Here is a 68,868-nt window from a genome sequence, read left to right as displayed (position 1 = left end):
TTCTCCCGCACTCTCTGCGTTGGGGAGTAGGGGTGGGGACAGCCGCTCAGAGCCTGAGGATCTCTGGCGGGGGCGGTTATTTGGGGGTGCAGGAGGAAGGGAATCCCGTCCGCTGCTGCGGTCCCGGTCTGCTCCCACTCACCTCGGCGAGACTGGAGTGCACTCCGATGAGGTAGGGCATAGGCGCACTGCAGACGACGGAGGGGACAGGTCATGCAGGCGGCCCCCCCCCCCATAGCTTCCAGGACCCCAGGCCTCTTCCCAAGCCCTACTGCTCCCCAGTCCCCGCCTCTCACCAGCAGTAGTCTAACAGATGCGGCGGCAGGGTGGGAATCAGCACGTGCTCCCAGTGCATGGGGTACAGGAGGGCGCAGGACGCGTGGACGCACGATGTCAGCTGAGGATACGTAGGGGGCCGTAGAGTCAAGGCCTGGACACTCCCCCCCCGCCCGCCCCCCCCCCCGGCCCAGCTTCAAGGACCGTCTTTGGAACGGTGGCTTCCCCGGCTCCATTTCCCATGTCCCCAGTCTCTTGTCTCTATCTCTCCCTCCTCACCCCTTCCCCACCCACTACTGGGTAAGAGGTGAAAATTCAAATCCCTTAGGAATCCTGTGAAGACCAAGAATTGGGCAAATTACAGTGTTTGGAGCTGGTGGGGCCACTACTCCCAGGTCCTAGTCCCTCCCTTTAGGGGGCGGAGCTAATATGTAACCCTCCGGATCTCTCCCCTCAGTGGTAGAATAGCCCAGTAACTCCACCCCCGAAGAGGCGGAGCTATAATTCAGCTCCCTTGATCCCTAGGGATGGAACCAGCATTCGTCCCGAGCTCGCAACCCCAGTCCTCCTCCTAGGGACGAAACTACAATTTAGCCCTCCCTGATCGCACCCTCCAGAGGGGCGGAGCCAGTCTTGTTTCGGCCCATAGTGGGTGGGGTCTGAACTAAGCTCTCCCAAAGAGGGCACTACAGGGCAGCCCACTCTGATTCCCCACAGAAGGGCGGAGCCAGGATCCAGCTCAACCTGATGTCCAAGGGGCAGAGCCAGGACTTTGTCTCAAGTCTCGCCCAGTGGAATTAGAGCCAGGAATCCGCCCCACCGTCCCGCCCCCGGGGGCGAAGCCAGGCCTTGGCCCCATCCCCGGCCCGGCTGGCCCCGCCTCACGGTGCTGAGCTTGCTGGCGGTGAGTAGGACCCTTCTCTCCGCCAGGAGAGCGGCGAACAGCCCCACGATGTTCTCGTCGGTCACCGCCACCACGAGCTCCGTTAGGTTCCTCTGAAGATCGGAGAGAAGCGCTGGGAGCGAGGGACCGCAGGATGCGACCGCCCCTTCTGGGTTTCGGGACCTCTCCCCGCCCCCAGGACTCTCTCCCACTCACGTTCTCAGGAATGGATGGCAGGCGGCCGGAGTCGGGGGCTACGAAGCAGGAAAGCTGGTGGGGGGCGATGGGCGGGGGCACGGATCAGTCAGGGGTCGGCCTCACCTGGGTGCCCAATCTAACAGGGTCCCCAGTTCTGCTTACCGGCCAGCTGTTCCCGGGGGCAGGGGGCGGGATGCTTTGTGCACTGGAGACTGTCACTCCACTGCCCTGGGAGAGAGGTGTGGCTGTGTGTCCTCAGGGCTGGGGTCCTCAGGGCTGGGGTGCAGCCCCCCCATCCACCCAAGGGGGTCGTCCAGGGACTGGGGGCTACTCACCAGCTCGATTGAGGCCTGAGTCCTAGGCAGGGGCTGCTGCAGCAGGTTTAGAAGAAGTTCCTCGACCTCAGAGACCTGGGTGGGAGCGGGGTGTCTGAACCCGAATGTGGGCTGGGGATTCTGAGGGCTCTGATGGGGGCTGGAGTGGTCTAGGAGGAGCCGAGGGTCTTAGGTGAGGCCAGGGGGCGGTGGGGAGTTCTTTTTTTTTTTTTTTTAAGATTTTTTAATTTATTTATTTGACAGAGAGAGAGACAGCCAGTGAGAGAGGGAACACAAGCAGGGGGAGCGGGAGAAGAAGCAGGCTCCCAGCGGAAGAGCCCGACGTGGGGCTCGATCCCAGAACTCCAGGATCATGCCCTGAGCCGAAGGCAGACACTTAATGACTGAGCCACCCAGGCGCCCCTAGCCGGGGGGTTATGAGCCTGGCTGGGGGCTTGGGAGGGTAGGGCTGGGACTCCCCCAGGAACAAGAAGGGGGGCTGGTCTCACTTGGTTCTGGGCCAGGAGATCGCCCACCGTGTTCAGCAGCTTGTAGAACACCTCAAACCAAGGCAGGTGGCTGTGGGGAGAAGACATATGTTCTATGAAGAACCCCTAGACCAAGGCCCTCCCAACCCCCACCCCAGAGCCCCATACCCCACACCTGAGGATACAGAGGCAGCTGTGGGCACCAGCCCGTAGGTGGCAGAAACCAAATCGGCGGGTGCCACTCAGGTCGGTGAGAGCGAAGGTGAAGTGCTGTACAGCTGGGCTGGGGGGCTCCCTGCAGGTGGGAAAGGCTCTCAGAGACCCGAGGGTCCCAGCTCCCTGACCCCCCCCCCAACACTCCTAGTCCTCTGTCTACCAGTCTGTGGCTCTGGGTATATAGGTTCTTAGTTGCTGGGGTCTCTGAGTGCCTGAGTCCCTGGTTCCCTGGGTGTTTGAATCCTGGGGGTCTCTGAGAGGTCTGAGTCCTTGGGTCCTTGAGGGTCTGCTTCCATCCTTACCTTTCCACATCAAACGGGAAGCAGAATTTAGGCACCATCTGCATAGCTTCCTGGGGATGGAGAGAAGCACACTCTGCTTGACCACCCGGGTTGGACCCCACCCCTGGCCAAGACAGTCTCTTTCCCTGGGAGGACTGGCCCAGGTCCAGGGGAGCAAAGAGCCAGCCTGCATACCTGGTCCCTGAAGTCTGGGGGGAACTGCCGCAGAATGGGGGGATCTGTGGGAGAGCAGGCTTCTAAGTTCAGGGCCCCAGGCCCATCCTCCAGGTTCCCACTCCCGCCTGATGCCCCCAACTCACCCTCCTGCAGGGAGGCAGGGCAGGCTGCTTCAAAGAACCAATCGAACATGGCAGGCGGATCCCTTCTGTGGGACGGGACACGTGGGACATGGCTTAGTGAGCCCAGGGGCTTGCTTCTGTGTATGTGGTCATGTGTGTGTGTCTGCAACGCCTCGCGTGTGTGTGTGTGACAGGTGCAACTGCATGTGCGTGCCCTCAGTGATTTGCGGCCGTGTATAGGTTGTGTGATGCTGTGTGAACAATAGTATTGATTGCGTGTGCATGACTGAGGGGTATGGAGCAGAGGGAGAGTGTGACTGTGTGTGTGCAAGATTTACGTGCTGCGTGACTTGTGTGAGCACACAGGTGTGTGTGCACGTGCGTGCATGACGTGTGTGAGCATGCAGAGGTGTGTGTGTGTGTGTGTGTGTGTGTGATTCTATCCCGTGTCTGCCTGACTGTCCAGTGCAGGTGTCAGGTGGGAGTGGGAGTGTGAGAGTGTGCGACCATGCCAGTGTGAGGACGAATGACCTCCACAATTTCTTGCGTGGCTGCGAGTGTGGCGGGTAAATGTGTGTGCGTCCCTGCGGTCTTCTCGAGAGCAAGAGGCCCTGCCTGTGCGTCTCTGTGTGGGAGACTTCATGGTTCCCCAGGGGCTGACCCCAAATTTCTTATCAGAGCAAGGAGGGCGGCTTGCCCTGGGACTTCTGTGAGCCCCGCCTCTCTGCCGAGCTCCCTTGCCCCCCACTCCGCCCACCCCACAGAGGATGTTGGGACGTGGACTCAGGGAGAGCAACAGCGAGACCTGAAGAGAGACAGTGGACAGGATGGCGACTGGCTACAGACACACACAGTCCCTGACACCCCGACACGGGAACCCCTGGCACTTCACCCTCATGCTCGCGCGGTTCCACGCAAGCACCCATGCACAAGGACCCACGCAATCTTCTCTCACCTCCCCGGCCCCTGCTGGCTCCCCGAAGCCATGTTCCCCATCTCTCTGATGCACCAAGAGGTGTCTGCTCAGAGTCACAAACTTAGTCACGCAGAGCCGGAAGGAGAAAGAGAGAGGGAAGAGGGGCTGAGAGTGGCCTGAGCGTGCCTGAGAGTCGAGTTCACACTGCAGGCCGCTGAAAGACTTGCCCCAGTCCCAGCCACCTGCCCCCGTGGCTCACGGCCCCTCCCTGGCCTGCCCCAGCCCAGCTCCCCTTGGCCCCAGCCCAGGCCTGCTCTGGGAATCTTGGTCCAGAGAGTGGGGGAGGGTGTAGCTCTTACTCAGCTTTGGATCCCATGGTCCCTGCAGGGCCGCCGCCAGCGGGGCCCTTGCCCCAGGGGTCCTGGGGGCCTGTGCTTGCGCAGGGCTGGGCCCTGAGCCCGCTCAACTTCCTGTGTGGCCGGGAGAGGAAGTTTGACGGGTGACGTCCCAGGAGGGAGGCCCCCGCCCCCACCCACTGTGAGAGACCCAGGCATCCTGCCTCCTAGCCTTCGGAGGGTAGGGTGGGCGTGGGTGGCAGGCTCGGAGGCTAGACCCCCAGCACCATCCTGCCAGGCCAGGACACCTCTGGTCCCTGACATCACACTCAAGCCTTCCTCTCTCTGGGGCAGCCAAAGATTTACAATTTGCCTAAAATGCTTCCTCTTCCCTCAACTCTTCCTTCCTTTGGCCCATCTGCACCGGCCATTCCCTATAGGACCGCCAGAGGGAGCCAGGCTGGAGAGCGGACGTCGGAGCCAGGGAGGTGGACAGACAGCAGACAGAGCCTAGTCATGGGCACAAAGCGAGGAGTGTAAAGGGAGAGCACCTGTATGGGGCAGTCCTTGCCCAGCCATGTGATGGATGCAGAGGCGGACACGGGTGCAGCCAGCAGACAGTTGCGGACAGAGACAACAGACCACAGCTGTGGGTACAGACAGGACAACAGAGATACAGCCCGGACGAGAGCCAGAAGCGCATAGAGCACAGATATAGATAGAGCAGTAACAGAGGGGCAGACATGGTCAGGACCCGGCCACAAGCCAGAGTCGTAGCCAGACATAGTCACACACAGGGAGAGAGCCACATCCAGACATCCGCAAGCAGAGTTGCAGACTCAGAAAGAGACAGGATGCGAGTGGACAGATGGCTACACTATCCTTGGGAAGCACAAGGACACACTTGCAGACACAAAAGCAGAACACAATACAGGGACCCATGGTCACGCACATACACACAAAATCCCACAGGCAGGCTTAGGGAGTCCAAGTTCAACAGAGTCTGCAAGACTCCTTGGCCTCCTGAAAGGTTCTGAGAACGTCTGTATGGATACAGGTGTGCATGGGTGAGAACCCACAGGCCTGGCATGTCCCAGGGAGTCTGGAGTGAACGTCTATGCGGCTGTGGGATTTGCGTTTCGTCCATCAGACCATGTGAACAGGCAGGGGACTGGGGATTCTCATTCTGTGCATCTCTGCTGTGACCATGGGTGCAAGGTATTTCCATGCCAAGGAGTGGGGGAGAGCAGGTGCACAAGCGTGTGAACACACACACACACACACACACACCCGCTAAAGCCTCCAGCCAAGACACAGGTGGATGAGTCTGAACAGAGAGCTTGGTGCCGCTTTTCTCTCCAGCGAGGCTGGACCACAACCAGGGCTGGGGATGGATGGTGCAGAGTTCTTGGCCTTGCCTCTCTCTCTTCTTCTCCTCACACTCTTAGACCTTGCTAGAGATTGAAATGCTCGTGTCCCCCCAAATTTCACATATTTAATCCCACCTCCCAAGGTGATGGTATTAGGAGGTGGGGCCAGTGGGAGGTGACTAGGCCATTATAAGATCCCAGAAAGCTCCCTCATCCCTTCTGCCATGTGAGGATGCAGTGAGAAGACAGCTGTCTCTGTGAACCAGAGAGTGGGTCCCCACCGGACATGGAATGTGTCGGTGCCTTGATCTCGGACTTCCAGTTTTGAGAATCGTGAGAAATAAATGTGTGTTGTTTATAAGCTGCCCAGTCTGTAGATTTCTGTTTAGCAGCTCTGACGGACTAAGGCCTGGAGTCTGCGAGACCTCCTGAGTCCCTCTTCATTTCTGAAATCCACTCCAATTCAGAACAAATACGCAATGGCACGCCGAGGAGGTGGGGCTTAAAAGAAGTGTTTCCGCCCCTGACGTGCGATCTCAGAGTGGGATTCTCTGCTCAGCTCAGTTTCTGCATCCCGCACATAAGTGGATACGGTGCCTGTCTCCCAGATCCCGTGAGAGAATTCATGTAAAATGTTTAATATGAGGCCTGAGTCAAGCTTTTTTTTTTTTTTAAAGATTTTATTTATTTATTCAACAGAGATAGAGACAGCCAGCGAGAGAAGGAACACAGCAGGGGGAGTGGGAGAGGAAGAAGCAGGCTCATAGCGGAGGAGCCTGATGTGGGGCTCGATCCCATAACGCTGGGATCACGCCCTGAGCCGAAGGCAGACGCTTAACCGCTGTGCCACCCAGGCGCCCCTGAGTCAAGCTTTTGATAGGTTCTGTCTGTTATTGCGGGAGGAAGATCAGCTGAGTAGTTAAGAAAATGATTTTGGGGGCGCCTGAGTGGCTTGGTTGGTTAAGCGTCTGCCTTGAGCTCAGGTCATGATCACAGGGTTCTGGGATGGAGCCCCACATCTGACTCCCTGCTCAGCGGGGAGCCTGCTTCTCCCTCTCCTCTCCCTCTGTTACTCCCCCTGCTTGCGCTCTTTCACTCTCTCTCTCTGTCAAATAAATGAATAAAATCTTAAAAAAAAAAAAAAAAGGAAGAAAATGATTTTGGAGTCAGAGAGACCTGGGTTCAAAGGCCTGGCTCTGTTCTTTAACGTCTGTGGGAACTTAGGCAAGTCATTTGACCTCTCTGTATTAATTATCTATTGCTGTATAACAAATCACCCTAATGTTAGTGGCATAAAGGAACATACATTTGTCATCTGACAGTTTCTGCGGGGGCCAGGACTCCGAGCACAGCTTATAAGAACCCTCTGCTGCAGGGTCTCTTGGCTGTAGTAAGGTATCCATTGGGCTGTGATCTCGTCTGTAGGACAGGCGGTGAATGGTCTGCTTAGAAGCTCACTATATGGCTGTTAGCAGGACTGGGTTCATTGTGGATTATTGGACTGAGCGTCTCAGGTCCTTGCTGGCTGCTGGCTGGAGGCTGCCCTCGGTGCTTTGCCATATGGACCTTCCCAACATGCTTCTTGCTTCACCACCGCAAGCAAGCTGAGAAGGTCATAGAGCTCATGAAGACGCAAGGCACGGTCTTTCGTAACCTGATCTTGGAAGTGGCATCCCAACACCTCTGACATACCCTATTGGTCAAAGGCCATCACCACGTTCAGCCCCCACTCAATGGGAGGGGATCACCCAAGGGCATGAGTAGGGGAAATGGGCCTCCAGGGGGACAATCTGAGAAGCCTCCTTCTGTACTTTCCGTGCCTTTATTCTCACTGTAGAATGAGGAAATAAGGACATCTACAGCACACTTGCTCATTCATGCAACAAAGAATTCCCGAGGGCCTGTGTTGCATCAGGCTGTTCTAGGCACGTGGTGACCAAGGTAGACAAGTTTCCTGTCCTTGCAAAGCTTACATGCCAGTGGGGAGGCAGGAGGACAGACAAAAGAAACAAGTATATAAATAGACAAGATAATTTGAGATAGCAATAGGCGCTATCAGCGAAATGAAACAAGATAGCAGATGGAGAGGGGCTGGGTGCTAATTTCCATTTGCCAGGGGCAGGCTGCTCGGAGGAGGTGACATTTGAACGGAAGCCTATAGACCAGCAGTGGCCAGTTGTGAGCACCTGTGGAAAAAGTAGCAGAACAGCATGCACAAAGGCCCTGAGGTTCAATCAAGCTTGATTGGATTGAGCACAAAAAGGTCACTGCAGTTGGAGCTTAATGAGCATGGGGGAGGGTGGTAGGGATGTAGTCAGCAGCGGGTAGAGACCAAGGTGAGAGTTTGGGTTTCAGTCTGAGTGTGAGGAGAGTCGTGGGAAGGTTTGAGCCGCTGGGGAGGGACAGGCTCTTATTTGCATATAGAAGCTCCTCTCTGGCTACTGTGGAAGGAGGACTGACTTCAGGGTGGCTGGGGTGGCATTGTGGGGAGGTCTCTGGATGTGGAATAAGGGTGGCTTAGACCAGGATCTAGACAAGTGGGGAGAAGGGGTCAAATCTGGGATACATTCTGGAGACAGAGACAACCAGACTCAGCAAAAGATAGAAAGAGTCTGCTGGGCACAGGAAACAAGGAATCAAGGCAGACTGCTAGCTTTGGGGTTTGAGCAACTGGGTGGTGCCATTTGTTGGAGAAGGGAATGTTCTGGGAGTAGAAGAGGGAGTTCTTTTGTGACCACGTTAGGTCTGAGGCGATAAGGAGCCAAGTTCACTGCCTCATCCATTGTCTTCCTGCTCCACGTCCCAGCACTGTGCTGGCCTTGCTGAGCTGTGGGTGGCTGGGGGCTGGGTATCCAGGCTGTCGCCCCACACTTCTTCCTCCTGGCTGTGGTGGGACCCAGTCGGGGGGGCTGGAAGGCCAGTCTGGGTCTGGTAGCCAAGCACAGAGTGTGGCGGGAAGAGCTGACTGGCTCTCAGCCTCTCTCCTTCCTTCTCCTCCTCCTGGTTTTGCCTGCCTTGGGTAGTGCAGGAGCAAGAACATGCGAAAAACACAGCAGAGCACTTCCTAGACTTCTTTCCAGCTCTGGTTGTGCAGGCAGATGCAGCTCTGCCGGCTAGAAACCCTCCTAAGATTTGGAAGGCAGAGTGAGGCAGAACTCGGCGTGTGTGTGTGTGTGTGTGTGTGTGTGTGTGCGCGCGCACGTGTGCGTGTGTACCTAATTCCAGCTTTGTGGGTGTGGGGAGGTGTGCTTGGATTCAGTAATTCTGGTGGCAGCCTCTCGATTCTCCACCTTTCTCATGAGCAGAGGCAGCAGTTCCCTGGTGGCTGAGCTGTGATGCTCCAGCCCATCCAGGGCTACTCAGAATGTGGTCTCACGGGCAGCGTCACCACCATCAGCTGGGAGCTTGTTAAAAATGCAGTCTGGGGGCGCCTGGCTGGCTCAGTCAGCAGAGCATGCAAGTCTTGATCTCGGGGTGTGGGTGTGAGCCCTGCGCTGGGTGTAGAGATTACCTAAAAATAAAATCTGAAAAAAAAAAAAAAAAAAAAAAACCGCGGTCTTGGGCCCCACTCCCCCAAACCTACTAAACCAGGAACTCTATGGTGGAACCCAGGAATCTGTTCTCTAGCCAAGTTTTTCTGTTGATTCTTTTTTTTTTTTTTTTTTTTTACTTTTTATTATTTTTTTAAAATGTAAGCTCTACACCCACCTTGGGGCTTGACTGATGACCCTGAGGCCAAGAGTCATGTGCTCTATCTACCCACTGAGCCAGCCAGCTGCCCCTTCTTGGTGATTCTTTTGCACACTGAAATTTAAGAAATGCTGGTCTACAGCCCACTCTCTCAGTCCCTCCAACAATGTTATAAGCCCCTAAATCCTTGTATTAAATCCTTTTCTGCTTAATATGCCTACCACAGTCCTTGCACGGAGCTCTAGCCGATAAAGGGGAATCAGAGTTCTAGACTTAACCGTGTCCGCGTTTGAGCCCCAGCTCACCACTTAATAGCCACGGGACTTTAGGCGAGAGACTCCTTGTGGCAAACTGCTATTTCCAGAGATGGTCGTATCTCCCATCCCATATGCCCTTCTGGAATCTCGCCTCTCTACTCTCAAGAGGTGGACTCTACATCCCATCCCCTTGAACCTGGGTAGGGCTTTGTGACCCTGTCGATTAGGAGTCCAGAGGACACTATGTGACTTCTGAAGGGAGATCAGAAAAATGCAGTGTATTCTGCCTTGCTCTCCTGGGATGGTTGCTCATGGAGAAACGGCCGCCATGCTGTGAGGATGCCCCAGCAGACTATGGAGAGGAAGTGATGCCCTCCTTCTGCCCGCCCCTTCTTTTTTTTTTTTTTTTTAAAGATTTTATTTATTTATGTGACAGAGAGACAGCCAGCGAGAGAGGGAACACAGCAGGGGAGTGGGAGAGGAGGCAGCAGGCTCCCAGTGGAGGCGCCCGATGTGGGACTCGATCCCGGAATGCCGGGATCACGCCCTGAGCGGAAGGCAGATGCTTAACGACTGCGCTACCCAGGCGCCGCCCGCCCCTTCTGAACAAATCTTGGCTCAGAGAGGGCAAGTGGCTTCCTTCACATAGTTAGTGGTATGGCCTGCTGTGTGGGGTGCTGAAATCTCTGCCCTGGTCCCCACCACCCCCAGAGCAGATGCCCTTTCCCCACCCACTTCCATCCCGAAAGGCTCACCTGCTGACCCTCCCACAGGCAGATGAAAAATGCACTGGGCAGAAACAGGGCAGGACAAGTTTATTGCAGGTGAAGCAGAGGGGAGGGGGGCGGGCAGGCTTGAGGGCACAGCGCCTTTGGCTCACATGCTCCCAGGCTGCAGCAGCTGCAGCCCTCCACCACCCCCAGCGAGGCTGGCAAGAGCTGAGGGGTGGAAGCTGGGGGAGGGAAGGGGAGGGGCGCTCAGGGGAGCCAGAGATAGTGGAGCGGAGAAGGGCTCATGGTGTCAAAGGTGAGGCCAGGTCAGCGGTGGTGACGGGGGAAGCTCAGCAGGAGGGGTCGACAGTAAACTGGGACTCATAAGTCTGGGGGCACAATGGGGTTCGTGGGGGAGGTCAAAGGTGAAGGAGAGGTCGGGGTGAGAGTTAAAGGTGAAGCGGGGCTCACGGGTCAAAGGTCAGCTAGGGCCCCCCGGCCGGAGAAGCGAGGTTCGAGGTTCGTGGGCTCCCAGGGAGGCCCCACCCCTCCCCGGGGGGCGGCGCGGGCCTGGCGGGCCACCCTAGGCAACCTCCTCCTCGGCCTCCTCCTCGAACTCGCCCTCCTCGGCCGTGGCGTCCTGGTACTGCTGGTACTCGGACACCAGGTCGTTCATGTTGCTCTCGGCCTCGGTGAACTCCATCTCGTCCATGCCCTCGCCCGTGTACCAGTGCAGGAAGGCCTTGCGCCGGAACATGGCGGTGAACTGCTCCGAGATGCGCTTGAACAGCTCCTGGATGGCCGTGCTGTTGCCGATGAAGGTGGCGGCCATCTTGAGGCCGCGCGGCGGGATGTCGCACACGGCCGTCTTCACGTTGTTGGGGATCCACTCGACGAAGTAGCTGCTGTTCTTGCTCTGCACGCTCAGCATCTGCTCGTCCACCTCCTTCATGGACATGCGGCCGCGGAACACGGCGGCCACCGTCAGGTAGCGGCCGTGGCGCGGGTCGCAGGCGGCCATCATGTTCTTGGCGTCGAACATCTGCTGCGTGAGCTCGGGCACCGTGAGCGCGCGGTACTGCTGGCTGCCGCGGCTGGTGAGCGGCGCGAAGCCGGGCATGAAGAAGTGCAGGCGCGGGAAGGGCACCATGTTCACGGCCAGCTTGCGCAGGTCGGCGTTCAGCTGGCCCGGGAAGCGCAGGCAGGTGGTGACGCCGCTCATGGTGGCCGACACCAGGTGGTTGAGGTCTCCGTACGTGGGCGTGGTCAGCTTCAGGGTGCGGAAGCAGATGTCGTACAGCGCCTCGTTGTCGATGCAGTACGTCTCGTCCGTGTTCTCCACCAGCTGGTGCACCGACAGCGTGGCGTTGTAGGGCTCCACCACCGTGTCCGACACCTTGGGCGACGGCACCACGCTGAAAGTGTTCATGATACGGTCCGGGAACTCCTCGCGGATCTTGCTGATGAGCAGCGTGCCCATGCCCGAGCCCGTGCCCCCGCCGAGCGAATGGGTCAGCTGGAAGCCCTGCAGGCAGTCACAGCTCTCGGCCTCCTTCCGGACCACGTCCAGGACGGCGTCCACCAGCTCGGCGCCCTCGGTGTAGTGGCCCTTGGCCCAGTTGTTGCCGGCTCCCGACTGGCCTGCAGAGGGGAGAGGAGGGGGCATGCCGGGCGGTTATGGGGAGGGCTCGCCCTCAACGCCACCCCTGCCTTCCTAGCAGTTGAGTAACGAAATTGTCATTTTATTAGTATCATCGTTAGTCCTTCTCTCTGCTTCCATCCTTGCCCCTCTTCTCCAGCAGCCAGAGGGATTCTGGTAAAACCGGAATCGATTCATGCCCCACTTTGGCTCAAAGCCATCCCACTTTAGCTCAGAAACCAGCTCCACCTTAGAGTAAAAGCCCAAGTCCTCCCCTCAGCCTGCAAGGCCCTGCAGGCCGGGCCATTTCTCCACCCTCAAGTCCTCTCTTTCCCCCCTCGATGGCTCTGCTCCAGCCACAGAGTCCTCCTTGCTGTTCCTCCAATATACCAGGCACAGTCCTGCCCCAGGGCCTTTGCACATGCATTTGCGCTGCCTGAAATGCTTGGCCTGCAGATACCCACATGGCTGCCAGGGCTTTGTCACCCTCAGTGAGGCTCTCCCTGATCACCCTATATACAACTGCAACCGTTCCCATTTTTTATTCCTCTTCCCTGCTTATTATTTTTTTCCCCAAAGCACTGACAAACCTATGCTGTCCTATTAATCATGTTTATTGTCTGTCATCTCACAAGGAAGTGTGAGCTCCAGGAGGACAAGGATTAGTATTAGAATATGGGCTGGTATTTTCACGAAAAGGTAACATTTCTTTTCATCCCCTCTTCGGACTCCACCCTGGTCTGACCTCATCAACCCCGCCCTAGACTGGTTCCCACCCTCATCTCCACCTTATACCCCCAAAGTCTGTTCTCCTCCAAGCAGCCAGAGGGCGCCTGTGAGCACCCGAGTGACCAGGTTCTATCCCCTCTACCCACAACTCTCCAGGGCTCCCACCCCCCTCAAGATACAAGCCCACATCCTCCCGGCAGCCCACAGGGCCCTGAATAACCTGCCCCCACCCTGTCACGTCCCTGCACTCGCCTCCTCCCTCTCTCCCCCTTGCTCACTCTGCTCTGGCCACACAGGCCTCCTTGCCGTTTCTCTAGCATACCAGGCCTGATGCTGCCCCAGGACCTTTGCACCCGCTGTTCATTCTGCCTGGGATGCCCTTCCCCCCAGGTATTCACATGGTTGACTCTTCCTTCAGGTCTCTGTGCCCTGTCAGTGCCTCAGAGAAAACAGGATTGGCAGGGAATCTGGCTCCTGACTCCACACCTTTACAACTGCCTCCCCCACCCTCTCTCCCAGAGGCCGTAGAACCTCCTGGTCCCGATGGAGCCATCCATGGTCATCCTAGAATCCCTCACACCCTTTGGTCAACATTACTTAGCCCTTGCACAGCCAGATCCTGAGGACGTATCGTGTACCGTACCCACACAGGAGCATCACTATCTTGCTGACTCATTACACAGATCAGAGAGGGTAAGTCGCTTGTCCAAGGTCACACAGCTTGTCCTGTCAAGGCCGAGACTTCAGACTCTATAACCCTGCTCTGGTGAAGAGAGGTGCCCCGGGTGCTGGGGGAGAGGGTGGAGCTTGGGGTCTGAGGCCAGGTGGCTGTATGCAGCCAGCCTGACCTAGAGGACACCAGGAAAGGTTTCAGAGAAAGATGTTCACAGAGTGTGCTTGCCCCTTGACCCTGAGTGCCACAAATGTGTCTGTTGTCTTCACATGCTGTTCCCTCTGTCTTGCACATCTTTCCTCCCTTCAGTGCCTCTTGGTCAGCCTGGCTCCTACTCATATTTTAGGCTTCAGATATTGATGATGACAATGAAAACAACACATGCTTATTTACCTTTTGCCCTCCGCTAGGCATTGTTCTAAGTGCTTTATGCATATTAACAGCTTTAAGCCTGGTGATCCTGATGAGTAGGTCTTTTTATAACCTTTGTTTTAAAGATGTGGACACTGGGGCACAGAGAGATTCAAGAGCCGGTATGAAGTCCCCCAGCTGGCTCAATCAGTGGCTGAGTTTTACTTATTTATCTCCTCTGTTGCCCATCTCCCTCCACTAGGAGGTCGGCTCCTGGCTCCCGTGAGGTAGAGAGAGTTTTAGGTAGAGAGTTTCCTCAGCTTTGTTCGTCTGGGGTAACAGCAGGACTGGTATGCGGTAGGTGCTCAATAAGTTATTTGTGGAATGCATGAAATGGCAGAGCTGGCATTTTCACCCAGGCAGTCTGGCTCCAATCCATACTGTTAAGTTAAAATGCCACCTCCTCCAGGAAGCCTTCTCTACACCCTCCCCCATTATCAGATGCCTGCCCTGGGCTCCCACAGTGGCCTGTGTGTCCCACGTCACAGCCCTGACTGCCCTGTCCACCTCCCCCGCTGGGCTGTGGGTCCCTGTGATTACCACCAAGTCTCCCATGCTATGTGGAGAATTTTCACCAAGCATTTGGAAGTGAAAGGAGCAAGGGGGCTTCCCATGCCTAGAACTCACCAAACACAAAGTTGTCAGGCCGGAAGATCTGGCCAAAGGGGCCAGAGCGGACAGAGTCCATGGTGCCAGGCTCCAGGTCCACCAGCACAGCTCTGGGAACGTAATTTCCTCCTGCAGGGAAGCAGATGGAGGGCAGCTGGGGTGCGGGAGTGCCAGGAACCAGCATCCTGTCCCCTCCCGGCCTCCCCACCCCCACTCTGGCAGGTGCCACCTGAGCCCTACCTGTGGCCTCATTGTAGTACACGTTGATTCTCTCCAGCTGCAGATCACTGTCCCCATGGTATGTGCCCGTGGGGTCGATGCCGTGCTCATCGCTGATCACCTCCCAAAACTAGAGGGATAGTGGTGGTGAGGGCGGGGGGGGGGGGGGGGACAGGAGGCCAGGCCTGTCCCTGCCTCTCTGGCGACCTCCAGCCACCTCCCTAGCTGTCACCTGTCCCCCAGCAAGGTGAATGGGGGGCCCAGAGGCATGGTGGGGAGGCAGGGATGAGGCAGCAAGAAGGGAGAGGTGGGGGCGGGGTGGAGCAGAGTCATCACCTCAGCCTAGCCTGCTGGTGTCAGCTCGCCTAGGCTGCAGCGGCTGGGAGGGGCAGGGTCTCTTTGTGCGTGTGGAGAGGACAGTGGGCCAGCTGTGAAGCCAGCTGTGGCCAGCGGACAGAAGGCTGGGCCCCACCCCCATCGCCCTCTTTGTTCCCAGCCTGGCCCTGCCCCCGCCCCACTCCCCCCGCCGTCCCTGGGGTGCTGGCCTCCTGGGGACCCCATCCCTCCGAAAGGCCCAAGGTGGGGGAGCTCTGCGGAGCTCGTGGACCCGCTCCGCTCCTCTCGGCCGTCACCGGCGCCCCATTCCCCGCGCACCTTGGCCCCTATCTGGTTGCCGCACTGGCCGGCCTGCAGGTGCACGATCTCCCGCATGGCGGTGGCGCTGGTGGTGGTAGCGGCGGCGGCGCTGATGCTGGGAGCTGCGGCGGCGGGACGCGAGGTGGACGCTGCGGCGGCGGCGACGAAGCACGGTCCCTGCGCCCCCGGAGCGCCTCTATATGAGCAGGCGGGGCCCGCGTCACGGCCGGTCACCGGCCCGCTCCGCCCCCTGGTCCCGCCCCGGGACGGAGGGTGCGCGGGTGGAGGGATCTCCTCCCCACCCCCAAGGGCCCGCACGGGCTGGGGCACGCCAGGGCCCTGTGCACCCCCACCGCGGGCCGTGGGCTGAGGCCCCTCAAGCTCCACCACACCATCTCCTCGCCCCCGCCACCGGTTCCCAGCCAGGCCTGGCGGCCCGGGTCTTGCGGAGATGGGGCGGGGGCAGGCAGAGCGCCGGTGAACAAGCAGCGGAGAGAGTCGGCCTCTCCCCTACCCTCCTCCCGCCCGGGGCGGCCCTGCCTCAGTTTCTCATCCGTGGCCTGCCTCCCCATTCCATTTAGGTCTCATTTGCCAGAACCCTTGCGTCAACCGAGAGGACTCCTAGTGGGGCCGAGCTGGGGGCTCCGGAGTTGCGGTCTGTTTTGGGAGGGGGGCGGTCGGTCTCTGGACGACTTGTCTTGAAGCTGCAGAGTAAGTAACACCAAGATTTTTCTTCCACGTTTGGCTGGGGATGCTTGTGGAAGCTGATGGAGGTTGTAGGGAACAGTGCCCTCCCCCTGGCCACCTCTGTTGGGCTTTGGGTCCGTGGCAGGTGGGGTCAGCTCCAGCCTTGCCTGGGGTTGAACATCAAGGAGTAAGACATATAGCTGGATTACACATGGGGTGGATGGTGAGCCCCTGGGGTCTGCCTTGCTCCGCCCCCCCCCCCCTCGGGCTAGGCACCTCTCTGCTCCAGTATCGCCATTCATTACAAGCCCTCGCCCTACCTTCACTTTTCTTGTTAGCGATGACCTTGCACAGGCCACTTTGTCTTTGGCTGAATTTCTTTATCTGTAAGATAGGGAAGTCCAGAATGCCCGCCCTCTAGGGCCACTGGGAGGGCAATGAAATGGCCCCTTTAACAACAAGCCGGGCCTAATTTTCTCTGCACAGAGTAAACAATACATTGTAGCTATTACTATTGCAATCATTATGAGGGGCTGGATGAGACTTCCTGTGCTGACCCTGACCCTCGAGTGAAGGTCAGACCTCTTGGGGCCACCTTCTCCTGGCCTCTAGCTCTGCCATCCCAGGAAGCCTCCTCCTCACCTCCTCCACATGCCCCGTGGTTTCCAGCTATTCCGGGGTGGGGGTGGGATTAGTCAGGTTGGCTATGTGGCTGGGATCTCACGTTTGCCAGTGGCTTCTGGTTTTGACCCAGTGGTTCTCAACAGGGGGTGATTCTGCCCTCCCAGGGGACACTTGGCAATGTCATGCCTGGATAGGGTGTGTGCGCGCACTACTGGCATCTAGAGGGTGAATGCTGCCAAACATTCCACAGTGCGCAGTACAGCCCCTCCCCGGGCCCCAAGAATGATCTGGCACCCAAGGGCAGTAGTGCTGAGGTCTGGGAAACCTTGTGTTACCAAGGGGGGAGGAGTTTAGACACCCTAGCTCACGCTAGACCCCAGAATAGATTTCTGGTGGGTTAGACAGCTGTTATATGGTATAAACTAGGGTGACCCCCCAGGGTCTGTGAGTCACTTCCTCTAACTGTCCCCCTCAGATGTGTATTTGAATGTGTGCAGCATCCTAGGACCTAGTAGGTCAGATGGTGATGAAGGCAGTGACTCTTGGGGGTCAGTGGGATTCTGTACCCCGGGGGGTCTCAGCTGGGGCTGACGTGCCCCCCCAGGGGACACTTGACAATGGCTGGAGACATTTCTGTTTGTTACACCCTGGGGAGTGCTACTGGCATCAAGTGGGTGGAGCCCAGGGACACTGCTCACTACCTTACAATGCAAAGAATTATCCAAACCCCAAGTGTCAGTAAGGCCGAAGTGGAGAAACCTGGTTTAGACCTTTGAGGTGATGACTCAATGTGTTGTTAACAATTGATCCCTGAGCCATGGAGGTTCACTGGCCCATGGTAATATGTATCAAAAATTCATACACTCCATGTTGGCATTTCTTAATTTTTTTTTTAACATATCAAGAGTCATAAAAAAAAAAACCCATACAAATGGAAGTGGCCCTGCGGGGAGGGGCTGATTTGGAGCTCAGCCCCCAGAAAAATGGGGTTTCCTGTGTCACCCCACCAGAGCAGGGTTGATGTGGGTTATGGACTGAGCCCCAGAGAGCAGGGCTTCCTAGATTAGCCCACTTGGGAAGGGACAGTCTCTAGAGAGTACGGCCCTATTGTGCCCTTGACCTCTCTCTGCATCAGGGCATCCCTTGGGTTCCCTGGTGCTCTTCGCAAGAGCGGAGGGAAGGCAAAGGGGGAAGAGAATGGAGAGCAAGCCCTGGAGCTGCTGGGACCCGGCAATACCAGAGATAAAAGGGGCCAGAGATGTAGAGAGCCTGCAGGGAGGAAGGGGGGAGGGGGTTGGGTGGGCTGATGTCATCTGTCCCCCATGGCTGACCCGCCTAGGTCTGGCCTTCCCTGGGTTTCTTTCCCGGGAGGGAAAAAGTCAGGGGTACCATGGCCTCCAGGCAAACAGACCCCCCCCTGGTAGCATGGTATCACCTACCACCCAGAAAGCCATCAAGACTCCCTGAGGGAATCCGCAGACCAGGAGTCCCGAGATCCGGATGTAGCCAGTGAATAGAGCCAGGGACGAGAAAAGGGGCTGGATGGTGGGGCGTTAAGAACCAGGTTTTCTGGCTCCAGGTGCTGGCCTGCCCACAGAGTTGGGGGGCAGGTGGGCCTCATCTCGAAGCCCCAGGAGTGGGTATGCAGAGGGACTCCAGTCTGGGGCTGCATTTTTGCCCCCACCTGCGTGTCTGACCCTGGGCAGCCATGGTGTGAGGCAGGGTGTTCAATCTGCCGAAATGGATTTCGGCATCCAAAGACGCTATGGGCTCTGCCCCCCGAAAGCCATCACTGTATGAGAGCTATGCTGTTAAGCACACGCTGGTGCGGGGGGGAAATGGAGGACGCCGAAGAGAGGGTTTCCCATGCAGGCAGGTGAGACCCTATGGGGAGGCTCATACTGTCGCCCGGTACTCCCATCTCACGTCTGTGTCACATCTCCAGTCGCACCAGGTTGGCCTCACAGCAGAGATTGGGCTCCCGATTTTGAAATGGAAAACAGAAAACAAACCCCCATTTTAAACCGCCAGGTTAACTGACTTGCCTTGAATGTGCAGGAAGAACAGGAAAGTGGCTGTGGGGCATTTCAGGGGCATTTCAGGGAGAATCAGGCGTCAGATACTCACGAGGTGGAGAATTCCCAGAGACCTAGAACATTCTGCGCACTAAATCGACCACCCTTTCTGAGGTCTGCAAAACCAGCGAAAGGCCTGCCTTCTAGTTGTGTGTGACCTGCCCACCATGTGGGGGCCACGTTGCTACCCCGTCTGCAAGCCCCGAGGCATTGCCGACATGCACCCCAACCCCCTATCCACCTCCGGGGATGGAGTCTGTTTTGTGTATTATCGATAACAGGGGTGTCTAAGCCAGATCCTGTTCGAGGCGCTGTGAGTGTGTCAGGTGGTTTATGTTTTAGCTCATGAAGCCACACCCCAGGAGCCAGGCGCTGTTTGCATACCCATTGTACAGATGCGGAAATGGAGGCCCCAGGAGGCTGAGTATCTCACACACAGCTGAGGCTGGGAATAAAGTCCATACATTCCAGCTCCAAAGACCCCGATACTTTATCACTACCGGAGATGGTCGTTACTTTGTTACTTGGTCTTTAAAAAGAGAGAGAAAAAAAGGGGCTGGCAGTTGAATGGGCTGTCTTTCAGGAGGAAAGTGGTGCTGGTGTGAGCAGCCGCTCGTTTAGCCGTGTGACTGTGACGTGCTCCTTGGCCTGGCCTCTGTCTATGCCATTGTGTCTGCCTACCACGTTGCCCGGCTGCTCTGGGCTGTGCGATGTGATGCTACCACCCAAGTCTGTGCTTGCTTTGTCCCCTGGGCCCGTGGGTCACTGACTCCTTTCCAGAGGCTCCCCTTCCCCCCGCCTGGCTCCTCCTGTCACTTCACTGCCCAGACCTTAGACCTCCACCTCCACGGGGTCTGATTTCCCTTCCCCCTGCCCCTGGCCAAGCCCAGCCCTGGGCATGAACCCAGCCTGGCACGGGGCCTCTCCAGCTGCAGAGAGGGGGAGACAGGGTTCTGGAAGTTGCTGTTCCAGGACAGGGATGCTGAAAGAGCCTTAAGAGGAGATAGGCCCTCCCCATTCTTGCCCGCCCAACTCCAGGGGTGCACACAAGCTCGATGGAAGCCGTGCCTGGCACTGCCGGCACCAAGCGTGGGGGAGGGGGTGGGGGACAACAGAGCATTCTCTGGCCTTGCCCAGTGTGTGGCCCGCCTCCCACTACCCCTGGCCACCAGATACACCATGGAGTCCCTCCCCAAGGAGGCGTGCTCAGAATAGAAGGATTTTCTGGGAGATGGGTGGGGGAGGGCTGACCCTGGCTGATAGCAGATGGGGCTGGGGTGTGGAGGGGCTGCCTCCTGGGTTCCCCTCGTTGCCTGCCCACTTGCCTGGCATCGAGGACATCTTCGGGGTGCCTGGTGCAGGTGTCGTCGGTGATGTAGCTGCTCTTTTGGTTGAAGGAAGGCAGGTCGGGCAGGAAGTGGAGCCTTACGTGACCCGTGGGTCATGCTGCCAAATACGAACATGCCCCGAAGCCTGGAGACCATGGCCACGTGGGTCCTGCTCGTGAAGGCTGGTGAGCTCAGACGCAGGTCCTGGACCCTGAGCATCTCTTCCCAGCTGATCTGTGGGCCACAGTGGAGTGGGGAGGGCTCAGCCCCGCGGGGCAGGGGTGCCACAGGCATGGGAAGTCCCCAGCCCTTTGTCTCAGACAGACTGCATTTCCCACTTCATGTGGAAAGGAGGGGCTGGTTTCCCACTGCACCAGGCCGGAGGGCATGGCTTCCCATTTCCCCAAGAAAAAGGGTGGGACGTCCCCCTATTTTACATCAGACACGGGCAGGGGTCCCATATCCAAAAAGGGCAGGACTTCCTGCTACACCGGGAGAAATGTACAGACTTCCTCCCACATGCCTGAAAATGGCGGGGCTTCCCTTTTCACCAGGATAAAGAGGCAGGATGTTCCCTCTGTGTTTGAAAGAGGGAGATTTCCCAGCTCCCCAGGAAAGGAGCAGTACTGCATCCTGCTTTATGACTATGAGGGGTGGGCTTCCCGGTCTGCAGGGGAAGAGGCCGAACTTCCTCTTGTTCTATGCCTAACACAGAGAGGCAGGCCTTTCCGCTGTTCTGTGTCAACAAAGGGGGAGCCTTACCTTTTCCTCAAGGAAAGTTGTATGCCATGGAGCAGTGAGATTTCCCATTGCTTTAGGAAAAGAGTGGGTACTTCCTCTGGCTCCGGCCTATGCTTTCCCAGAAAAAGGGGTGCAGTTTGCCTGTGGCATGTCTCCACTGCACAGGGTGAAAGCGGCCAGCCCCTTACCATGAAGAGGGAGATTAAGGGTCCTCAAGGACGTAATGGGCCACGCTGGGATGGGGGGGCGTATGACAGTGGTGTCATTGCAAGAGGAGCCCTGGATGTAGGGTACTGTCAAACTGCTCTCGCTCAGCACCCTGGGGATGCTAACTGCCAGGGGTGGGGAAGACCCCACTTACGGAGAGGTGGCCTGAGGTCTACTCTCCTTTGGCCTTCTGGCCAGTCTGTCCTTCCTGCATCTCCAGAGCCTGGACGTGGTGAGAGGGTGGGGACGGCTGTGTAGGGAAGATTATCTGGACAGAAGCGGGAGGAGGACAGAGCCCCAGGGACCCACAGATGGGGGGGGGGTCCTGTGCATGACGTGGGTCAGGGGTTAGAATAATGAGGGGACAAAGGTGGGAGGGCTCACTTTCTGTATGTGCTTGTGTCCTGACACACATGTGTGTGTATGATGTGTTGTGTAAATAGGTGGTTGTAGTGCACATGGGTACGTGTCTGGGTGCATGTGAGCTCCTGTCTGCGATCTGTGTGTGTATGTGTGCTTATGCGTGTGTGTTCGTGGAAGGGTGGTGTGTGTGTGTTTTCATGCCCATATCTGTGGCTCTGTAGCTGAGCCGGGAGATACTGGTGGGAGTGCTGTAGGTGAACAGAGGCTGGGGTCCCTCACTCGTCACCACGTCCTGAAGTCAGGCGGAGCAGGGGGTCCTGTCTGGGGCTCTCTCTCAGGCCCACCCACCTTAGAGGCCTACCCCCAGGCCTGCCGCCCTGTCATCCTGTTGCCCACTGAAGTCTGGTGGGACCAGGCAGTTGGAACCCAGCCTCCCACAGCCCCCCCACTCCCTCCCTGGGTTGAGAGGGCAAAGCTAGTGTCCCAGCCTGCCCTCCCCTTCCCAGTAAGGGGTCTTCGGTCACCAGCTCTACCCACTGGGGAGATGCCAGCCACACATCTAGACCCCAGGCAAGCTCAGGCCCTAGGGGCACATCCACACACAGAGTCTGATGTACACCATTACACAATACAACCACACAGTCCGACCCAGACTCACAGATTCAGATACACCCAGACACACAACGCAACAATATTCCCACAACACACAGAGGCCCATATAGACCCAGACACACATCAGGCTACACAAATGCCATCAGATCCACCCCAACCCAGTTGCACAGTCAGGTGTCGATAAACCAAGTGCAACCGTAGGAGTCACCCACACTGAACACAGCTCTCCGAGCCAATACAACACACAGCTCAACAACACAATGACAACACGCGGCACGGAGACCCAGAGACACACATGCATACCGCAGAGTCAGATACACATTCTGTGGGTATCTACACGCAGACCTCAGTAGAGGCCGAGCCCAATGTAGGAATGGACCAGATGTACACGCGTGTGTGACATGCCCGCCCGAGCACACGTACACGGAATCCCACACTCACAGGGATATAAGCACAACACAGACCAACCGCAGACACACAGACAGACCCAGAGACTCACATACAACATACACACAGTCAAACACGCACACAGAGGTACACGATACAGACCCCCCCCCAGACACACAGCCAGACTCAGATACACTCAAAAAGATATACAGCAAAGAAAATCATGAAAGACTGAAAAAAAAAATGGTTGAAGGGAGAAAGTAAAGTCCCATGCAAGACTGACGAAAGAGAAAGACACCCGGCCAGATGCTGCTATGGGCACACAGAGCCAGGAAGACAGGCACACATCCCAAAGTCACACTTGCGGAGAGCCCCTTTCTCCAGCATTTACGCAGGCGCACATTGACCCAGACATCCCTGAAATATGCGGACGCACACACAGGTGTGGAGACACGTGACCCAAGTACCCCCCCCCCCCCCCGTCTAGCGACCCTTGGGTAAAAACAGACAGACGGACCCCTCCAGAGATCTTTGGGTGGTGGACCTGGGGGGCCTCAAGGCTGGTGGGGAGGGGCTCACCCAGCCGCAGACTCAACATTCCAAAGGCACCAACAACTTGGTGGGCCAGGTGTGCGGCCAGGTGGGGCAGGAGTGTCCTGCGCAGGTCCCCGGGCCACGGGGGCTGGCGCCAGATCACCAGCTGGGGCAGGGCCAAGATCGTGCGTGGTAAATTCATCGACTGTGGGGACGACAGGGCGGGCGCACCCACCCGGACGGGGGTTGGAGTTCGCGAGCGGGATGGGGCGTGGACAGTGAACACCACTGTGGGCAGGGCAGTTAGACTAGGGATGGGGATGGTTCAAAGGCTTAGCCTGGGAAGGGGCCGCAGGGTTCTTGAAAAGTGGAACCCGGGAAATGAGAGGAATTTAGCTAGGCAATAAAAGGGCGGAGCCTGAGAAGAGGGTGGTGTTGGACTGAGAGAGGTAAAAAAGTAGGAGGGGCAGGAGAGTGGGCAGGGCCTGCCTGGGAGGCTGATGGCTGGGAAACGCTCCGAATCTAGAGAGAGTGACAGGGAAGTGGGCGGGACTGAGGTTGGGTAGGACTTGGGAGTCTGAGAACTGGGGAAGTGGGCGGGGCCTGAGAATGACAGCGAAGTGGGCGGGATTGGGAAACTGATGGCGACGAAGTGGGCGGAGCCTAGGGAGATGCTAGGCAGGACTTGGGGAGTGGGCAAGGCCTGGAAGGGGGATGGCTGGGAAGTGGGCAGGACTAGGGAGTGGGCAAGGCCTGGAAGGTTGAGAGCTGGAGAAGTGGGCGGAGCCTAGGGAGATGATAGGAATAGTAGGAGGGACTTGGGGAGTGGGCAAGGCCTGGAAGAGGGATGGCTGAGAAGTGGGCGGGACTTGAGGAGGGGACAGGGCCTGGAGGGGAGATGGCTGGGGAAATGGGCGGGACTTGGGGGGGGCCGGGCGGGGAAGGCTGATAGCTGGGGGAAGTGGGCGGAGCCTGGGGAGAATGACGGGAGAGTGGGCGGAGTGGGCGGGGCTGGGGAATGGGCAGGGCTTGTGAGACGGGTCGGACCTGGAAGGGGCAGACTCACCCTTCTCTTCAAAGTCACGTCGAAGTTGGTTGGTAATCCTCCTGCGCCAGCAGTTTCCGCCCCGGGCATTCCAGAACGTGGGCGATTCTTTGGTGGTCACTTTCTGGCTGAGAACCACGCGGGGCGGCGGGCACCCCTCCCTCTGCGCCGACGGCGGTCGCCCCGTCCGGGCGGGCGCCCTCGCCGCCTCTCATTAGGCCGCTGCGAGTCCGCCTCCGGGCCCACTCGGGCTTCCTCCATACCAAGAGCAGCCCCCGGCGGGGGAGCGGAGCGGGCTTCGTGGAGGGTGGTTGAGGGTCTTCGTTCCCACTCCAGCCTCCCGGCTCTCGTGTTCAAAGCCTGCCTGATCCGGCTCCGGCCGCCCGGGTCCCCTCTCCCCTCTCCCCGGTCGCCATGCTCTTTCCTCACCGTCCTTTGCATTTGGTGCCAAAGATCTAGAAGCAGATTTCCCCTCTCTGAGTCTAGACCCCACCCCGCGCCCCTCTCTTTGCAGCTCGGCGTTGAGGCGCCTGGTCCAGCAGGGGTCGCCCGCGGCCTACACTGGGTGCCGGGGCCAAGAAAAGGGACCTAGAGGTTTCTCAAGGAAGTGAAGGACAAGCCCCCACTAGGGGCTGGTGGATCTTGGGCGGTTTGAGGGACGGGGCCTGGCTTCCTTTGGTTGTGTTCGCTTGTAGTTTGTGTCTTTGTTTTGAGTGTCTGGCGTGTCTGTCTAGGTCAGCTTGTGTCACTGTGTGACTTGTGTGCCTTCAGTGGCCTCTGGGTGTCTGATATTTTGAGCTCTGATTGCACATCCCGGAGAGTTTGAGTCTCTCGGAAGCTGTTTATGTGTGAGTGGGTGTGTGTGACCATAGCCACGGGCATGTCCTTGTGTGGGCCTGTGGTTAGCTTTGGTCGCTGCTCTTGTGTACCTACGGTTATGTGTCCAGGTATGTGTCTCAGTGTGTGTCTGTGTGTGTGTCCATATGGTGTGTCTGTGTGTGCCGTGATTTGTGTCTCGGTTTGTATGACTGTGTGTGACTTGAACGGAGGTATCTACTGTACCCCTATGTCTGTCTGCCTTGTGGCTGCCTTCCTGGGCGAGCTGGAGAGTCCCTCCAGGTGGTGGCCCTGCTGGGACTTCCTTTCTGGGGTGGGAAGGCTTGCTTCCCAGCAGAATGATCTGGCTTCTCCTGCCAGGCCCCTCTGAGGGGTTGTAGGGGTTCGCCCTGGTCTGCCTGGGTCTTCCCCATCCCTGTGTCCTTCTACTGCCCTTAGCAGGGAAACACCATTTCCTGCCTTTGATGTCACTGGTGCTAAATTTTCCCTTCTTCAGCTCCGGCTACTGGTTTCTTTCTACGTGTGTGCACACCTGACCACAATTCCGTACTTAACATTAAAAAACCAAAACAAAGCAAAACAGTAGCACATGGAAAATGCAAGCGGGCAAAAGCATATACAGTGAAAGAGCCACATTGCTCACCCCTGAATCCTCGGGTTTTTTTTTCTATGCCTTCTAGAAATTTGCTGTGCAAATATATCTCCGCTCTAAAACAAAACAGCATATTCAGTACCTAGCATCCTGCAGCTTACTTAACCCTTAGTTAGAGATCTTTATCGAGCCCCAAGGAGATGACTCAAATTTCTCCACGGCTTGATTACCAAACTTATGCTGGCCATTTCTTTTTCAATGACTGTTTTGGCTATTTGCGTTCTGAAAACACTCTTGTACCAGACATTCCTGCCTGTCTGTCTTTCCGTCCGGATGTCTGCCCTGGTGTTTGGACCCTGGTGTTCACAAGATCAACTCCTGCATCGAATCACAAGGAGAACCAGACTGTCAGCAAGGATGGCCAACCGCACCGAGCACCTCACTGCCTGCCAGACGTGGGTCTGGCCCCCTGTCCTGGACAGTAATCCTAGGAGATCGTCACTGCTGTTAGCCACACTGCTTAGGTGGGAAAACCGAGGCCCAGATAAGGGAAAGAATGCGCTCAAGGTCACGCAGCTAGCCAGGGGCAGAGCTGAGATTTGAAGCCGAGCAGTTTGGCTCTTGTGCCGGTGCTGTTCCTCAACTAGAGACACACCTCTGCACACATGGGACCCCTCCCCTTCCTCGTTCGTAAGCATGCATCGGAAATACACACGTCCAGAGTAGCTGGCTGTGCACCCCAACTCCGCAAAGCTTAATTGTTTCGTGCTACCGAGCTTGCAGTGCACACACAGCACCACAGGTACACACGACGTGCGGGTCCCTGTGTCTTCCTGGCCTATCTGGGGCTGAGGAGACCCGAACCCAGCTTTTCCAGAGGTTTGGCTAACTCGTACCACGCGATTCCCCCTTCTGTGTCTCTTTCCTCCTTCAACACATGTTAGCATTGCCTTGGCTGGGGGCGCCTGGGTGGCTCAGTCGGTGAAGCTTCTGCCTTCGGCTCAGGTCATGATCCCCGGGTCCTGGGATAGAGTCCTACATTGGGCTCCTCTCAGTGGGGAGCTTGCTTCTCCCTCTCCCTCTGCAGCTCCCCCTGCTTGTGCTCTCTTGCTCTCTCTCTGTCAAATAAATAAATAAGATCTTAAAAAAAAACCCTCCAAAACAAAACAAAACAAAACACCCAAAACACATTAAAATGGCTCAAGACCAACTCTATTTGATTCGGTTCTTTCCTTCCCTTTTTTCTTCTTTTCTGGTTTACACACCCCCGTTTGGTCCCTTGCTCACTTGCTTGCTTTCTCACTTGTGTACTTACTCAGCAAACATCACTAATGTTCTTTGTTAGGCTCTGCCTCTGTCCTGGGGGAGACAGGGGACCCTGGCCAGCTGGAGGTTGACATGGGGCGGGGGCGGGGGGGGGGGTGGAGGCCACAGGTAGGGGCTGGGGGGCAAAATGGAACCCAGGGAAAAGGAGATGAATTTTGCTAGGAAAAATCAAGGCACACCTCCTGGAGGAGGTACCTTATTCACTGGGCCTCACAGGGGGGAGGGAAGGTGCTCCTCCCTCCAACTACTTCCTGCCCAGTCCCTCCCTTGAGCCCTATGATGGTAAGAGTGAGGATTTGGGTCCTACCCCAGAGGTGAGGAAAACGGCCCACGCTTACCTTGGGGAGACCGCTGAATGCAGAGGTGCAACCCCACTGAACGTGGGGTGCTAGCGGGGTGATGCTGAGAGCCTCGCGATGGGCAGGGCTGCCTGGCTCAGATGTCCCGACCACAGCAGCACGTCATGGCACTCCCTGGCTGTGGCCTGAGCCTTCCCCGGGCTGCCAGGCCTTGTTTCCCCTTCTTGGGGGGAGTGGATAGATCTCTGTCAAGCCCCTGGGTGTAAGGAGTTCCGAACAGTCACCGTGAGTCACTGAGGCTAAGTGACTTCAACTTTGGGACTCTTAGTTTCTGCATCCACCTATTGGGGATGACGATGGGCTGCAGTTGTCGAAGCTTCACAGATCATGCAATGCCAGCCCCCCTTTAGCGAGCGTTTACGATGTGCCTGGGCCTCCTCGAGCAAGCTCCAACCACCCTTGGTGACCTCCTATTATTCCCATTTACCGTATCAGATAAACGAGGCTCAGGGAGGTAAAGCCACCTGCCCCAAATCGCAAGCAAGACATCTGAGAGCTGAAATTCAAGCCTCTAGAGCAGAGGCAGCAACTTTGTTTTTTTTTTTTTTTTTTTCTGAAATGGACCAGAGAGAGTAAATATTTTGGGCTTTGTGGACCAGTCTCTCTTGCAACACTGAACGCTGCCGTAGTACCACCAAGGCGACCACAGATGACACGCAAGTGAGTGGGCACGGCGGTGTGCGGATGGAACTTTATTTGTGGACACCGCAATTTGAATTGCATATGATTTGCACATGCCGTGAAATCTTCTTCTTTTGATGTTTCCCCGCCACTTAAAACCAGAAACAATGAAACACAAAATGTGTCACTGGTGGACTGTAGTTTGTTGACCTCTAGAGCCCATGCTGGAAACTGTCATGCTCTACACTTCATTCATTCATTTATTCATTCATTCGTTTGTTCGTTCAGTGAGTATTATTGAGTACTACTGATAGTTTTATGTATTATTTATTATTTTATTTATTTATTATTTGTTTATTTTATTATTGAGTACTATTGATAGCTTTCTATTGATAGGGCAGATGGAGATACGACTCTTCAGGAGATAACAACCTCCTGGGCAGAACAAGCAAGGAAACAAAACGACAAGGATATTTCGGATGGTGGAAATGCGACCAAGGAAATCCCATGGGCCATATAATGGGACCCCAGGGTGGGACACTTTCATTTGCTTCCTCAGAGAAGGTGATGCCTATGGTCTCCCAAATACCTCTTTTTTTTTTTTTTTTAAGATTTTATTTATTTATTCGACAGAGAGAGAGACAGCCAGCGAGAGAGGAAACACAAGCAGGGGGAGTGGGAGAGGAAGAAGCAGGCTAATAGCGGAGGAGCCTGATGTGGGGCTCGATCCCATAACGCCGGGATCACGCCCTGAGCCGAAGGCAGACGCTTAACCGCTGTGCCACCCAGGCGCCCCTCAAATACCTCTTTTTGTCTTTTTTTTTTTTTTGGTCAGCTGAGGCAATCCCTGGCTGTGGCCTGCCGTGGGGTAGGACTTAATCATAAACAGACTGGCCCATGCCCTGTGAGATTCTTGGCGGGGCGTTGCCATCGGGAGAGGACCCTTTGGCCTTAGGATTGGTAAATCTTTCTCCCCGGTTGGTCCAATTCTTAGGAGAGGGGTCTTTTACTGTCCCGTCTTCCCAGTCCTGGGTGCTGAGTGGGGGCGAGGGTTGGGGTGGGGAAATTTCAGCTCCTGCATTTGAAGTCAGGGGTCTGCTTACCACTTGGGTTTCCAGCATGATTCTTCTACCCTCAGCTAGCTTCCTCTGGCCACAGACTGCCCTTCCGGCTCTCGGCTCTCGGGAGGAAAAAGCAACACTAGAAACGGCTGTTTTTCCGCCCTGCTGGGGAGAAAAGCTGGTGTCTCTTTTGGGGATCTCCTTGAAGCAAACTCCTCAATGTTACCTGCCATCTACCATGCTCTCTTTTGGAGTTGGGGGGGACGGTCACCCCCAGTCGGGGAGCCTTGGGGGATGGCGATGGTGGAATTCTGCTAGGGAGATGATACTTGGCTTCCCTCCCTGCTGGGTAACAATTTTGGTTTAGTTCTCAAAACAATCGCTTAGCTGTCACAGCACCGTCTCTACCCACAGTGAGGTTGGAACCGAAAGTGTTGCTGCCTGCTGGTCTGGGAAAGAACATTCCAGCCAGAGGGATGGCAGGTGCGAAGGAACGACCCCTGGTACAAGGCAGTGGCATCTCTAGCTTAGGCAAGCATCAAAATAATCGCCTGGAGGGCTCAACCACACACTGATTCCTGGGCTTCTGCTCCCAGAGTGTCAATAGGCCTAGTTTGCGGTACTAGAATTTGCATAACTAACAAATCCCCAGGTGCTGCTGCCTGGCTAGTTTGCTAGTTGGGTGTCACACTTCATAACAGTTCAGATACGGAAGCATTTAGCACCTGTTAGCACCAACAACAGCCAGCATCATCACTGTTTGCTTCCTGTAATTCTCCAAGGAGGCCCGATACAACAAAATAGAATGCAGGGTAACCATCGCATAATGATTCTGTTGAACCCAAATCCCGACACCCCGCCCCACCCCCACCCCGCCCCGGCCACTTCCCAGCTGCCAATCCGTGCAGCGCTGATAGATAAGTCCCTTGCCGGGCCAGTGTTCACTCGGCCAGGCCGGCTCCGCTGGGCTTCTGGAGGAGGCCAGGGCTTTCCCAGTGCTGCCTGTGTCTCAATATATGGTCGCTTCCTCTTTTGGGTCCAAGTTTTCGGGCCTGCTCTGCTCCTCCTCTCACCCCGCCTCCACCAGGGCAGAGTGAACGGGAAATTTGAGTTTCCTCTGCTTTAGCCAAGACTGTCCCTTCCCTATCAGGGGGATTTCTCTACCTGGACTCTCCAGCCTTCTGCTTGTGGGGTCCAGGAGGGGCCCCTGACGGGAAGCCTCCAGATGGGTGGGTGGGGGCAAGCCAGGGAAGGCCCAGGGCTCCCGGGGAAGGTGAGGGAGGGTGGGGGGAGGGCTGAGCCTGCCACTCAAGGTTCCAACTGGGGGGCTTATACTCCAGAGAAGGGGCTGAGGCCTGGCTGTTTCCTGACCCTTCTGCAGATATGCTGGATTTAGGGGAGTGCTGGGGGAGCCGCAGTGATGGGGGGCTAGGGAGTGGCAAGAAGGAAGGGAAAGAGACGGGCTGAGAGACCAAGAAATCGAAAATCAGAGAGTCGGAGACATAGAGAGACAGGGAGAGACAGAGAGACAGAGACAGACGCACGGAAAAAAATGAGGCCCAGGGATGGAAAGATTCCCTGAGACCTCTTACAGTGACAGTCCACAGAGACGGGGACAAATGAGAGGCACAGAGAGGCACAGACACGAGGCGAGGCAGAGCTACAAAGAGACACCCAGAGAGACAGAGGCGGAGAGAGATCCGGGAGACACGGGAGGGAGAGAACTAGGGACAAAGAGGAAACGGTGGGGTAGGCCTTGGCGGGCGAGAAAGGAGATGGAAATCGGAGAGAGATTCAGAGAAGAGAAAGTTAGGGAAACTTCAGACGGAAGGCGGGGCGCCGGCATCCCCACCCGCCCCGCCCCGGAAAACGCGGCTTCCTGAGTTCTATAAAGCGCGGGGCCCCGGGCCGGGCTGCAGCCGCCAGCCGCCGGCCATGTGCCCCCGCACCGACGCCGCCGCGGACCCCGAGGCCCAGCGGCCGCCCGCGCCCCCCCGCAGCGCCTGCAGCCCGCTGCCCTGGGCCCTGAGCGCCGCGTTGCTGCTGCTCACCGGCGTCTGCGCCTTCTGCGCGCTCCGCGCCTGGGACGCACCCCGGGCCCCCGCCGCGCCCGGCCCCCGGCTCCCCGGGCTCCCCGAGGACCTGCCCGACGCCGGCGCCCGCCTCCCCGACTCTCCGCAGGTGAGATGCGCCCGGAACCCCTTCTCCCACCCGGACCCCCGAGAGCACCCCTTCTTTATCCAGGACTTCGGGGGGCACCCCCGTGAGGCTCCATCTGCGTTCCGGGCCCCAGAGGGTAACCCTTTCTCCATCGCGGACCCTGAGGTCTATTATCTCCAACCGTAAAGGGGACTCACGTTCTTTCCTGACTTCCGGAAAACCTCGCTTTTCTCCCAGGCCCTTGGGGTCGCCCCGTTTCCTTCCCAAGGGCCCTTGGAGGGAATCGCTCCTCTTTTCTCTGCTGAATTTCGAGGTTCTGTCCTTGCAGACCCCAGGGGTTGGGGCAGGTTGAACCACCAGCTCTGGGTGCGCGTGGATGCTGGTGTATTCATCTGCAGCACGTGCGAGGTCTAAGGACCGCACAGACCCCCGGAACCCTCGCTTTCCAGGGGGCGGCGCAGCAGGACCGGGAGCCTCCACCCATTTTCCGCCTTTCCTCTCTCCGCAGGGCGTGTTCGCGCAGCTGGTGGCCCGAGATGGTAAGTGTCCCGAGGTCATTCCCCTTGGGCGCACCGGGCGGGGGTGGCAACAAGGCGGAGGAACCCCGGGACAGGGAGGCCTCCTCTTCCTCCATCTGACCCTCTTCTCCTTCTCTCTAAAAGCTGTCCCCTCACCTCTTTGAACCTCCACTGTCTTCCTGACCTTCCCATGACCCTCTCATGGTGCCGGATTTTCCTCCTCTGACACCAAATGTACCTACATCAGGCTCCCTCCGCCCCCTCCCCGCCCCCAGACCTGGGGCTTGATCCCACAGATCCCACCTGCTCTTGTCTCTAATGCTGGGCTCTGGGAGGTCCGGGCCCTCACTCCTCACCCACGTCCCCCCCACCTTCCCTCCTTCTGGAGATCTCCTTCGAACTCCTTTCCCCTTCCAGACTCTTCCTCCCTATCCTCTCCCCTCCCTTCCCCTCATCCTGCCCCTTCCTCACTCCTCCCCATCCCTTCCCCCTCCCTTCTTCTTCCTCTCCTTCCCCACTCTCCCCTCCCCACCGCTTCCCTTCTGTCTTCTCCCCCTTCCTGACACTCTCCCTTCCACCCCCTCTGTCTCTGCTGAGTCCCCTCCAGGCTGTGCCACCTCCCCCATTCCCCTCACCTCCCTGCCAACCCCCTTCCTTCCCTCCCCACCCCCTTCCTTCCCTCCCCACCATGCTCTCCCCAGTCAGACTGCCACCTTTGGCGTTGTATCCCCTCCTCAAGCTTCCTTCTGCTTTTCCCACCCTGCACCCTCACTCTCCCTCCTCAAGACTGTCCTCCCCACCCTCCCCTCCCTCGGAGTCCTGTTCTCCCTTCCTCCCTTCCCTCACCAACTTCACCTCCTCCTGGAAACCTCTTCCTTCCTCTGTCCCTCTCCAGCTCAGAGCCCCAGCACCCCAGCACCCGTCCCCAGGGCTGCCCCCCCCCTGCTCCACAGCCACACTCAAGGAACCTCCCCCTCTTTTTCCTCCCTCAGTACAGCTGACCGAAGGGCCCCTGCGCTGGTACAGTGACCCGGGCCTGGCGGGCGTGTTCCTGGGGCCGGGCCTGAGTTACGACCAGCACAGTCGGGAGCTGACGGTGGCAGAACCCGGGGTCTACTATGTTTTCTTGCACCTGAAGCTGCAGCGGGTGGTGCCCAGCAAAGGCTCCGGCTCCATCTCCGCAGCCCTGCACCTGCAGCCTCTTGGTGTCGGGGTGGAAGCCCTGGCTCTGACCTTGGACCTGCCTCCTCCATCCTCAGAGGCCCGGGACTCGGCAGCCGGTTTCCGGGGCAGCCTACTGCACCTGCGCGCCGGCCAGCGCCTGGGTGTTCACCTGCGGGCTGAGGCTGGGGTGCACCTCACCTGGCAGCTCGCGCAGGGGGCCACGATCTTGGGCCTCTTCAGAGTGGCCACCAAAGTCCCCACTGGACTCCCCTCATCATGGCCCACTGGGTCCCCGTCCCTGGACCGAGACTGAATGCTGCCTTCTTTCTTTGGGGCTCTTGGTGATGGAAGCCCTGGCGACTCTACCTCACCTGGCTTGGCAGGGGTCCCCGCTGCTGACCCCCTCCTCGAGGACTCTCCAAGTCACTCTCCCATTCTTGCCCTAAGTCGAACTTCTGGTATTTATTCTGAGCCGGGCTCAACAGTGTACTTTATATTAATCCATTCCATTTATATTTATTGAACATCTGCTGTATGCAGGGCCCTGTACAGGGCTGGCGAAATGTCAGCAAACAAAACAGATAAAAAGAAAATCTTTATTTATGTTAATATATGAGAAATAAAGACTCATCCCCAGCCGTGCGCTGGCATTCAAGGGGGCTCGTCTTCGGGGGTCCCTGCGACTATGCTGTGCGAGCTTCATTCACGCAAGTGGTTCCGAGCATCTCCTGTGTGCCAGGCGCTGTTTTGGTGTTGGGGACACAACCTGGGAACAAGACAGACAGACAGCCCAGCTTTGGCCAGGCTGGCCATCAGGCATACCCGCTTGGCACTAGGACTGTGACTGTGTGTGACCCTGTGTGACGGGACCGTGTGGGAGAGTGTGCGATGGTGCGTGGCACTGGCTGATCTAATACTTACAAACCGACTGACCACGAAGTATTGAACCCCGACTGTATGCCAGACAGCGCGAGGTATCTTATTTGAGAAATAACGACCTTATGCTTTCGGGACTTGGTCCCCGTGTTGTCATTCTCTCTGCCGGTGACGTGACCCACTTGAATCTGCACGGAGGAAGTACTGTGTAAATGCCATCATGCAGGACCTCGCTTGTTCGGTGACCTCAGGCTGGTAACTTAAAATTGGCCATGGGTGTCTGCAAATGCTTCGGGTTGGTTTCACGTACTGTGTGCAGATCACCTATTTAAGACAGTGATGGAGAAAGTGTGGATTAAACATGCAGATTAAACTCGAAAGTGTGTCTTGTCTTGAGCCGTGACGTTGTGAATAGCACATGAGAAATTGAGGAAGTATTTGTCTTGTGCTTTCAGACAATCTGATTTAGCAAAGAAGTTGCTCAAGATGACTGACAAGCAAGTGAAGTGGGGACATCTTTGTTGTTCCAGTTCATTTTAGTCTTTAAAGGAACATACCAGCCTTGTCACTTGGAGCCATACGAGGCTATGTGTACAAGCCTGGGAAAAATCAAAGACTGCATTCTGTAAGCATTGACTATGCAATTTGCAATGGAGAGTATTTTACAGGGGCACCTGGGTGGCTCAGTTGGTTAAACATCTGACTCTTTTTTTTTAAGATTTTATTTATTTATTTGACAGAGAGAGACACAGCCAGCCAGAGAGGGAACACAAGCAGGGGGAGTGGGAGAGGAAGAAGCAGGCTCCCAGCGGAGTGGGGAGCCCTATGCGGTGCTCGATCCCAGGACCCTGGGATTATGCCCTGAGCCAAAGGCAGACGCTTAACTGAGCCACCCAGGCGCCCCAACATCTGGCTCTTGAGTTCAGCTCAGGTCATGATCTCAGGAGTGTGGGATCTGTGTGGGCTGTGCACTCAGTGGGGAGTCTGCTTGGGATTCTCTCTCCCTCTGCTCCTCCCCCAGCTCATGTGCACGTGCTCACGTGCTCTCTCTCTCTCTCAAATAACTAAATAATTAAAAAAAAAAAGAGTATTTATTTATTTATTTATTTATGATTTTATTTATTTATTTGACAGAGAGAGACAGCCAGCGAGAGAGGGAACACAGGCAGGGGGAGTGGGAGAGGAAGAAGCAGGCTCCCAGCGGAGGAGCCGATGTGGGGCTCGATCCCAGTACTCTGGGATCACGCCCTGAGCTGAAGGCAGACGCTTAACGACTGAGCCACCCAGGTGCCCCCATAAAAGAGTATTTTAATACATTTTTTGTAGATATATGCTGCACATTTTTGCCAGCCAAATTTGTAATAAACGCACATCCTCATTTTTGCCCCTCTGGAGAGCCGGTTGTTAGACATTTGCTAGTACACTGTCTCCAGCCCAGCCAGTCCCCCCAGTGCCGTAATTTCTCCACCATGCAGATCTGACTGCTGGTCCCTATAAACCAGCTGGGTCTTGGCTTCTTACACAGGACAAGAGAAGCTAGGGTGGGCAGAGAAGTCTCCATAGAGCAGGGGACGTAGATAGGTCTTAGGAGGAGGGATGGGAATGAGGGAGGCAGAGGGGGGAGAGTGGCCCACACTGGCCAGACACAAGGGTGTGGGACGGGCAGTGAAGATGCGGACGTGGAAGTGAATGTTGTTTGCCTGACCCATCTCTACCCTTTCTCAAAGAATCCCTCCTGAGTGGGCAGGACTGGCATTGAGCTGACACCTGTGAGCATCACCCTGATTAGGAATTAAATTATTGACCTAGTTCTAGGGGTGCCTGGCTGGCCCAGTTAGAAGAGCGTGTGGCCCTTGATCTTGGGGTTGTAAGTTCAAGCCCCATGTTGGGTGTCGAGATTACTAAAAAAATAATAATAATAAAATAAATAAACTTTAAAAAGCCCACAAAAAATAAACTGTTCCATACTAGTTGGGTGTCGCATGAAAAGGAAGTATGTGCAAAATGGCAAATCTTCAGGAGCTGTAAGATGGAAGAAAAAGGCCTACAAGGGCAGCTTGATGAGACATGGTTTATTAAGGGGACTTACAGACAGAAGCCTGTTTTGAGTGGCTGCAAGAGGAGCAGATCCCTGAAACCCCCTCCCCCCGTCAGACCTGCTAGAGGCTGGGAGTCCATACGGGGGTGGGGGGGCACTCAGAAGGAGACTGTTTGAGAATAGGTGTGTCACAGTCATGTCTCCAGAGCAGATCAAGGACCCAAGATACTCAAGGATGTGGTTAAGTAAAAGGGAAAGGGTGTGTGGGGGGGTGCTGTGCTTACGAAGGCTTCAGGTCAGAGATGTCTTCGTGGCCATTTGTCCAAGATGGCTTCAGGCCGGTTCACATATTGGCAAATGACTGTTACTCCCCGCCCCCATTGCTACATGCTTGCTCTGGACTTCTAGGATGGCCCTTGCCATCCAAAACCTTCCACTTGGTTCACCTCCAGGGTTGGCGGGGGAAGGGTGCTCCCCAGAACACTCGGTCCAGGGGCCAGCAACAGGCTAACCTAGTTCTTGCCTATTTGAATAGCACCAGGTGATGCCAGTCCTCCCACGCAGCTGATTGGGCCAGGGCGGACACATGACTCAAGCTGGGCCAATCATATCTCCTCCACAGGAACAGGGGCAGTCCTGGCTCTACCAACCGTCCTGGTCAGGATTTGGAAGCTGTATGTGAGAGAAGCATGGAGGGAAGCGTGTGCGGGGCGGGGTGCGGGGGGGGGGGAGGGAAGGGGGGGAAGGGGAGGAGGAAGATGTGTGGGGATTCACAGATGAGACCATAAAGCCCTAGAGAGACAGAGGAGCTACTAGTCTCTTCCTGGTGACGTGGAATGCCCTAGTGGATTAGTTTCCTAGGGTTGCTCTAACAAAGTACGGTAGGGGCACCTGGGTGGCTCAGTGGGTTGGGCCACTGACTCGACCTCAGCCCAGGGGTTGATATCAGGGTCGTGAGTTCAAGCCCCACCTTGGGCTCCAAGCTGGGCGTGGAGCTTTCTTAAAACAAACCAAAAACAAAGTTCCATAAACTGGGTGGCTTAGAGCACCAGATAATTTTCCACCAGTCCTGGAGGCCAGAAGTCCAAAATCAAGGTGTTGGCAGGGCCATGCTCTCTCCAAAGGCTCTAGGGAAGAATTCTTCCCTGCCTCTTCCAGCTTCTGGTGGATGGCGTTCCTTTCCTGGCTTCTGCATTACCACCATCTCTGCCTCCCTTGTGGCATGTCTGTTTTCCTTCTGTGTGTCTCATCTGTTTCTCTTCTACTCTTCCTATAAGGACATTGCACCTATTGGATATATGGCTCACACTACTCCAGGATAACCTCATCTTAATTTAACTAGTTATATCTGCAAGGACCCTATTTCCAAATAAGGTCATATTCTGGGGTTCCAGGAAGGGCATGAAAAACATTTTTTGGGGGGGGGCGGGACACTATTCAACCCACTACATTTAGTATCTGTCCTTGGGGGCCATGAGAAACTTGAGTGTCCTTCCATGAATTTCCTTCTGGGGTGGGTTCTGTTCCATGCTGTCCAAGGATGCAGGCTCTCAAGGCTGTTGGTGCGTTTCTTGGTAGTTTTGGTATCTGAGAGTCTGTCCCGCTTCCTGGGTTATATGGTTTTGGGAGTGTCCCACAGCAAGGATGCTTGGGCCCCATAATGTCATAGGATGTTACCAAGACCCAAGATATACAGATGGAATTCTACAACAGTGACAGAACTACATCTGATGTTTATTGATGCTTACTGGTCCTAGGCACTAATTGCTTTACAAAGACTCCAACAGGAAGGTACTATTTTATTTTCATTCGCATTTTATAGGCAAAGAAACTAAGGCCCAGGGAGGTTAGCCCAATGTCACACAGCCAATAACCTCGAACCCTGGTCACTTCCTCTTTTTTTTTTTTTTAAGATTTATTTATTTATGTATTTGACAGAGAGAGAGCACAAGCAGATAGGGTGGCAGGCAGAGGGAAAGGGAGCCTGATGAGGGACTTGATCCCAGGACTTCAGAATCATGACCCAAGCTGAAGGCAGATGCCCAACTGACTGAGCCACCCAGGTGCCCCCCCCCCAGTCACTTCCAAGTGACCTCATAGAATACAGAAAAGTTTGGGCTGAATTGTGTGCCCCCCCCAGATTCATATGTGGAAGCGGTAACCCCCAAGACCTCAAAATGTGACTGTATTTGGAAATAGAGTCTTTACAGAAGAAGTAATTATGTTCAAATGAGGTCATTAGGCTGGGCCCTAATCCAATATGATCAGCGTCCTTGGAAATTTGGAGATAGGCATGTGTGTGCACACACATAGAAAATGCCATGTGATCGTGAAGATGGATATCTACAAACCAAGGAGGGTCGGACCTGGAGCAGACCCCTCCCTTGCAGCCTCAGAAATAACCAATCCTGACAACACTTTGATTTTGGACTCTTGGCCTCCAAAACTGTGAGCGAATAAACATCTTGTTTAAGGCACCCAGTTCGTGGTACTGCGCTGTGACAGCCCCAGCTGACGGATACAGAGGGTTACGGGAGTTGATGCATTTAATACACGCCCAACGCGCAGCACCAGGCTGCCGGTAAGCACTCAGTACATTTCATGCCAACATACACATAGAATTCTACAGTGTCCCCGGGGGCTCGTAACAAAGAAACAACGGTTCAAAGGAGAGCAGTTACAACGACACATCTGTGATGTCATAAATACACTCTTGCCAGGATGGGGGTTACAAAGTTAGAGAGGCAATTTTGGAAAGATGTGGTGTTATAAGGACAATTCCAGATACATAATCCTGCATCCAGAACCATAAAATCCGCAAACAGAAAAATTTTCACAGCTCCTTTAGCAGCCTGAATGGACTGAACCCATGTGAGGGTGTTTATGTTCTTTATGTATTCTTCAGCTGAAATATGCATATAATAAGGATGTTAATATGCTTGATTATTGGGGGCTGTCCCAGAATGTATGGGATATATATATCCCATATATATGTGTGTGTAATTTAGTATGAGACCCTTTAATACATACTTAATGATGTAATATATGTAAGTAATATATATATGGTATACGAGTCTGCTTTATTACTCACAGAAAACACCTCACTTCTGTCTCTTCTGGTCGCCGAATCTGTGGAGGCATTTCCCAACATCAGCAAGCAATTTTCAGCCACCAGCAAGGTGTCCAAGAATCCAACTCAACTCTGACACTCTCTACCCAGAGAGAGCATCGGATCCCACAGGTTAAGTGCTCAGTTTCCACAAGACCGTCTTCCCCATTCCTCGCTTCAAATGCTGGTCACAGATCTAAGTTGTCACCTGTGCCTCTGAACAACCAGTGCTAGGTTGCAGGTTGCAATGATCTCTTCCTTGGGCTTGATTAATTTGCTAGAGCTGCTCCCAGAATTTAGGGAAACACGTTTGCCAGTTTATTAAAGGATATGATAAGGGCTGCAGAGTTAACACCAGATGAAGAGGTCTGGAAAGACCCTGAGTGCAGGAGCTTCTGTCCCTGTGGAGCTGGGATGTGTCACCCTCCTTGTGTGGTTGTGTTCGCCAACCTGGAAACTCCCCAAAACCTCTACTATTGGGATGCTGTGGACGCTTCCTCACGTAGTCATGATCAACCATAAACACTGTTTCTAGCCTCTTTCCCCTATCTGGAGGTTGGGGGTGGGATGGAAAATTCTAAGCTTCTAATCGTGGCTTGGTCTTTCTGGTGACCAGCCCCCACCCAAGAGCCATCCAGGAGCCCAACCAGAGTCACCTCATTAGAACAAAAGATGCTCTTAGTGTTCTCATCACTTAGGAATTTTCTAGGGTTCAGGAGCCCAGTATCCGGGGTGTGATCAAAGGCATATATTTATGTCATATTACCAGTGTCAGTTCTGGATTCCAAAACATATTTGGTGTCTAGGGCTTGAGATCAGGGACTGTGAAATTGTATGAGGGACTGGGATGTGAATCAGGACCGTTTACAAGAGGTGGGATGTCACAAATGGGGATGGCCTGCTCACACCATCGCAGTGGGAGTACCCCTTGGGGGGGGTGTTTCTTGTCTAGTTTCCTCAGACTTTTCAAGCTGGATTTCCCACCTCTCTGCGAAGAGTCAAGGCTGGTTCTTGTCCCTCTCTTGCAATCCATGGGCTCTGGCTGTCTGCCCAGGAAACTCCTGCTACCCAGGATGGGGACGAACAGAGACCCCCACCCACTCCCCGCAAAGCAGCGCTGTCAGGTGAGTCTCCAGTGGGAGCTGAGTGGAAGAGCCCGAAGCCTTGTACCAGCTTCTTGTGTGCCTACGTGTGTGCTGGGAGCAGGGTGGTGAGGAAGGAGTGGAGACAGATCTGCAGAGCATTTTAAAAATAGTGTTAAGAATACTTAACATGAGGGGGCGCCTGAGTGGCTCAGTCATTAAGCCTCTGCCTTCAGCTCAGGTCACGGCCCCAGGGTCCTGGGATCGAACCTCATATGGGGCTCCCTGCTAAGTGGGGAGTCTGCTTCTCCTCTCCCTCTGCACCCCTCCCCACCATGCTCTCTCTCAAATAAAAAAAAGTCTTAAAAAAAGAAGAACACTTAAGATGAGATCTACCCTCTTAACAACATTTTAAGTGCACAATACAGTATTTTTTTTTAAAGATTTTATTTATTCATTTGACAGAGAGAGAGGCAGCCAGCGAGAGAAGGAACACAAGCAGGGGGAGTGGGAGAGGAAGAAGCAGGCTCCTAGCGGAGGAGCCTGATGTGGGACTCGATCCCAGGACCCCGGGCTCACACCCAGAGCCGAAGGCAGATGCTTAATGACTGAGCCACCCAGGCGCCCCACAATACAGTATTTTAAAAAAAGATTTATTTATTTATTTATTTATTTGAGAGAGAGAGAGAGAGAGAGTGTGTGTGGGTGGGGGGAGGATGCCCATGGAATTACTCAGCTGAGAGAGAGTAGGAAGTTCTGGACAGAGTGCTAGCTTTGAAGATGGAGAAGCAATGTATGCATATGAGACAGACAATAAAAAGAACAGGCATTGGCAAAACTTTGAAAGGGGTGAGAGAGAGGAGATAGAGAAGCCAAGACTTTTGACTCATGCAACTGGATAGACAGAAGTGCTTAGGGATTTGGAAACCCTGGAAGCTCATGGGTCACTTTGGGATGTGCGGAATTTCCAGGTGCCCCTGAAATGGTCACATGGGAATACTGAGTCGATTCTGTGGTCATGCAAGCTCTTTGGCTGGGAGAGCATTGTAAGAGTTGTTGGTATATTTATATAAAGGATGTTTTGGGTAAGGAAGAAATCTCTTAGAATAAAAAGTAAGAGGGTCTAAGATCAAGCGCTGAGGAAGTTCGCTATACAAGGGTTCAGTAGGAAGTCAGTTGTGCACGAAAGCCTGAGATAAACAGCCAAACAGGAAAGAGGAAAATCAAGATCCTAAGGAATCTGTTTCAAGGAGGAAGTAGTGGTCAGTGATACCTGATACCGCTGAGAGTCAGTTAAGATGAGAACCAAAAATATTCCCAAGTTTTTGAATCCTCAGAAGGGGCATGAATGAATCAAGTTGTATCGGAGTGGCTTGAAAAATCAACGACAAGTGAAGAATTTGAGATTGCCTCTGCAGGCAGCTTCTTTCAAAAAAGTTAATATTTTGAGGGGCGCCTGGGTGGCACAGTGGTTAAGCATCTGCCTTTGGCTCAGGGTGTGATCCCGGAGTTCTGGGATCGAGCCCCACATCAGGCTCCTCCGCTGGAAGCCTGCTTCTTCCTCTCCCACTCCCTCTGCTTGTGTGCCCTCTCTCGCTGGCTGTCTCTCTCTCTGTCAAATAAATAAATAAAATCTTTAAAAAAAAGTTAATATTTTGAAATAATTTCAAAGTTCAAGAAAAGTTACACGAATAAAAAGGGTGCAAAGAACACCCCCATGTCCTTTATCCAAATGCATCGATTGTTAACACTTTGCCTCATCTGCTTTAGCATCTGCTCGCCCCTTGCCCTTGTATGGGAGTATAGGTTGCAAGTATTTATTTAAGATGAGTCAGACAAGATCAGGATTATTAAGAAACAAAACCGGAGGAAACCAGAACCTCAAAGACTGGGGCAGTTCTAGGAAATTCCAAATGTGGTGTGAGTAGATTCAAGTAATTAGAGGAAGTTGTGGGGGTATTTATCAAGGTGATTACTTAGAAAGAAACATAACAGGGTGGGAGGATGGGCAAAATGGGGGGAGAGGAGTGGGAGATACAGGTTTTCAGTTATGGAATGAATAAGTTGTGGGAATGAAAGGCACAGCAGAAGGAATATAGTCAATGGCATGTAGTGGCATCGTATGGTGACAGATGGTGGCTATTCTTTGGGCTGAGAAGAGTATAATGTAGAGACTTGTTCAATCACTGTGTCGTACCTCCGAAACCAGTGTAACACTGTCAACTATACTCAAGAAAGAGAGAAAGAGAAGAAGAGAAAAGGAAAGAAAGAAAGCAGGCAGGCCGACAGACAGACAGACGGACATGGGAGCTAGCTGGGTTGGCTCTGGGCTCTCTTCTGATCCACATACTGAGCAAATCTAATGCTATGACTTGCCCTTAGGCTAAATCAGTGAATGTAACGTATCAAGTGACCAGCGCTCCTCTCCTGAGTCAAGTTGGAGCAAATAGAACAGGCAGGAGAACTGGAATTTTCTATTTTTTAAAAGTTTTTCTATTAATTTTTAAGTCATCTCTACCCCCCGACGTGGGGCTCGAGTCCATGGCCCTGAGATCAAGAGTCACGTGCTCTACCGACTGAGCCCGCTGGTCGCCCCAGGGAGAATTGGAATTTCAGACTCAAAGCTGAATAGACAACTAAGGATCACCAAGCATGGGACCAAAATCAAAGCCACGGGAGACACCTTGAACTGCACATCAGCAGAAAATAATGAACATGTGAAGGAGAAGAACTAACAGAACAAATAAAAGACTCCAGAGTCAGTCTGAATGATTTCCCTAGAAAGGCTTTAACAAATTTTAGATTAAAGGATATTTAAATACATGAATAATAAAATCTGTAAGAACACTCCCTCAGACTTGATTAAAACCCTCCATTATCGGGGCGCCTGGGTGGCTCAGTCGTTAAGCATCTGCCTTTGGCTCAGGGCGTGATCCCGGCATTATGGGATCGAGCCCCACATCAGGCTCCTCCGCTGGGAGCCTGCTTCTCCCTCTCCCACTCCCCATGACTGTGCTCCCTCTCTCGCTGGCTGTCTCTCTCTCTGTCAAATAAATAAATAAAATCTTTAAAAAAAACCCAAAAACCTCCATTATCAAGCTTCCAGGGAGATATTAAAGATTAAATATTGGTGCTGAATAAAGTTCAGAGTCATTAGAATGCAAAGAATTGATTAAGCAGAGTAAGATTAGACAAAACTCTTTCGTTTGCTCATTTATGTATTCAACAAATATTTACTAGAGGTGTTTAATGTGCCAGCATGTTTCTAGGGGCTGGGGATACAGGGTAAGGAAGAGGGGCTTGGGTTCTGCTTATATTCTAGATCAGGGGTCAGCAAGCTCTGTAGCCTATATCGTTTTTGCAAGTGACGTCTTACTGGACCGTGGCCACGGTCGTTTGTTTATGTATTGTCTACAGTTGTCTAGGAGTAGAGATGAGTAGCTGTGATGAAGACCGTATGGCCTGTGACACCTAAAATATTTACCATCTGGAACTTTAGAGAAAATATTGCTGATCTCTCTTCTAGATCACCCCTAAATATAATAATTTAAGATGGTATAAATGCTATATTAGTCAGACTTCTCCAGAGAAACAGAACCAATAGGTTGTGCATCTATGTGTAGAGAGATTTATTTTGAGGAATTGGCTTACACAGTTGTGGGATTTTGCAAGTCTGAAATGTGCAGGGTAGGCCAGCAGGCTGGAGACCCAGGGAAGAGCTGAAGTTGCAGTCTTAAATCTGAAAGCATTCTCGAGGCCGAATTCCTTCTTCCTCTGGGGGACCTCAGTCTTTTTCTCTTAAGGCCTTCAACTGATCGGATAAGACCCACCCACATTATAGGAGGGGTGTAATATGCTTTATTCAGAGTTTACTAATTTAAAAATTAACCATCTTAAAAAAAAAAACTTCACAGCAACATTTAGACTGATCTGTGGCCAAATATCTGTGTACTGTGGCCTAGCCAAGTTGACATATAAAATTAACCATGACGAATGTTATGAAAGAAATACATGGAAGATGTTCTAGAGAGTGAAGGAGGTCTATTTTTAAGCGGTGGTCACAGTTACCTTCTCTTAGACGGCAATACACATGCTGAGATTCCAATGATGACAAAAATCCAGCCGTGGGAATATCTGGGAGGAAGACATTCCAGACAGAGGACACAGCAGGTGCAAAGGCCCTGAGGTGGGAACAGTACGGGTATGTTTGGGCCCCGGGGGACCAATGTGGTTAGAGGGGAGTAATGAGGTGGACAGTGGTAGGGAGTGAGTTAGAGAAACCATGAAGGCCTCATGTATAGATATAGAGGTTTGAACATTTTTCTGCCATCAGTGTCAGGTCAGTGCAAAGTTTTAAGCTAAGATGGTGGTGTGGAAATTGGAAGCAGGAATGTGACTGGGAAGCTGGTGGAGGCTCCTAGGAGAAAGATCTGATTGGTTCAGGTAGGGGTGGTGGTTGTGGGGCCAGACAGATGCAGAGAAATGTGGCTGCACTGATTGGGAGTTGGTGCCACTTCAATGACCTCAAGTGGCTTTCTATTAACCACGACCAAAAACCCCCAGCTGCTCACATCGGCCCATGAGATCCTACCCAATGTGCTCCTGTCACCTCCCCTAACGCATGGTCTCCAGTCTGCCCCCTCACTCTGTTCCAGCCACAACAGGCCTCCTAGCTGTTGCTATGCATGCCAGGCACAGTCCTGCCTCAGGGCCTTTGCTCTGGCTGTTCCTCCTGCTGGAAACCTCCTCTTCCAGATCTTCCCATGCAGATTCTTTTTCATCATTCGGTGCTCAACTCCAAAGCCATCTCCTTACCTGACACTCCATTAAAAAGAGTACCCCTGCCAATTCACTATTTATTACTGACCCTATTTTATTGTGTCTGCAGCGTGTACCAGTTATCCAATGATGTGTAATAAATGCCTCAAACTTAGTGGCACAAAACAATAACTATTTTATTATGTTCATGGCTTTAGTGGGTCAGGAATCGGGGCAGAGTACAGGAAAAATGACTTACTTTCTTCTCCACAATGCCTCGGGCTCAACTGGGAAGATTCAAATGGTTGGAGATGAATAACCGGGAGCTGGAATCATCTGGAAGGTTGTTCATTCACAGCTCATTCAGGACTATCCAGTCAGCGCGTACCCTTGTCTTTTCTATGTGGCTTGGGCTTCTCCCAGCATGGCAGGCTCACACGGCAGCTGGATTCCAAGAGGCAGGGTGTGGAGGCCGCCAGGACCGTTCAACACTATACCTGAGGGGCACTCCTGTCATGTGCCATTGTTTCCTCAGGGCCCACCCAAATTTAAGGAGGTAGAGAAAGTGACTTTGGAAGGGCAAGTTCCAATTGCAGAAAGGCCCACTGGGATGGGAGATGTTAGGACAGTCATCTTTGGAACACACCATCTGCCATACCACTCTGATGGCTTCTGAGGAGGATTTAATAACAATTTGCATCTTTAGTAACCAGGGAAGGCTTCTTGTTCCAGGAAGCGGTAGAGTCTGGTATGCAGGACGAGATGCAGGTGAGAGACACCGGCCTTTGACTTGCCAAAGTGTAAGCTTCATGATAACAAGAGTTTCTGTTCGTTGAAATTTGCTAGTGAATCCCAGGCGTTGAGAACAGTGTCTGAAACATTAAGTGCTCAACAAATATGGGTGGGTAAGGAGGAAACATACAAAATTGAGCGTTTCAGAGTTCCACCATGGGGAAAGCAAACAAGAGGCTCTCAGCACCTGCCTGGCTTTGTAGGATCCAGAGAAGTCCTACAATCTTAAGAATTCTCCCCAAGAGGGAACAGGAAGTGTGCAATGGGTGCATCCACAAGGAAGGTCTGAGGGCCTTAGAATCTCCAGCAGGGCTGACTGATGACATCATCTCTTTCCTGCAGCCAATCAGGAAGGACTGGAAGACATGACTCATTCTTCAAATGTGAAGACAGCAAATGCAAGACTTCAAGGAACATGAAAAAAAATCAAGGAAATGAGACACCTCCAAGAAACACAATAATGCTTCAGTAATTAACCCAAAGAAACATAAATACAGTAAGGGAGAAGTAAGAGGGTAGTTTTTTATGTGATTGAAGTTAAGCTGTGATCAACTGAACACAGACTGTTTTAACTATGAGAGGTCTTATGTAAGCCTCATTATAACCACAAGGCCAAAACTGATAGTAGATACAAAAAAGATAAAGAGAAAAGAATCAAAGCATATCACTATGGAAAATCGTCAAATCAAAAAGGAAGGGAGCAAGACAGGAAGAAAGGAACAAAGGAGCTACAAAACAGCCAGAACACAATTAATAAGATGGCAATACCATGTTCTTACCTATCAATGGTTACTTTAACTGTGAATGGATTAAATTCTTCAATCAAAAGACATAGAGTCGGGACACCTGACAGGCTCAGTCGGTAGAACATGTGACTCTTGATTTCAGGGTGGTGAGTTCAAGCCCCATGCGTGGAGCCTACATTAAAAAAAAAAAAAAAGTAAATAAAAAGACATAGAGTGGATGAATGGATAAAAACCCCAAACAAACAAGACACAACTATGTGTTGCCTATAAGAGACACACGCCAGCTTTAAGAACATGCAAAGGCTCAAAGTGAAGGGATGGAAGAAGATATTCCACGCTAATGGAAACCAAAAGACAGCAGGGGCAACTGTACTTTTATCAGACAAAATAGACTTTAAGCAAAAAGTGTAACAAGAGACAAAGAAGGTCATTATATAATGATAAAGGAGTCAATTCATCAAGAGGATATAACAAATATATATATACATTCAACACGGGAACACCAAAATATGTTTTGCAAGTATTGGAAAATCTGAAGGGAGAAATAAACAGTAATCCAATGACAGTAGGGGACTTCGATACCCCACTTCAACGGAAGGTAGATTAGCCAGGCAGAAAATCAGTAAGGAAACACTGGACTTGAACTGTACTTTAGGTTGAATGGACCCAGCAGGCTCTATAGGACATTTCATCCAACACCGGCAGAATACACAACCTTAAGTAGACATGGGACGTTCTTCAGGATAGATCATATATTAGGTCACAAAGCAAGTCTCACCAAATTTAAGAAGATTGGAATCATATCAAGTATCTTCTCTAACCACAGTGATATGAAACCAGTAATCAATAACAGGAGGAAAATGGAAAACAGTCATAAATACATGGAAATTAATCAATACACTCCTGAACAATCAATAGGGCAAAGAAGAAATGGAAAGGGAAATGAAAACATACCATGAAGCAAATGAAGATGGAAATGTCATATACCAAAACTTATGGGATGCAGCAAAGTGGCTGTAGATTGGAAAAGTTAGAAGAAATGGATACATTCCTAGGCATAGATAATCTGCTGAGATTAAATCATGAAGAAATAGAAAATCTAAACAGGCCAGTGACTAGTAAGGAAATTAACCGGTAATCAAAAGTCTTCAAACAAACAAAAGTTCAGGACCAGATGGCTTCATTGGTTAATTCTTCCATACATTTGAAGAAAAATTTTCAGTCCTTGTCAAACTCTTCCAAATAATAGGAGTCAACTCTCCTGAATTCATTTTATGGGGTCAGTATTACCTTGACACCAAAGCCAGACAAGGACATTACAAGTAATCAAAACAGAATGGTATTGGCATAAAAGCAGACACAAATCAATGAAACAGAATAGAGAGTCCGTAAATAAACCCGTGCATATACGGGCAATTCATTCATGACAAATGAGGCAAGAGTATGCAATGGGGGAAAGAACAGTCTTTTCAATAAATGATTTTGGGAAAACTGGACAGCCACATGGGAAAGAAAGAAACTGGACCACTATCTTACACCATACACAAAAATTAACTCAAAATGGATTAAAGACTTGAATGTAAGACCTGAAACCATAAAACTTCTAGAAGAAAACAGGCAGTAAGCTCCTTGACATAGGTATTGGTGATGATTTTTTTGGAACCAACTCCAAAAGCAAAGGCAGCGAAAGCGAATTTCGCTGGCTGTCTCTATCTCTGTCAAATAAATAAATAAAATCTTTAAAAAAAAATGGGCAAAGGACCTGAATAGATTTTTTCCAAAGAAGAGAGATAAATGGCCGACAGGTACAGGAAAATGTGCTCGACCTCACTTGCCATCAGGGAAATAGAAGCAAGAGTCGGACGCTTAACAGACTGAGCCACCCTGGTGCCCCCATATTTTGGTACTTTAAAATTTCTGCTCAGAAGTAGTCGCATGCTGTGTGCTATCTGCTATGTCATTGAATAGAAACTTGATGCTAATTCCTGGTCTCGAAAGAAGCATGTACTTGAATACGATCATAGGTATTGATTCTACGAACTATTATTTTCGAAAACCTAAACTTGTTAAAAAGGAAGAAGAGGAGTCAGCCTATATTTTGGAGATTCCCTGGTAATGAATATTACTGTTTGAAGTTTTTCTTTTTTGGAAAAAAAAAAAAAAGACTTGGAGAATATGCTGCTACTGATACCCAGCCATGAACTTATTTATTTATTTATTTATTTATTTATTTATTTATTTATTTTTTAAAAAGATTTTATTTATTCGACAGAGATAGAGACAGCCAGTGAGAGAAGGAACACAAGCAGGGGGAGTGGGAGAGGAAGAAGCAGGCTCATAGCGGAGGAGCCTGATGTGGGGCTCGATCCCATAACGCCGGGATCACTCCCTGAGCCGAAGGCAGACGCTTAACCCCTGTGCCACCCAGGCGCCCCCATGAACTTATTTATGATCAAAGATGTACTCAGCGACTCCTGGGTGGCTCAGTCGGGTAAGCGTCTGCCTTCGGCTCAGGTCCTGATCCCAGGGTCCTGGGATTGAGCCCCGCATCAGGCTCCCTGCTCAGTGGGGAACCTGCTTTCCCCTCTCCCTTTGCCCCCTACTCATGCTCTCTCTCTCTAGTGCTCTCTCTCTCAAAAAAATAAATAAAATCTTAAAAAAGAAAAAAAAGACAAGGATGAATCAGAAAAAAATTTTGTTCTGGTCAGCATTTTCTGTCTAGGTAAATATTTTGATTTCTAATAGAATGAAATGGTTTTTTCTTTTCTTTTTTTTTTTTTGAAAGATAGGTATTTGTTCAAATAATGCACGAACATTTATGGTCATCACACATCCAGCCACAGTTTTAGCATTTTACTGTCATAAGAAGATATCACATATTATTAAAAGATAATTTGCAAAGGTAAAATAATGACTTATATAAACATAAAATGAACATATGTCAAGGATATTATTTAACACATTAATTAATGAGTAAACCAGTAAAATGAGTAAAACCAGTAAAACCAGTTATTTCAAAGGAGAATTTAAAGCAGCACATGTACATAAGTCAATCAAGAATGGCTAAATTAATTTACAAATAGATGCAAAGCTGGCTTTTTCCATAGGGGATGGAGGAAAATTAATTGCCCTCTACCGGACGGAACTATTTTCACATCTGTAGACAAGAATCTTTTATATTTCTATCAGTTGTTTACAACTCACAGGATTATGAAATAGCTCAAAGAAAATGGTGTAAATGCTTTAAAACAGAAAAACCGAAAGGATGTTCTTTAAACAACATACAGGTTTCCACTGAAAACACCTAATAATTTTTTGGTCTATTTCAAAGTCTTTTACAGTTTTTTTCTGGTAATATTTTTACTAAATTTATATTTAGTAATTTATCAAGGGGGGAGGGCAGAAAAGCATAATTTACTTCATCTTAAAGTTTACCCTAAAAGTCAAACTTAAGAAATCCCATTAGTACTGACACTATAATTTCTATTTCCAGTTCTAAACTCCTTCAGGGTTCAGATTCACAACCAATACTGTGGAGTATCCTTGTCCAGGCACACCTCTTCAGCTCAGACTGTCCAGAACCAGTCATCATTTACTATTTTTAACCTTCTTGTGACTTCTGTTTTTCTGCGAACAGTCATACTTTGTCCAGGTCAAATCCTTTGTCATCATGAGATTTCTTTTCTTAAGGATAAAACAATTTATTCCTTTAAGATCAATGTTCCTCTTTATGAGCTTTAAAAAGAAATCAGATGTGGGGGTATGTTCTGACCCAGAGACAAGGAATGAAGTTCCTACAATCCACATCCTATTTGTTTCAATAGTGCTTGACAACCAACCGAAACCATATCATTTCCCTTCATAAAGGCAAGCAAAATGGGGGCTCAGCTGCTGAATCTTGGTCCAGAGGAAGATAACCACCTGCTGACAGCCTCATTCATCCCAAACGTCAAGACTCTTCTCCCTTGGGACCACATAAAGGGTGATGGGTGCGCTTGCATTTTTGCCATTTTTTCATCACATCTCATAAGCGGATTGTGGTACTCTGCTAAAAAAAAAATATATATATATATATATATATATATATATATATATATATATTTTTTTTTTAGCAAATAAAGGTACTGACCCTTGGCTCTGCCATGCGGGGAGGGAGAGACCAGAGAAGAGCAAGGGGACAGAGGAGAGAGGGGACGAAGGCGCAGAGCTGTGAGCGAAGAGGTCACTCTGAAATTGGATTCTCCAGCGACTGCTGCCCCAGCAGGTGCCACTTGGATGAGAGATAAACCACCCCAACCCTTCTCAAGTCCTGACTCTTACAATTTTAAGAAAAATAAAGCCAGCACTTTTTAGGGTGGCTTGTTGTGTGGCAGTAAATAAGCCAAACTGCAATGGGGGTATTATTCTTACTTCATCAACCAAGAAGCTGAGGCCGGCAGTTGGAGGAATTTTCCTAAGGTGGGGGCTCAAGGCTTGCACCCAGGCAGTGTAATCCCAGGGCTTGTTGTTACGCTTCTCCCAGACCTAGGTAGACTAGTGGTTCTCACCTGGGGGTGACTCTGCCGTCCCCAAGGGACACTGGGCAACGTCTGCAGACATTTACGGTTGCCACATGGGAGGGAACTCCTGGCATTGAGTGGGTGGGGGCCAGGGATGCCGCTTGACACCTCGCAGTGGCCAAGATGCCCCCCGCCCCCGCCACAGAGAATGATCCAGCTCCAAACGTCAGTAGTGCTGGGTTTGGGAAGCCCTGCTCTAGACCTCAGAATCTGGTTATTCTGCTTATCAGAGACTCTGTGTCATGCAGGTTCGGAGTAAAGATCCCTTTCTGAGGTCTAGTGTCCGGCTCTGGGAGGGCTGTCCTAGCCAGCTGGAGCTGCCATAATGAAATACCACAGACCAGGGGCGTAGACAACAGGTGTTTATTTCTCACCGTTCCAGAGGCTGGAAAGTTCAAGATCAAGGTGTCAGCAGGGCTGGTTTCCGGTGAGGCCTCTCCTCTGTCCTGCCTGGCAGATAGCCACCTGCTTGCTGCGTCCTCACAGGGTGGACAGAAAGAGCGGCACCAAGCTCTGTGGTGTTTTTCTTATCAGGGTACCAATCTCATCAAGACGGCTCCACACTCCTGATTCATCTAAACCGATCTCTTCCCAAAGGAAAACACTGTTTATGCTACTGGACTAAAATAAAACTATTTCTCTAGGTATGTCCACTAAAGGAGAACTCTTTCCTTCTCCCTGCCCCCACTCCAGTTCCCTTTGAGGCATGATTGACATGTAACATGGTGTAGATTCGAGATGTAACAACACAAAGATCTGATAGACACAGATACGGTGACATGATCACCACAATAAGGCTAGTTAACACCCATCACGTCACATTACAAAAGGTTACAAAAAGGTTTTTTCCCTTGTGATGAGAATTAATCTAAGAAATTAAGATTTATTCTTAGCAACTTTGAAATATACAAAATAGAATTGTTAGCTATAGTCCCCATGCTGTGCATTATGTCCCCAGAGCATTTTTATAACTGGAGGTTCGTCCCTTTTAACCACCTTCACCCCATTCTCCCTCCTCCATCCCCCTCTTTCCTTCTACTCTATTCACAGAACACTTGCAACACCACACATGTGGGTTTCCCCCCCAGGCTGGTCATTTCCCAGACGCCACTGGGTGTCCCACAGTTCAATTCCACCACCATCTAACTGGAGTTAGTGGGGAGATCCCACACGTTAAGGGTTCAGTCCCGCGAGACCGCCCCCGACTTCAGATGCCAATCATGTCTGGGCCTCTGACCAAAGGGCTGTACGCGGAGGGTTCCCATGACTCCTCCTTGGGTTGATAATTTGCTAACACGAACTCACAGAACTCAGGAGAACAGTCTACTAACTAGATTACCCGGTTACTATAAGAGGATAGAACTCAGGAACAGCCAGCGGGAAGAGATGCAAGGGCCAAAGTGTGGAGGGCCCGGAGCTTCTGGCCTTGTCCGGGTGCCCCCGCCCCCAGCACCGCTTAGTGCTCAACAACGGAAGCTCTCTCGGGGCCCCTTGGCTCTGAGCCCTTTATGGCGGCTTTGTTATGCAAGCATGATTGATTAAATCCATGGCCAGTAGTGAGGGGCTCAACTGCAGTCCCTCTGCCCACATAGGTCGTCAGGGGGCCTCCCTGAAAGTGCGAACCCTCTGGCCATCAGCTCCCCCATCCTTAGGGGCTTTCCAAAATTCACTTCGTAACACAAATTCAGGTGTGGTTGAGTTTCAAAAGGGGCTTATTTTATTATGAACAATGAGGAAATTACAGGATTTTAGGAGTTCTGTGCCACGGACTGCAGACAAGACCAAATATATATATACACATATACATGTATACGTGTATATATATTTTACATATATATAAATACATTTTACACACAGTATCACACTTCCCAGAGGCCCATCTCCAGCTACCATCACATTGGGGACACATTCCATCTATAACATGCCCCCCCCCCCCCATTGGTGCTTCGGCTGAGCTCTTACCAGTCTGTTCTACTGGCCTACAACCCCAGCTGCTTATGCTCTGGTGTCTACTACTTCCTTCTCAGTGAACTCCTCATTTTGTTTCTCAGGCAGGAGCATAGTTTGGGGACCTGTTCATTAGAAGGAGAAGATTTTAGCAGCTAACAATCTCAGAAAATTGGTGAGTGCCCGTAATAAATTATGTTAATTATGAAACCCAAATCACAGGGTTTTGTGGTTTTTTTTTTTAAGATTTTATTTATTTGACAGAGAGAGACACAGCAAGAGAGGGAACACAAGCGGGGGGAGTGGGAGAGGGAGAAGCAGGCTCCTCACTGAGCAGGGAGTCTGATGTGGGGCTGGATCCCAGGGTCCTGGGATCATGACCTGAGCTGAAGGCAGACGCTTAACGACTGAGCCACCCAGGTGCCCCAAATCACAGGGATTTTAAAATGGAGATAGAATTTACATAATTACAAGCATAGCATTACAATGACTTTGAGCAATGCTTACACCTGGGTAACCCACATGCCTGTCAGGATTTAGACCATCTCCATCACTCCAGACATGTCCTACACGTCCTTCACAGAACAACACTTTTTCTGACACCTGTTACAATTCATAAACATTGCCTGTTCCGGAACCTCTGAGTTATGGAAGTATAGAGCGTGTATCCTTTGGCATCTGGCTTCTTTCACTTGAAAGATTGTTTCCGAAGTTCAGCCCCAGCAGTTCATTCCTTCTTCAGTGTTGAGTAACATTTCACTGTATGAATGGAGCATAGTTTGCTTATCCTGTTGAACAGGGGCAATGACCCTGAATGGAGTCATTTGCTCCCCCAGGACAGCAAACCAAGACACGATTGCAGCCTCAACCCCCCAGAAATGTTACCTTTGAACAGTCAACCTGAAATGTCCTGACCAGTGCTAATGCAGTATTGCATGAATAAGGACCCCTGTTATTTCCTCTCCCTCCTCCCCAGAACATACAAGACACCCTGAAACTATCTTCTCTTTTGTTTCGCTAATAACGTCTTTTCTCCGCTCTCCTGCTCAGAAATGCTTTCTGTTTGTACTGCTCCACAGAGTGCCTCTTTCCCGGAAGAGACGCTGCCCAGCTGGTGAACGATTCAATTTACTCCGTTGAATTTTCTTTCTTTAAAAATCTGTTCCCCGGTTGATGGACATTTGGGTTGTTTCCAGTTTTTGCTTATTATGAATAATGCTGTTACAAACAGCACTGTGCTCCCGTCCACGCACATGTGTTCATGATTCTCAGGGAAATACCTAGAAGTGAAATGGCCAGTTACAGGGTTGGCACAAGTTTACTTTTACAAGGCCCACACCATAATTTCTTTTTAAAATAGCAATTTAAAAATCAAATGGAAACAGAAACTTGAAAACACATATATACGTTGGCACGTCAGTTGAAACATGTGGCCCCCATATGTTACCATTTTTACACAACCACATGGTAATTCAATACACCTCTTCTCATGAAAAAAAATGTTTCCTTTATTCTGGTAAAATATACCAAATATTTACTATCTTGATCGTACAGTTCAAGGACATTAGGTACATTCATATCGTTGTATAACTGTCCCCATTGCTCCTCCCCAGGACTGTTCCCATCCTGCTCCCTTTTGCATTTACATTTCTTTTATCCCCCTGGTAGCTTGAACGTTCTGGGAATGACCTAGAAACTGAAAACCTAATACTGGCTTTGAACTGCTTTTCTTGTTTTTGAGTGTTTTCCTCTTGAGTATGTCTCTGTAACTCTCCCTCTCTCTTAAAGTATTCTGTCCATTTGTTGCTTTTTCTCTTTTACCTGTCTCATCCCCTGATTCAGATCTTCTGGAGAAAACTGAACATGTGTTATAACTATTTCAGGCTCCCGTGACACACCTGGTAGGGAGCTGTCTATTGGAACCGTCTGGAAAGCTTTAAATAACGGTGAGCCTTGGGACCGTCAGAGACCTATCGCATTGGAATTTCTAGGTGTGAGGTCCAGGAATATGTATTTTAACGACTTGCTGGATGTGGTAGGCAGAAGTGAAGACCAACCCCAACGACCCCGGCCCTTATATAATTCCCTTCCCTATGAATATGATAGAATATCACTCCCATGATTATGTTACATGGCAAAAGGGATTTTGCAGGTTTTGTTTAATTGACTTTGAGTTAATCAAAAGAGATTCAGGTGGGCCTGAGTTAATTACACAGGCTCTTTAACTCTGGATCTAGAAGTCAGAGATGGAGAAAGTCAGAGGCCAGAGAGATTCACGACTTGAGAAAGAGTCAGCCTGTCCTTGCTGGCTTTGAAGATGGAGGGAACCCTGTGGCAAGAACCCAAGCACATCTTCAAGCTGAGAGTGACCGCTGGCCAACAATGAGAGAGAAAGTGGGGACCTCAGTCCTACAACTGCAAGGAACTAAATTGTTCCAACAATTTGACTGAACTTGGACGTGATTCTTCTCCAGTCCAGCCTCCAGATGAGAACACAGCTTGGTTAACATCTCAATTACAAAACCCCGAGCAAGGAATCCTGCTGAACCTTGTCTGGACTCCTGATCTGTGGACACCACGAGATAATAAATGAGTGTTGTTTTAAACCACTAAGCTTGTGGTGATTCATTACACAGCACTAGCTGATATCTAGTTATTTCTGTAGCCAACTTGTTGATTGGGGTCACTTGTCCTGTGTGCAAAGATACTTCAGAACCACGGACAATGGAGTGTGTGTCAGGGAAGAGCTAATTGGCTGGATTAATCATGTTCCAACATGGTGCAACTCTATTGGGCAGTCTCAGACTTGAGCCTTGATTGTTGGTCTAATCAGGTCTTCCTAGGGTCTATAGACTTGACTTCTCTTTGGCAGACATAAAGATGTGTCTCGGGGGTCCCATAAGGTCCTGAGTGAACTAGTTCTCTGCCTACTTCTTCCAGAAGGATCTTATGCCACCCTCTTCCTCAACTGCATCAGCCTCCTTTCGGCTTCTTCCTGCTTCCCAGCTACTGTCCACTGCTGCTCCTACAGTCAGGAATTCCCTTCCTTGCTCCTCTCACACTACACCCCCTCTCCTCCCAGCCAGCTCCAACTCATCCATTCTTGGTGTTCGCCTTGAAGGTCACTCCTTCAGGGACCCACCCCTTCCTTAACCCTGTCCCCAAATTAAGCAAGATCTCCCTGATACATAAAAACTTGTCACTCCTTGAACTGATGCTTTTACAAATGTTATTACAACTGTCTTTTAAAACATCGTGTTTTGGGTAGTAATTTGTTTGCTTCCTCCCCTCCCCCAGAGACTGGCTAGCTAGCCATTCCTTAAAACTGTCACCTTTTTTTCTTGGGCACACACAGCTCTTAGACTGTGTGTCCCAGCCTCCTTGGCTGTAGGTTGGCTGAGTTCTAGTCAGTGGACTCTGAGACGAAGCTGTGTACTCGACTTCCATGCCTGGCCCGTTAGAAACCTTCCACAAATGATCCTTCATCATCTTTCCTCTTTTGCAGATGAGCACATCTGTGGATGGTAGAACCACAACATGGGAGAAGACTGGATCTCTGAGACTTTGCTTGGAGGAGATCTTCCCAACAAGCTGGAAATACCTGTTTTAGACTTTGTATGAACAAGAAGTAAACTTCTATTGTACTAAGTCACTGGGGCTTTGGGGTTTATCTGTGTCAAGAGCTAGAGTTATCTTAATATACTTTGACTCTTGGACTGGTCTTTCGGCTCCTTCAATGTCCAGATGTTTTCAGTTTGTCTCTTCAGATGCACTGTCCATGCTTCTCCACCTTCTGGAAGGAAGACCTATACTGATGGTATCAGTAAGTACCCCCACCCCCTCACAACCATCATTCCCAGTTGGGTTTAGCTGGTAGGAGGTGCTGGAAGGGAATGAGGGATAGGAGTTCATTGAGAACTGGGTATTTATTCCCCTTAGCTCCCTCTCTACTAGGTCACCTTATATTAAGAGAAGAAAAATATCTAAAACTTGAAAAAAACAACAAACCAACAACCAGGAAGATGGCCGCATTCCCTTCCAGGATCACTGCTTAATGTGTTTGTCAGTTAGGGTCTCCAGGAAGCAGAGGCTGAGACTGAGTCAGAAGTGTAAGAGGATTACCGAAAGGGAATGATTCACAATTTAAATAGGAAGGAAGCAAGACAGGGACAGAAAGAACCGCAGATTACAATCCAGACTGACCAAATTCCAGCCAAGCCCGTATAGACATCGAGAGTGAAAATCCAAAAAAAAAAAATCCTATTCTCTTTAGCTGCAACCTCCCCATTCCCTCTTCCCCCTCCTCCCAAGCCCTTGGTAGCCGCTAACATAATTCCTATCCCTATAGATGTGCCTATCGTGAGTATTTCACGTGAATGGGATCGTGCGCCATGTGACCTTTTGTGTCTGGCTTCTTTCACTTAACATGTCTTCAAGGTTCGTCCACATTGTAGCAGGTGCAAGTACTTCCTTCCTCTTTATGCCTGAGTAATATTACATTGCATGGATGTAGCACATTTTGTCTCTCCACTCCTCAGTTAATGGACATTTGGGTTGTTTCCCCTTTTTGGTTATTGCGAGTGATGCTGCAACAGATATTTGTGTAAAAGCATTAATCACTTTTGTCTGTATCAGCAAATTCATTTTGGGTGTGTGTTTGACTTATGGACATTATGTTTCCTGAATTTGAAATCTGCCCTACCGTCTTACCCATTCCTTCATTAATGAATGAATCGAGTAAAATCTTTGACATGTCTATTTTATATGAGTATGACCATTGTGACTTTCATGCTTTGAGCGTCACCGAAGGCCAGAGATCTTCTCCTGCAGGCTTTTGCTACAACCAGGGCTATGCTCTCTGGGTTCCCATAATTGCTTCCTCCTCTGGCCCCTGTGGGCTGTGGCTAGCCCTGGGCATCCACATCATTCCTGGTGGGTTCCCCTAACCCTTTACGAAGCACAGCGCGTGTGCCCTTTGTGTCTAGGCTGGATCTGACTGATACGGAGGAGGCAGGAAACATTATGGGATGTAGTTTACTCTATCCCCAGCAGCTACGTAGCAGTATGTGGCAGGTTTGCATCAGACCGTTGTAGAATGAATAAATCAAACGGCACGTTCAGGCACTCAATTTGCGGGTTCTTAATGGCTTCTTATGTATCTGCTGCTATGAATTGGCAACGTTGATTGACTGAAGGTGAAGAAATCCCTTTATGGTTGGTGTTTCTGAAAATGGCTTACTGCAAGGAACCACCCTTCACCATGTGACATAGATGAGACCCACAGATGTCCCCCCTTGTTTATCTGTAGTAAGGCCGGACGCAGACCCTCCAAACCCTCATTCTTAGCCTCAGAAGTAAGCAGCCGAACTGCTTGTCCCCACCGATCCATCGGGACGCAGTGCTGGCTCACCAAACTTTTGTTAATCCCCTCGCCTTCCCACAGGCCCTGGACTTTGGCTCTTCCTCACCTGAGCCCGCAGACAGCCGTTCTCTGAGAACAGGCTAGCCTCAGAATAAAACTTTCTCTGACCCCAAATCCCATCTCACGGTCCTTTCATCCCACTTCCCCAGTGTCAGAAAGCTCAATTCTTTCTAGCATTGTTTATTCCTTCCTAGAAAAGAAAAATTTGGCCTAACTCTTGAGATGTTTGAAGACTTTATGCTCAGAGTTCTCCTATCACAATACTCCCCCCTGACCCATTTCAATATCTTCCCCTGCCCCCTTGTAAGAATCCTTTTGAGTCAAGTCTCTCCTTACTAAGTCTGGGTTTGTTTTTTTTACTGGACAGAGTGATGGTCTGTGAAAACTCCTCTACCCTGTTGGGGGAATTATTTCTAGTAGTTTTAATTATATACAATAGTTGGAATTCTCATCTCTTAGAAATCTTAATTTCTGGTGAAAACGAAAAAGCTAGCAATTATGAACTGTTACATACCAACATTCTGTAGACGGGCAGATTATGAATGTATTACCTCATTATTTCTAGAAGCATATATTTTCCACAATTTCCAATGTGGCACATTTTTTTACGAACAGACCCCCAAATTTTTTCATTCAAATAGGAAACCAAAAGCAGGTAAGCTCAGAGTTACATTTGGCAATTAATGTTTCATTATATTATCTTATTTGGAAATAATCTAGATATTCAATGAATAGCCATCATTTATTTTTATTTTTTTATTTTTTTAAAGATTTTATTTATTTATTCGACAGAGATAGAGACAGCCAGCGAGAGACGGAACACAAGCAGGGGGAGTGGGAGAGGAAGAAGCAGGCTCCTAGCGGAGAAGCCTGATGTGGGGCTCGATCCCATAACGCCGGGATCACACCCTGAGCCGAAGGCAGACGCTTAACCGCTGTGCCACCCAGGTGCCCCCCCCCCTTTTTTTTTTTAAAGACATCATTTAACTTTTAACTTAGTAGAGCTTCAAGATTTCAAGGTACTGAAATATTTTGGAAACTATTTTAAAGTAGACATGTTTTATAAAATATAATCATTGTGGAAAAGTTCCTTTATAAGCTCTTAGCTCACGTTTATCTAATTCACTTGTTCTTAACAATTATGTCTAGATTACTTACTGGGATGGCTGGCTCAGTTGGTAGAGCATACGACTCTTGATCTCAGGGTTGTGCATTGGAGCCCCATGCTGGGTGTAGAGATCACTTAAATAAATAAAAACTTAAAAAAAAAAAACCATTAAGCCAAGTTAACCATCATCTTCATTTTTCTTGGTGACAGATTTCATTATACAACTGTATTAGGCAAGAACCCAACATTCTAGGGCTGGAGGCCCTTATCAAAGGCTGTGTGCATGTAAGGAGGGGGTTATGCACGTTGGGTGTGAGTGTTTTCGGTTTGTATTTGAGCCTGGGACCAGGCGCAGCTCATGCTAAGGAAAGTCCAGGCATGTCTGGGCTTGTCTCCTGAACGTTGGGGCACCAGTCTATCTGGGCCTATTTGCATAATGATAATGAAGAGTCCCTACAGCACAGAGAGAATTCGAAGGGAGGGAAGAAGCACACAACTGTAATATGATCTTGGGGCAGGGGAAAGAGAACGGTCTGCCCCAGATCTGCCCGCGTGGATTTTTACCTTCTCTGGGTCTTGTGTGATCCCAGCGGGGAACAGGTGGAAGGTGAGGAAAAATTAATGGATCAGTTTTCACGAAGGCTGCATGATTCTGCCACCTTCTCCTAGAACCCAGTGTTGGGGGAGGTCTCACTGTCTGGTGGCTTTAAGCCTCACACGTTTTGAATCCTCAAGGGCTGTGCCTCTGGACACTGACGTCCTCACCAAGGCGTTCATAGTGCCACAGGTGGATCTCAGCCAGCGTACTCATGACAAGCCCCGCAGGGGTAAAGAATACAGAATGTGGGGACACTGGTGTCTTGAATCATACTGAATGGTGTGGTTGCCTCAACTGGGGAAATCTGAGCTATCTTTGTTTAGTTTCATTTAGGTCCTAGAGGTATTGAGGTCTGGGGGGAAATTCAGGGTGGACACGCATCCTGGCATGGTCTTTGAGTGAATTTGAAAAAGGCACATTTTTTCCTTTCTCAGGTTTCTTTCTCTGCTTTTTATCATCATCCATCAAAACAGGCATGCCGAGAAAGTTAAAATTGGGGTCTCCTGGCTGGCTCGGTTGGTGGAACATGTGACTCTTGATCTCAGGGTTGTGAGTTCGAGCCCCACATGGGGGGTAGAGATGACCTAGAAATAAAATCTTAAAAATGACAATAACATAGAATGTTAAAGTCATGACTTCCTAATGAGGGTGGGGCTCATCTATCAGCTGAAACCTGAGTAGAACAAAAAGGCCGCCTAAGAGGAAACTCTTGCCTGCCTTTGAACTGGGATTTTTTCTTTTTTTCACACCTTCATCCTCAAACTGGAACCCTGGCTCCTACAGGCGGTCTTGAGCCTGGGGGTCCCTGGACTGCACTACACCATTGCTTCTCCCGTGGTCTCCAGCTTGCCCCCTGTACCACTTGAAACTCGTCTCTTTCCGCGATTGATTGCGTAAGCTAATTTCTTATAACCAATCTCCTTCTATATTGTTGTGCGTCTTGTTGATTCTGTTTCTCTGAAGAATCCTTACTAATACAACCAGTAATCTACTTTCTGTCTCTATAGGTTTTTCTATTACGGGCATTTCACATAAGTGGAATCCTACAATACGTAGCCTGTTGTGTCTGACTTCTCTCGCTTCACACCCTCTTTCCGAGGTTCATTCATGTTGTGATATGTGTCCGTACTTCATTCGTCAGCTGCCAAACAATGTTCCATCATAGCAGTATCGCATTTTGTGAATCCATTCATGTGTTGATGGACATTTGGGTTGTTTCAATTTGGGGGCTATTATGGTTTAGTGAACATTTGTGTACAAGCTTTTGTGTGGATCGTATGTTTTGATTTCTCTTGGGTACATCCCTAGGAGTGAAATTACTTCATCATGTGGCAGTTCCATGTTTAATTTTTGAGGAAAGGCTGGGCTGTTTTCCACAGAGGCTGAACCATTTTAGAATCCCACCAGCACTGTATGAGGGTTCCTGCATTAGTCAGGGTTCCCCGGAGAAACAGAACCAACAGGAGATACACATCTGTAAAGAGATTTAGTGTGAGGAATTGGTTCAAGAGACTATGCCCCGCAATCTGCCATCTGCCTGCCTGAGACTGAAGAGAGCTGTTGGTGTAATTTGAGTCCAAGTCAAAGGCCTGAGAACCAGAAGAGCTGATGGACATCACAGTCCAAGGGCAGGAGAAGACCAATGTCCCAGCTCAATGAGGCAGTCAGGAAGGACATGGATTCTCCTTTCCTCTGCTTCTGTTCTATTCAGGTTCTCCACAGGTTGGATGAGGCCCACCCTCATCAGGGAGGGCAGTGCTCCCTTCTCAGTCTACAGATTCAGATGCTAAGCTCTTCCAGAAACACCCTCACAGACACATCCAGACATCATGCCTAACCAGGCATGTGGGCATCCCATGATCCGGTTAAGTGGACACCTAAAGTTAACCATCCCAGTTCTAAATTCTGTCCATCCTGGCCAGCATTTTTTATTGTCTGTCTTTCTGATTATAGCAACCGTAGGGGGTGTGCAGTGGTATCTCATTGTGGTCTTGACTCACAGATTCCTCACAACTAATGATGTTGGGTCTTCCTTCCTTTTTTTTTCTTTCACCAATATATAACCTTTCTCCCCTATCATTTTTATACTCATTCCCTTGCCAAACCACAGATACTCTAATGTCTAAAGTAAACAAGGCTACCCTGGTCCTAATGGAGAGTCAGCAAAATACCCCCATGTATAGCTGTTATTTGTAGACAGCATGGGGAAGGAAAGTGCCAGGGGTGCAGAAGGAGAGAATGTGACCTAGTCCTGGGGGAGGGGGGGAGGATTGTGTGGAAGGCTACTGGAATGATCTTTTATAAAACTACAAATTCAATCAGGTTCCTCCTCACTCTGACACCTTCAATGGCTCCCTCTCGTCTGGGCAATAAATCCTTAGTCCTTAGTCTGGCATTCAAAGTTCTGCCTAACCTGGTTCTAGAGTCATTTTCTACCTCACAATACACCCAAGAGCCCCTTCTGTTTCTGCCATTGTGAGGCTCATGATCCTGACCATGGCCCCCTGCTTTCAAGCAGAGTGATACAATTCGTTTCTGAAAGTGGATGACAGACCTTTTGTCTATGAAAACCTCTTGATGGGTCCTGATATATAATCTTTGGTGATTATTGAGCAATGTGACCTTGGATATCAATAAGGGCAGAACTCAGATACTCTGCATGGTAGAGTCAGCAGAATTTTGAGACAAGGGAGTGAGATCTATGAAGAGAGAGACAAGGGGGCAGGAAGGAAAGGAGCAGAAGCTAGTGAGAAAATGCAACCCAACTACTACGGCAAAGGGGAGGGCATGTATGTTTCCACGTGGCTGCCCGTAATGAATGATCACCAACTTTGTGGCTTAAAACAACACAAGTTTACATTCTTATGGTTCTGAAGGTCAGAGTCTGAAATATGTCCCACTGGATTAAAAGAATGCAACTGGACCTCTATCTTATAATCGTCCACAAAAATCAACTCAAAATGGACTAAAGTCTTGAACATTTGACACCAAAGGCAAAGGCAACAAAAGCAAAGAGAAACAAATGGGGCTATCTCAAGGTAAAAACCTGCACAGAAAAGGAAGCCATCAACAAAATGAAAAGGCAACCTAAGGAATGGGAGAAAAATATTTGTAAATCATATATCTGAAGGGATTAGTATCCAAAATACATAAAGAACTCACACAACTCAATACCGAAAAAAAAAGAAAAAAGAAGTAATCCAATTTAAAAAAATGAGCAGAGGACCTGACTAGACATTTTGCCAAAGAAGACATACAGGTGGTCAATAGATACATGAAAGATGCTCACCATCACTCATCATGAGGGAAATGAAAATCAAAACCACGTGAGATATCCCTTTACACCCATGAGAATGGCAATCCTTCCCAACTCACTTAGCTGTGATGTCCTCTTGAACCTTAGATCTACTAGCAAGCAGTCTGGAAGGATGTGTTGCTAAATGGTCAGCTGTGGTCCTTTTAAAAGGTAGATCAAGGGACAGACTATACAAAATCTGGCTTTTTTGTTGTTGTTCATTTTACTTTACATTCTTCTGCACTTTGGGGATTATTTCCACTGGGCATGTTTTACTTTTGGAAGTTTTTTAAAAGCTTGCAAATCCAAAAATCATTGCCACGACCAATGTCAAGGAATTTATCCCCTACATCTTCTTCTAGGAGCTTTATGGTTTCAGGTCTTTTGTTCAAGTCTTTAATCCATTTGGAGTTGATTTTGCAAATGGTGTAAAATAGGGGTCTGGTTTCATTCTTTTGCCTGTGGCTGTCCTGGTTTCTCAAAACCTGCTATCCTTTCTCCATTGCATATTCTTGGCTCCTTTCTCATAGATTAATTGACCATATATGCATGGGTTTATTTCTGGACTCTATTCCATTCCATTGATTGATGTATTTGTTTTTATGCCAATACCATACTGTTTTGATTACTATAGTTTTGTAACAGAATTGGAAATCAGGAAGTGTGATGCCTGCAACGTATTTCTTTTCTTTTCTTTTAAGATTGTTTTGACTCTTTGGCGTCTTTCATGGTTCCATATAAATCTTAGAATTGTTTTTTTTTTCTATTTATGTGAAAAACGCCATTGGAATTTTGATAGGGATTGCATTGAATCTGTAGCTGGCTTTGGGTAATATGGACATTTTAACAATATTAATTCTTCCAATCCATAAGCATGGGATAACTTTCCAATTGTTTGGGTTCTCTCATGATCCTTTGTATTTCTGTGGAACTGGTTGTAATGTCTCCTCTCACATTTCTGATTTTATTTATTTCAGTCTTCTCTCTTTTTTTCCTGGTGAGTCCAACTAAAGGTTTGTGTATTTTGTTTACTTTTCAAAGAGTTAGCTCTTAATTTCATTGGTCTTTTCTATTGTTTCATGAGTCATTGTTAACCCTTCCACCCGTGGCTACATTTAATAGTGCTGCTCTGAGCATGGGTGTAGAACATTTACCAATTTACCTCTAATTGACATCGTCTTGTATGCCCTGTGGAGATCACCTTGGAAACTAGGATTTCACAAGTCCACTGCTTAAACTTTTGAAACTCAGAATTTCTTTCTTGACTACACCATCCTTCCACTGAGACAATTTTCATTGCTTTATGTTTTACTGATAAATTTTATCTTTTAGAACAGTTTTAGACTTATAGGAAAGTTGAGCAGTGAGTATAGACTTCTCACATACTTCCATGCACACAGTGTCTCTATCTTTAGTATCTTACATTAATATAGAACCTTTGCTACAACTCATGCATCAATCCTGATGCATCATTATTAACTAAATCCCATAGTTGATTCGGATTTCCTTCACTTTTCCTCTATCTTTTTCTGCCCAGGATCCCATCCATGATTCCCAAATACATTTGGTTATCACATCTCCTTAGGTTTCTCTTGGCTGTGACAGTTTCTCAGACTTCCTTTGTTTTCGATGACTTGGAGCATTCTGAAGAGGACTGGTCAGGTATTTTGTAGGATGCCTCCTTCTCAGAATTGGTCTGATTTTTTTCCCTCCTAGTTTGACTGGGGTGATGGATTTTGGCAGGAAGGCCACAAGGTGAAATGTCCTTCTCATCGTCTCATGTTGGGGGGGGGGGTGTGCTGTTGCTAATGACTTATCACTGCTGATGTTAGTCTTGGTCACCTGGCTGAGGTGTGTTGGTCAGGTTTTTCCACTGTAAAATTACTCCTCATCCCCATGCTTTCCATTTCGTCCTCTTTGGAAGGAAGTCACTATGGACAGCCCACACCTGGGGAATGGGAAGTTGTCATCTCCTCCTTTAGGATGGAGTAGCTACATTGTGAAAATTATAAAGGGAAACCTCATTAAAATGGAGTTGGAATGTGTGGCAGGGGGAGCTCTCATGCCCTACCACTCATCATTAATTGCAAATCCAAGAGGAAGAGCCACACCTTGCACGTGGGTACCACTTTACCACACCAGCAGGAGGAAGAAAGTTTTCCTCCTCCCCTGGCAGCAGTGTGGCTGACGGGAGACAGTCACAACTCGCCTAATGAGAAGCCACGATACTTCAAACTCCCAGGTTACTCCAAGGGACTCTTCACTTATGATGCCTTCCCAATTTCCTGCTTTCCTCTCTAAAAGAGCAGTCCTTTCCTTTGTTTGGTGGACCTGCCTATGGTTTTGCCATAACTTCCTCGTTGAGGATTGCTGTTTTCTGCTATTCCTGAATAAACCCATTTTTTAAAAAGATTTTATTTAGTTATTTGACAGAGATAGAGACAACCAGCGAGAGAGGGAACACAAGCAGGGCGAGTGGGAGAGGAAGAAGCAGGCTCCTAGCGGAGGAGCCTGACGTGGGGCTCGATCCCAGAACGCCAGGATCACGCCCTGAGCCGAAGGCAGACGCTTAACCGCTGTGCCACCCAGGCGCCCCCTGAATAAACCCATTTTTACTGGTAAAATGACTGGCAGGTTTTGTTTTGTTTTTTAAGATTTTGTTTATTTATTTAGAGAAAGAGAGAGAGTGAGTGAGTGAGAGAGAGTGAGAGCCGAAGAAGGAGCAGAGGGAGAGGGACAAGCAGAACTCTGTGATGAGCATGGAGCTTGATGTGGGGCTTGATCTCAAAACCCTGAGATCACGACCTGAGCCGAAACCAAGAGTCTTAACTCACTGAGCACCCAGGCCTCCCGATAACTGGCAGTTTCATTTTTAAAGGTAACAACATAAATTATTTGAAATTCTGCACAAGGGTTTTGTCTCTTCCCCATTTATATAGTCAATCACCTATTTATATCAATATGGACTCATGGATATTTATTTTATATTTTGACTTATAATCCAATACTGTTCTACTTATTTTATTGCTCGAATTGTTCCCATCTCAGTCATTGGAGGCTTTGTCATTTGGCTTCTATGCTCCTTTGACACACACAGACCAATATAACCCTTCTTTCTTTCTTTCTTCCTTCCTTCCTTTCTTTCTCTTTCTTTCTCTTTCTTTTCTCTTTCTTTTCTCTTTCTTTCTTCTTTCTTTCTTTCTTTCTTTCTTTCTTTCTTTCTTTCTTTCTTTCTTTCTTTCTTTTCTTCCTTTCTTTCTTCTCCTTCCCTCTTTCTTTCCTTCTTTCTTTCTTTTGCATGCATCCTTATTTCTGCCACTTACACAATGATCCATGCTCATCTTGCATATTTTTTTGTCCCACTACTACAATCAGCCATTTCTCTAAGGAGCCCTGATTCCTTTTCAATGGAGAATGGTATTATAAATCAAGATGCATGGGAGCCTGGGTGGCTCCATTGATTAAGCATCTGCCTTCAGGTCAGGTCATGATCTTGGGGTCCTGGGATCAAGCCCTGCATTCAGCTCCCTGCTCAGTGGGGAGTCTGCTTCTCCCTCTCCCTGTGCCCACACCTCAACCGCTCGTGCTCTCTTGTTCTCTGTCTCAAATGAATACATAAAATCTTTTAAAAAAAATCAAGATGCAGGGGGCGCCTGGGTGGCTCAGCGGTTAAGCGTCTGCCTTCGGCTCAGGGCGTGATCCTGGCGATCTGGGATCAAGCCCCACATCAGGCTCCTCTGTTAGGAGCCTGCTTCTTCCTCTCCCACTCCCCCTGCTTGTGTTCCCTCTCTCACTGGCTGTCTCTATCTCTGTCAAATAAATAAATAAAATCTTTAAAAAAAATTAAAAAAAATCAAGATGCAGGTTCTAAGTATGCATATTGCTATGTGGGGTCATGGTGGCGGTTTTCTAGCTGATAGAATTCATTCATTCATTCAAAAATCTGTGCCAAGCCATTCCCTCTGCATGGGGCTATAGCTGGGAACAGCAGAGACCGCAAAACCTGGCCTCATGGAGTCTTCATTCTAGTTGGATGTAGCAGGAAGACAGACAACAAGCAAAATAAATAAGTGGATTCCTCTAATATGTCCAAAGCTGATAAATACTAGAGAGATCTGTTAAAAGATAAACTGAGGCAAATAAATATTTTAAGAATTTATTTGAACAGAAATCAATTCGAGGGGCACCTGGGTGGCTCAGTTAGTTAAGCCTATGCCTTTGGCTCAGGTCATGATCCGGGGTCCTGGAATCGAGTCCCGCATCAGGCTCCCTGCTTCTCTCTCTCCCTCTGCTGCTCCCCCTGCTTGTGCTTACATGCACTCTCTCTCTCTGTCCAATAAATAAAATCTTTAAAAAGATGTTTGTTTAAAAAATCCATTTGAATCAGGCAGCGCCAAGCCACAAGGAGTTAGTGATGCCCCGCCAACGCCCTCCACGTTCTCTCCACGGGCATCGTGCTCCCAGCTCCACCACGTGTTCACCAGTCCGGAAGCGCCCCTAACCCCATCCTCGGCGTTTTTAAGGAGGCTTCATTACACAGGAGTCAGGTGGTGGGAACCGAAAGTTCCAACCCCTATTCCTTGGTTGGTTCCCCTGGCAACCTGGCCCCAGACCTTAGGTGACCAGAGGGCTTTCCAGAAGTCACCTCATTAACATGACAAAAGACACCTTTATCACTCTCATCACTTAGGAAATTCCGAGGGTTTTCTGGCACTGGAGCTCTGTGCCAGAAATGAGGACAAAGACCAAATAGATATTTATTATAAAGCACCATCTTACAGAGATACATAAAGAAAAAAACATTTTTATTAGAGAAAGGAAAAAAAAAAGAGAAAACACAACCTCCCAACAGATCTGGGCCAAGAGGTGCAATAATTAGGGGTGCACCCACTGAACCCCAAAAAAGGTCTCATCAGCATTTGGGGACGGCAGCAGAGGCAGGGTGAGGTTGGTGCAAAGAGTGTCCCCTTGGGCCAACGGTGTCAGGCGCTGGGAGGTGACCACACAGCCTTCGTGAAAGTTGAGACGTAGCAGGCTGATGCTGTGGGCGGCTGGGGAGCAGATGCCCACCATCAGGGTGGCCCTGGGGGCCGTGGGGGCCCCCAGGGAGGACGAGCAGTTGGCCAGTGTCACTTGGATGTGCAGCCTATAGATGCCACTGCGCTGGACACGCAGCTGCCCGTTGTCCAGCTCCGGTCCGTGCAGGAAGGAGCGGCCCAGGGCCGGGCCTCCCAGCCAGTGCAGCCTGCAGTCCTGCCGCGGTCCTGGAGGCAGAGTGTCCGGGAGGAGGGAAGACGGAGGTTTAGGGAAACCGCTAGAGCCCAGATGTCCAAAATTCCTGTGTAGAAACCTAACCCCCAAGGGTGCGGTGTTGGTTGGATGGGGCCTTTGGGAGGGGATGAGATCTTGAGGGTGGAGCCCTCCCCCGCCCAGCCCCGGTCGGCCACGTGAGGACTCAGAGAAAAGAGGGCCATTGAGAGACCGGGAAGCAGGTTCTCACGAGACACACAGTCTGCTGATGCCTTGATATTGGACCTCCAGCTTCCAGAAACGTGAGAAAGAAATGTCTGCTGTTATAAGCTACCCCATCTACCGTATTCTGTCCCAGCAGCCGGAATAGAAAGTGCCAGAGAAGAAAAAGAGGAACAGGGTTTCCCTCCATTACAAAATGGAATGAACACAGCATCTGAACCTCCGGGGATGAATGGGAAAGGCCCCACGGTGGGGAGGGTTAGAGGGAGGCCCGCAGGGGAACGGCCTCCCTGGGGGCCACCAAATGGTTCTCACCACCTCCACCTCTTTGTCCTAAGGCCACTTTCTCAGGGACCCCACTGTCAGGGCAAAACCAACTCTGTCACTCCCCAACCCCCTCCTCCGCTTAATTTTTCCATAAAACGTATCAGAGGCGGGTGTACCCTCCTTGGCATTATGCGTATTTTATGTGCTCATTTATTTACTGTCTGAGCCCATGGGTACAAGGGAAGCACAGTTCTCTTCTCTGTTGGGGCACCGAGAACAGTGCCGGCTCCGGTCTGCGAGGTGAATGAAGGAATCTGGCGAGCGTGAGGGGCAGTGTTTTTGTTCTCCCAAGGCAGAAGATAAAGTGTGAGAGACTGAAAAAGAGTGAGGTGGTAGAGAGCCAGAAACC

At 50.7% G+C, this 68,868-nt stretch overlaps 4 protein-coding genes across 6 annotated transcripts in view; 1 reads left to right on the top strand and 3 right to left on the bottom strand.

Moving 5' to 3' along the window:
• Positions 1–4,346, bottom strand: part of DENND1C (DENN domain containing 1C) — an 8,679-nt gene extending 4,333 nt beyond the window's left edge. The window contains exons 1-13 of one of the 2 annotated variants that reach the window (XM_045776722.2): positions 4,231–4,346; positions 2,977–3,041; positions 2,852–2,895; positions 2,678–2,727; positions 2,335–2,454; positions 2,181–2,250; positions 1,693–1,767; positions 1,520–1,585; positions 1,376–1,429; positions 1,162–1,272; positions 297–397; positions 143–188; positions 1–14 (exon numbers count right to left, since the gene is read on the bottom strand). The exon at positions 1–14 is cut by the window's left edge and continues 88 nt beyond it. In XM_045776722.2, coding sequence (XP_045632678.2) covers positions 1–14; positions 143–188; positions 297–397; positions 1,162–1,272; positions 1,376–1,429; positions 1,520–1,585; positions 1,693–1,767; positions 2,181–2,250; positions 2,335–2,454; positions 2,678–2,727; positions 2,852–2,895; positions 2,977–3,041; positions 4,231–4,247 — 833 coding nt within the window. In that variant the 5' untranslated portion in view covers positions 4,248–4,346. The remainder of the gene's footprint in view (positions 15–142; positions 189–296; positions 398–1,161; positions 1,273–1,375; positions 1,430–1,519; positions 1,586–1,692; positions 1,768–2,180; positions 2,251–2,334; positions 2,455–2,677; positions 2,728–2,851; positions 2,896–2,976; positions 3,042–4,230) is intronic. The other variant, XM_045776723.2, reaches the window with a different exon arrangement.
• Positions 4,347–10,321: 5,975 nt separating this feature from the next.
• Positions 10,322–15,333, bottom strand: TUBB4A (tubulin beta 4A class IVa). 2 transcript variants are annotated; one of them, XM_045776735.2, is made up of 4 exons: positions 15,168–15,333; positions 14,535–14,643; positions 14,313–14,423; positions 10,322–11,874 (listed from the first exon to the last, which is right to left on the bottom strand). In XM_045776735.2, exons 1-4 carry the CDS (start codon positions 15,222–15,224, stop codon positions 10,817–10,819), a joined length of 1,335 nt encoding a protein of 444 aa, XP_045632691.1. In that variant the 5' UTR covers positions 15,225–15,333; the 3' UTR covers positions 10,322–10,816. The 2 variants fall into 2 exon arrangements, with proteins under 2 accessions (XP_045632691.1, XP_087723478.1); XM_087867352.1 differs by having other exon boundaries at positions 14,313–14,643.
• Positions 15,334–30,483: 15,150 nt separating this feature from the next.
• On the top strand, positions 30,484–33,627 carry TNFSF9 (TNF superfamily member 9). The gene is made up of 3 exons (XM_087866673.1): positions 30,484–30,729; positions 31,217–31,247; positions 32,219–33,627. Exons 1-3 carry the CDS (start codon positions 30,484–30,486, stop codon positions 32,701–32,703), a joined length of 762 nt encoding a protein of 253 aa, XP_087722799.1. The 3' UTR covers positions 32,704–33,627.
• Positions 33,628–67,585: 33,958 nt separating this feature from the next.
• CD70 (CD70 molecule) overlaps positions 67,586–68,868 on the bottom strand; it is a 2,419-nt gene continuing 1,136 nt past the window's right edge. The window contains exon 3 of the mRNA XM_045776695.2: positions 67,586–67,984. Coding sequence (XP_045632651.2) covers positions 67,596–67,984 — 389 coding nt within the window. The 3' untranslated portion in view covers positions 67,586–67,595. The remainder of the gene's footprint in view (positions 67,985–68,868) is intronic.

This window comes from Ursus americanus, chromosome 14 (assembly GCF_024610735.1).
Source record: "Ursus americanus isolate L20-20 chromosome 14, mUrsAme1.1.p, whole genome shotgun sequence".
Taxonomy (NCBI): Eukaryota; Metazoa; Chordata; class Mammalia; order Carnivora; family Ursidae; genus Ursus; species Ursus americanus.
The sequence above is the reverse complement of the archived record's forward strand: the minus strand, read 5'-3'. Positions and strand labels throughout refer to the sequence as shown.

What these genes read in the sequence shown, in the direction of transcription:
- TUBB4A (XM_087867352.1), bottom strand. Translation starts at nt 15,224, where the DNA reads ATGCGGGAGATCGTGCACCTGCAGGCCGGCCAGTGCGGCAACCAGATA. An exon ending in GCAACCAGATAGGGGCCAAG is followed by an intron (nt 14,644 to 15,167) that starts GTGCGCGGGGAA and finishes CTATCCCTCTAG; the next exon opens with TTTTGGGAGGTGATCAGCGA. An exon ending in GCCTGACAACTTTGTGTTTG is followed by an intron (nt 11,875 to 14,312) that starts GTGAGTTCTAGG and finishes TCCCCTCTGCAG; the next exon opens with GCCAGTCGGGAGCCGGCAAC.
- TNFSF9 (XM_087866673.1), top strand. Translation starts at nt 30,484, where the DNA reads ATGTGCCCCCGCACCGACGCCGCCGCGGACCCCGAGGCCCAGCGGCCG. An exon ending in GCCTCCCCGACTCTCCGCAG is followed by an intron (nt 30,730 to 31,216) that starts GTGAGATGCGCC and finishes CTCTCTCCGCAG; the next exon opens with GGCGTGTTCGCGCAGCTGGT. An exon ending in GCAGCTGGTGGCCCGAGATG is followed by an intron (nt 31,248 to 32,218) that starts GTAAGTGTCCCG and finishes TTCCTCCCTCAG; the next exon opens with TACAGCTGACCGAAGGGCCC.